The sequence below is a fragment of the Petaurus breviceps genome, unplaced genomic scaffold, assembly GCF_028583685.1.
Source record: "Petaurus breviceps papuanus isolate PSGF00001 unplaced genomic scaffold, PetGlider_PUasm1.0 186, whole genome shotgun sequence".
Lineage (NCBI taxonomy): Eukaryota > Metazoa > Chordata > Mammalia > Diprotodontia > Petauridae > Petaurus > Petaurus breviceps.
Genome location: NW_027185798.1, coordinates 53,459,397 through 53,527,964, shown reverse-complemented (window position 1 = coordinate 53,527,964; position 68,568 = coordinate 53,459,397). Strand labels below are relative to the sequence as shown.

At 34.9% G+C, this 68,568-nt stretch overlaps 1 long non-coding RNA gene across 1 annotated transcript; it reads right to left on the bottom strand.

Moving 5' to 3' along the window:
- Positions 1-31,019: 31,019 nt before the first annotated feature.
- Positions 31,020-64,726, bottom strand: LOC138162194 (uncharacterized). Its single transcript, XR_011168573.1, has 3 exons — positions 64,423-64,726; positions 41,163-41,205; positions 31,020-31,094 (listed from the first exon to the last, which is right to left on the bottom strand). It is a non-coding gene; the product is annotated as an uncharacterized lncRNA (long non-coding RNA).
- Positions 64,727-68,568: the final 3,842 nt, after the last annotated feature.

Here is a 68,568-nt window from a genome sequence, read left to right as displayed (position 1 = left end):
GAGAGAGAGAGAGAGAGAGAGAGAGAGAGAGAGAGAGAGATCTAAAGGGAAGGTCCTTTATGGTTACACTTGAAGGCTTCCTTAGTCAAGAAAACCAGTTGAGAAACACTACAATTCCACTAAATCTAATTCAGTTCATAAAATCATAAATTTAGAGATGGAAGAGATCTTAGAGGCCATATATCCGAATGTCTTCATTTTCAGATGAGGAAATTTAGGTTTGGAGAGGTTAAGTGACTTGCTCAGGGTCACATAACGTTTATAAAAAGACAGGGTATGAACTCAAATCTTAATGACTTCAGATTCAGTATCCAGATCAATTCAATTTCGAAAAAAATTCCATTGCAAAATTTATTATTTTAAATTTTTTATTCAATGGCTACAGAAAACCTTATCTTATAAAATATAGAATACAAAAAGTTAAACTATCATATACAGGTTTTTTTATTTTAAATAATATAATAAAAGAATGTATTAGTTTCAGTGTTCTGCTTCATGTATCTTTCCTTTGGTTCTCATCTAAACATTTAATTTTTTCAATTATGCTTTTTTCCTTTCTTTTCTTCTTTTTTTTAGTTAATATCATTACTTGGGGTGGCTAGGTGTTGCAGTTAATAGAGCGCCAGCCCTGGAGTTAGGAGAACCTGAGTTCAAATATGGCCTCAAACCCTTAACACTTAACTAGCTGTGTGACCTTGGGCAAGTCACTTAACCCCAATTGCCCTGCCTTCCCCCCTCCAAAAAAGCAGCAATATGTGTATATATATATATATATAATTATTAGATCCCAATTTGCTCTTCCTTTTTAATTTTTGCTCCATTAATTATACTTGTGACAAAGCTTTTCAATTATATGTAATCAGAATTGTCCATTTTATCTTCCTTTCTATTCTTTGCTTTGTCATGGACAGTACTTTGATTGATAATTGGGAATGGTATTTTTATTGCTCCTCTAATTTATTAATATTATGACTTTTTATATCTAGATCATATACCCATTTGGTGCTTATTGCAAAGTACAGTGTGAAATCTTAATATAAAACTAATTTTTGATAGCCTACTTTTCATTTTTTTCCAGAAATTTTGTCAGATAATTGCTCTTTATGCTAGTTATTTTAATCATTGTATTTATCAAAAACTATACAATTTTCTTTTGCTTTTAAATGTTCTGTATCTAATAAGTTTTGTTGATTATCTTTTAAAATATCTCACCAGTACCAAATAGTTCTTATGATCACTGCTTTATAATATATTTTGAAATCTGGTACTGCTAGGTTCCCTTACTTTCTACATTTTAAAAATTTATTTCCTTTAAACATCATGACCCTTTGTTTTACTAGAAGTTATTTTTTTCTAGCTCTCTAAAGCAACATTTTATTAGTTGGATTGCCATGGAATTAATTGAGAAATTTAATTTATGAAGCATTGCTTTATTATTATATGGCATGGTCAAGTATTAATTACATTAATTAACAGTTAATATTTTTGCACTTTTTAGTTATATCTTTATTTCCACAAAGAAACTTCAGTTTGGTAAGCAATCTAATACTTCTTCTCTTCCACACTTTCCTTTGGAACCTCCCAAATACTGAGTCAGGTCTTGTAATGCATGCACCAAACTGATCATCTATGTGTATATCCCTAGAAAGTTTACTGCTAATAAAATTAAATGTATCCATAGTATTCAAAACTTCTCCATTTGCTGTAACCAGTGGTTCCACATATGGATGATGTGGTGGTGACTGATAGGCCACCTGTGTTTTCTTGGTGTTCGTTAGGCCAAAATTAGCACAAGCAACAGAGAATTGATCCTGTAGCTCAGCTTCAGAGACTGCATTGCAAAATCACTCATCAACACTCCTTCCATTTCAGTCTTTTCAAGTTGAAGAATTTACTATCAGTGCTGTAGCTTATTTTTATGCCATGTTCATCCTCAATAAATGTGTTTGATGCTAAATAAAACATAGGAGCAAGCACACAGCTTTGTTTCATTCCATTGGTGATTGGGAAAAGTGTGAGAGCATCATCCATTATCCATAACCTGGGCAAACATGTCATTATGAAATTGACATACAGTACTGATGAATTTCTCCAGGCAATCAAATTTTGACATAATTTTCCATAAGCCCTTTTGACTGACAGTATCAAAGTCCTTGGTCAGATCTATAAATGTGAATAGGCCTGTGCTGTTCTCCTGACTTATTTTGTTGTCATGCAAGAAACGCCACATCAACCATCCTTCAGATCTTTGTTAAGCCACATTGGCTTTCAGGTATGTTAGCAACTTCTAGGTGAAGAATCAACCTATTAAGGAGGACTGGCAAGAATCTTGCCAGCAGTCCCTAAGAGAGAGACCCTATTCCCCGCCCCCCCATATGATTGTCACAGGACAATCTGTTTGCTTTGCCATTATAGAGATGGACAATGGAGGTGGCCTTGAACTTCTGGGGGATAACTTCCTCTTGCCATATGACCTGGAGAATTTTATTTAGCTTTTGTTTGAGCAATGAGCCTCCCACCTTATACATCTCAGCTGAAATAGACCAGCACCAGGTGCTTTGCCACTGAAAAGAAGACTAATGACATTCAAAACCTCTTCTCCAGTTGGAACTTCAACTAGGGAGGGATTGACTTTAACCTAAGGTAGACAGTCAATAGTTTCAGCATTGATGATGGTCTGTTGAGAACACTAAGTGTTCAGCCTATCTCTTCAGGATCTTGTCCTTATCACTAATCAGTGGGACTCCATAAGCACTAAGTATTTGAGATGCACCATAGGTCTTTGTCCCATAAATAGCCTACAGGGCATCATAAAAGTTCTTTGGATTGTCACTATCAGCATGAAATTGAATTTCATTGGCCTTCTTACTGAGTCAAGAATCCTGCATCTCCCTCAGCTTCGTTGTACTTTACTTTTGATGGACTTATAAGCTATCTTCTTAGACATGGATGAACTATCCTGCTGGTAAACCCTATGGAATTCTCAGTTTTCATTTAACAGCTTCTGAATTTCCCCATCATTTTCATCAAACCAGCCTTGATATTAGCAAATATACTGACCCAGATGAGCAAATGGAGTACTGAATACCAAATCTCTGAAAGCTGCCTATTCCTTTTGTGTTCCACTATTGCCAATCATGTGTTCGCTCAACTTTACCTTCAAGTTAGCTACCAACTGTTCCTGCTCAGACTAGTGCTCTGATCTGTTGCCATTAATTCTTCTGCTAATTATTTTGCCTTGCGGCTGAATGTTAATGTGAATGTTTATATTGGAAAAGATAAGTCCATGATCAGTCCAGTTCTTCTTGCCACACATTGCCTTTGTCACTCTCACATCCTCTCTATCTCTTTCTCTTACAATCACATAGACTAATAAATGACAATGTTTCCTGTAAGGGTGCATCCTTGAAGTTGTATTACATTTAGGTAAATAGAAGACAGTGTTAGCGATGAGAAGGTCATGAGATGCACAAGTCTTTAGTAGTAAGTAACAATAGTTGTTTATGTTTCCCATTCCATTCTTCCCAAGGACTCCCTGCCATGTCTGGCAGTCTGAGTATACTCTGGCATTAAAGTGACCCTGAATTATAACCTTGTCTTCTTTGGGCACAGTGATGAGAATGTCCAGGTCTTCATAATTTTTTTCTTTGACCTTATCAGAGTTCATCACAGTGGAAGCATAGTTACTAATGATGGTGGCATGGCATTTTCCTATAAGTGACAATCACATTGTCATGAGCCTGTTGTTTACTTCTTTTGGTAAGGCATGGAAGCTTGCTCACTAGATTAGTTTTGAACAAAAAACCTACACCAGCTTCACAATGCTCCCCTCCACTGTGGCCATTCTGTCTTCAGTAAGCTGGCCTTCATCTGTCAGCCTTGTTTCACTAAGGGTTGCTATTTGGATGAGATATCTGCTGATTTATCTCTCAACAAGAGGGAGAAATTATTTTCATCTTTCAGGTCTATTGGATTTTGCTCTGTCTACTACGTGCATGAATGCGTGTGTATGTGCCTGTGTGTGTGTGTGTGTGTGTGCATTCTATCTACAGAAGAAGAGTGGAATCGTATTTGCAGAAGATTTTGTGCTTTGTCACTTGCTTCTTGCCACAGGACTTTGAGATAGGTAAAAATGGCAAAATGATATGGATGATGTCTTTTGATTTGTGATTAAATTGGATTTAAATGAGGCAGAGTTGCATGAAGTCAGTGACCTCACTCTCTCTTCCAGAGTTATCACAGTCCAGTGATGAGACAAAGTCAAGGTGACATAATAGCTCAAGATGCAGTGGATGGTTTCGATGTCTTTGAGTTCTAACAAAGCTCTAAGCCTTCCACAGTGCCTGCTTCAGTGACTGATTCATGGCTCCTGGAACAAATTGCTCTCATATGCCAATTCCACAAAGGGAAGTCTTCTCATGCTTTGGGTAGACACCTTTCTGACTCATCAATGAATTTTAAACCCATTGATTACTCTACAGTTGGCTTAGCTAGTCTACCAAAACAGTTTACCAGGCTGTGGCTGTTGTGCATGCTACAGCTTCTTGGAGTCATAGGTGAGAGTTAGGTGGATCAGGTGGACACCGGAGGTGGAAAGCAGCCCTGAAAAGAGCTCATCAGGCCTCACACCAGATGTTTTAGTCTTTCCTGAACTCACCATATGCCTCATATAAAAACCTGAGAATATGTTTATTCTTTTCTGTCACCATTCTAAAATCATGTGAGATTTATTACATTTAATTTTTCTGAAATTCTATTTAGTGGTTTAATTTCTTTATTTAAATTTTATGTTGATTTGTCTATGTCTGAGAGTGATACATAGAGATATGCTTCTATTAGAGTTTTACCATTAATTTCTTTGTTTAAAACCATTAACTTTTGAGTTAATCTGAAACTATACATACATTCATGCATACATACATGGGTGCATACACACATATATAAACACAATGCAACATGTGCACACATACACATCACACACGTGCACTGCACAATCATATGGAACACATGTGTGCAAACACATGTGTGTGCATGTGTACGTATCCTTCAGGCCTGTGTGTTAACTCTATATGGCTGTTTCCCATGTATTTGTATTTCTTGTAAACATTTTGTTAGATTTTGCTTTCTATTCTATTCTGCTACCTTACTGTTTTATGGGTGATTTCATGCCATTTCTTGTCACAAATATTATTGCTCATTGTGCATTTCCTTCCAGATCATCCTGCTATACTTTTCATTTCATTTGTCTCCTATCTGCCTTTTAGAAAATAGCAATAACGATGATGAGGATGATGATGATGACCACAATGATGACAAGAAAGATGGTGTCAATGGCGAGTACGCTCACTCCTTGTGATCTGTATGTTCTTCAATCTGTTTCCATCCTCTACTTCTCCTTCCTTACTCTCAGTCTCCAGTTACATTTTCTTAACTTCTTTATCTTCTTTAACCTCCAGTAACAGAATTTGTTTTGATCAATGCCTTCCTAAAACTCTCTTCCTCTTTATTCCCCTACTTAAATCTTCTCACCTAAATCACTTTTTAGTTTAATTTCTACATTGAACTTTATGTATGTATGTGCATTTTTTATACCTTTTTTGTCCACTTCAGATAAAAAAGAGGGTCATGTGTAAACCTCCCATACCTTTTTTTATGTTTGTGTAGTTGTTATCTTTTCATATTGATTTTATGACGTCCTCCTTAAACGGAGGTTTTACAAGGAGATGTATAATCAGAGGGAGAGGCCACAGGGTGAGAGTTTACTTCTGTTGTATGAATTCCAGTATTTGAGTGCAGCTTCAGGATGAAGAGTTGGAGCATGGTAGGGGAAGTTCAAAATTCATTCTGGAGAAAAATAAATGACCCTTCCTCTCCCCCTGACCACTTTCCCCCTAGTAAATGCTTTATTCCTTTCTCTATTTGTTTTTTATAAAATCATTGAAAGGTAGCAAAGTAGTTTCCATACTTTGTGAGGAATTTATTTCCATCATGATACTTGAAAACAGATTTCTAAGGGTACATTTCTTTCTTCATATGCCTCGATTAGGATATAAATGCTTCTTCATTACAAATTTCCTTAATTTTTTTTCAAATATATTTATTTTTCAAGTTTCTCTTGGCTCCTATGTCCACATAATAAAGTATCCACTCAGCTCTATTCTCTTTATCAGGAATACTAGTAAATTCTCTGTTTCTTTAGGCCTCTATATTCCATGAATAAATTATACTCAGCCTTGATAGATAATTTTTGATCATAAACCAGTATAAATATGTATATGTGTGTATACAAACACACATACATGTTCTGCTGGAATATCTTTTTCCAAGTTATCTTCTCTTTCATAGTATTAACTCTTATAACTATCTGGTTCTAACCATGACTTCATGGTATTCAAGTTCTTTCTGAATACTTTCAAATATTTTTTTTTCTTTAACATCAAAGCTTTGTATTCTGGTTATTTTGCTTCTGGGAATTTTCATTTTGTAATTTCTTTAATGAGATGGCCAGTGATCCCTTTCGATGTAAACTTTGTCCACTGTTTCTAATGGATCTGGGTAATTTTCATAATTTTGGGTGTGATGGTTAAGGTTTTCAGATGTTCTTATAATTTTTATATTACTTCTCTGTTTTCCAGAGTTAGTCACTAAATTACTGAGGATAGAAAGGAAGGCAAAATTTGTCCCATTCTTTGAAGAGTCCACATTCTAATGGGAGTGATGACAAGTAAAACAACTATGTAAATATGACATAATATATGATATAATACAATGTAATGTAATATAATATAATAAATATATACATTATCATATAATATCATGCATCATAGAATATCATATCACATATATGTAAATTAGATAAATGATAAATGAATAAATTAGATAAAATGATAAAGAGAGGCTCCTTGCAGAAGGTGTAGAAGTTATGGGGAGCAACTGTGAGTAAGCAAGTATATGGTCAGAGATGTTTCTGAAATTTCATTTTCCCTTACATTTGCAGAAACATTGAAGAAGGGTAAATCTAGAAGTACAAACCTATTTAGGAGCCTATTTTAATAGCCATGGAAAGAAAGGATGAGGGATAAATATTTATTGACTTATAGATAGACCAAGAGTAAGTGGGTGGAAGGGCTTGCAAGAGAAAGATGTGGACATCTAGTCAATGTCATTGATTAGATATATTGGATAAGGTAGAGCAAAAGGTCAAGTCAATTCATTAAGACTTATTATGAATTTATCATGTCAAGCTGGGGACTGACAATATGAAAGCAAAACCAACAAAACAACCAACAAAAACCAGTCCCTGATTTTAAGGAACTTCTTGAACTAGGTCATTAAATTGAATTGCAGCATCTGGATGTTTTCCACATTATAACCGTGATTAGAATGATGGTGATACTCTTAACTGAAATTCGAAAAGTTTGTAAGAGGTGGAGCTTTGTGTAATGGTAAGGTAATTTGAAGATATTTGCTGCCCCTTAATAGGTGTAGGGAATTTGAAGATCTTCCCTGTCCCTTAATGGCCTCACTTGGAGCCCAAGAAAAGAAGCTTGCTTAGACATGGCTTGTTTTTCAGGAAGGCCCACACCTTGTTACTTTGTAATTAGAGTGTGGGTCATGAAGGTTGTGATGTTCTCTGACCATGGAGAAGGCTGTATACACTCTCTGAGGTGAGACTTTGCTTTGGGGCTCACTTATGGGAAGAGTTGTATGATTTGTCCAGATGAGACTCTGGGCACCTGTTGAGTCCCCCCAGCTTTGAAAACCCAGATGTTGGTACTTTTCTCTCTGGTAACTAACATTGTATGTATGCAATGGTCAGACAACTTTAAGCCCTGTCTTTTGGTCTGTTTAATTGTTCAATTTTTCTCTGTATATATTTGTCTGCTAGTATTTCTGTTTGTATTTTCTCAAGTTCAGGGTGCTGACTTTCCTCCCTGAACCAAGTGAACGATGTCTATGTTTTATTTAAGAAAAATTGTTAAACACTTTTGAGTTGCTTTCCCTTAAAGAGAATATTAAAGAACCTTTGCTAGCAGCCATCCTGGGTATGCTAGGGTGTTTGCTGATACACTTTGGGAGACAATGATTTCTGTATTGGTCGTGTGGAGTTTGAGATGTCTTCATTACATTAAGGTAGAGATGTCCAGTAGACGATCAGTGCTTTCTGAGGGAGAAAACAAAAGATTTCCATGAATTATTTTCAAGTCTTTAATTATTAATAATTATATAATTGTAATGATAATTCTTTTCAAGTATTTAATAGACTGATTCCTAGAAGAAAAACATGGACATTCTTCTGATCTGCAGAGCACAGAGCCAAAAATAAAGGTGAATGTTTCAATGAAGCAAATTTTGAATTGATTTAATGTGAAACAAAAACCCCACACTTTTAAAGAAAAACAATTAAAACTGCCTTTGGATGTTCTACTTCATGAGAGGGCTTCAAACAAAGATTGGACAATCACTTGTTTGCAGTATTATAGAAGACATTTTTCTTCAGGTACTGGTCAGGAGAAATGATCTTTTATGTCCTTTTCAAAATTGAAATCTTATAAATGTGTAATTCTATGAAGTATTACCTCATTTCATTGTTTAGTAATAACATTTCCGTGGATGTGGTTTTAGGTTTGAAACGTCACTAAGTCAGCTAGCAGTCAAGGGCTGACTGAGAAGTGCCCAGTCTGTCACCCATCAGTGTCATGTTTGACAAGATTGATGTCTGGGAACCAAGGCTGTTAAGGAGTTAACCCAGAGATAGGGTCCTGAAGGATTCATTGAGGAAGCCAAAGAGTCAACCTAGAGATAGGGTTGATTCATGGGGGCAGCGGGACACTATACAAGGGGGAGATAATAGTTGCCTAAGCTGGAATGTTTATAGATACTTTTGTGAAGGATTCATAAGAATAGTTTGTTATTTTTCCAAGCTGAGATAGCTGTTGCTGGGCAGAGTTATTGTTCTGAAGCTAGGGGCAGGGGAAGAAAGGGCAGAGTTAATGCTCTGAGACTAGGGGGAGGTATGATTTTATAAACTGGTTTTACAGACAGATGTTACAAATATATATCCCAAGCACCCCATCATTACTAATGTTACAAATTGGTATTACAAATTGAGTTTACAAATTGATTTTACAAACATAGATCCCAAGCACCCCATCAGAGTGATATGGTCAGTAGTATTTTCTAGGCAACTTAAAATTTTAGCCTTAAAGTTATTTTTTTTCTTATTGCCAGAAGTCTTTCCAAATTGTCATAGTGAATTTTTGTATGACTTGGTAAATTTTATTGAATGTTTATTTGAAATTTCAGGATTTTATAGTGCTTTAGTCATAATTATGAACATTTATTATAATTTGTAGTACTATAGGAATAACATATTGTGCTGAATTTTTGTTAATTCCAGCACAGACACTATAACAAATACTTTTTTAAATAAATTATTTTTATGATGGTGCATAGAGAAATAATGTCTGTATAGTCTAGTATGACCATCTAGGATACTGTCACAAATAACTTTTACTTAACAAGAGCATACTGTCCTCACTCCTATTGATGTAATCCCAATAAAGCTGCCCCCAGCTCCAATGTACTAGCTTCCTTATAGGCTGTACTGAACAACAGGCCCACAGTCTCTAACTATCCATTCCCCATCCCCACCCCACCCCCAGACTCAATACCCTAACTTCTTCATATGTGCCTCACTGCTTACTGGAACAACAGGTGTGTCCATGAACTCATATTTCTCATAGAAACAGCAGGCATGTCCATGTGATGGCATCCCAGCCACTGCCTCTAGCTAGCCATTGCCCCCAGAACCATTCCTCATGTTTCTCAGAAAAACAACAGGTGTGTCCATGCACTCAACCACAACCACATGTATCTAATCTCAAAAAGACCACAACAGCCAACCAATCAGAAAGCAGTACCACCAGAATGCTCAAGCAGAATGTGGACCTGAAAACAATAGCAGGGACTTTCCCAAAGTAGGTACCTGCTCAGTAATAGCAAAGACTGTCCTTTAGGTGAATATATGACAAAGAGAGGCTTATTATAATATCATTATCATGTATACATACCCCCCAGTGAGTTTTCTAATATACATTGAGGGTAAATTGCATCCACAGTTCTACTGCAACTGGGACCCTTCCCCCATTACCTAATTCCTTAACAAACCCCTCCTGACTTTTTAATATGCACAATTTCTGTTATGTATTTGCATCTTTACCATATAAAAATTTGTCTTGCTTTCTCTGAAGTTGTTGGTTCCTCTTGGAACCTAGCTGGCTTCTGAGGGGCAGCAATCCTAAGTAAATACCTATGCTTGGATTAGAGGTGGTCTGACTATGAATTCTTTAAGATGGTGCCACCACAATACACCATAAAACTATAACACTGTGTCACCATTAAGTGAAAGTTTTTGCCTAAATGTGACTCATTCAGTTTTGGTTTGTGAGACTATCCACTCCCCTTTTGTTACTTTCCTGCTTACTTTTTATTAGTCAAATCTCAGTAATTGTTATTGCCTTGGTAAAGATGTTTAATTGGACTAGATAAGTGAAATAAAATTCTAGGAGCAGAACCTTCTATATGCCATGCTTTGTCCCTCTTCAACCAATGGCTTTAATTGTAAAGAAACAGAAAATTTCACTGCTTATTGCAAATCTCCAGACTCCTTGGCAAGCTCAGAAAGGAGTAATTTAATTTTTACTAATAGTCAACAAGGGTTTTTAGTGGGTTTCTTTCCCATGTTGTGACAATTAAAAAACACTTTAACCTTCAATCTACTGGATTTTTGCATTGTCTGAGCATTCAGAATGAATTATTTGCACACCAGTGACCACTGGTCCTCCCTTCAGGGTCTATCTTATCTCTACTCAACATGGAAGGTAGAGATAGACTTGTGCATACCCTCCCTTGCCCTAACCATCATGGAAAAAGATGGTGACCATTTTTCTACCTTCACAATTTTCCTTGCTTGATCTCATTTACCTTGACATTTCAAGTTTATGATGATCACCAAAATCTTCCCCCACAAATTCCCTTGGTAAGTTATTTTCAGTACTCAGGTGTTCTTTAGCCCAAAGTTTTTTTTTTTTTTTTTGCTTGATAGACTCTTTGGGTAAAGCATGTTTGTTATTTGCCTCTTCAAAAAAAATTGAGTAGATGAGAAGAAAACAATTATTTATAAGTTTTTATCAACAAGGTTCTGGTTAATTTGTGTTTAACTGTATATATCTCTATGAATGCAAGCTCTTAGAGGGAGGTCACTAATTTATTTATTTTGTTTAACTACTTTGTATTGTGCCTGGAAGCTATTGCACACATAAGGAATCATAAGATATATAGATGAATATTAATAATTGGAATGGGGGTAGAATATACATTTATTAAATGCTTACAATTTTCCTTAGACTGTGTGAATCACTGAATTGATATTATCTTCGTTGATCGTCACAACAATCTGGGAAGGGAGGTAATACTATAAGCTACATTTTATAGCTGAAGAAACTGAGGCAGAGAAAGGTTAAATGACCTGCCAAGAGTCATAGAGCTACTTAGTGTCTGAGACTCTATTTGAACTTGGGTCTTCCTGACACTAGAGTCCAGTGCTCTATCATGAGCAATACATCGAGCTAAGTCATCTGTCCCAGGGGTGGCCAGGTAGCACAGCAAGTAAGAGTACCGGCCCCAGAGTCGGGACGACCTGGGATCGAATCCGGGCTCAGATACTTAGCACCACACCCAGAAATAACTGGCCATGTAACCTTAAGCAAGTTATTTAACCCCGATTGCTTTAAATAATAATAATAATAATAATAATTCATCTATCCCATTTGTAAGAAATCTAGCAAGGCAATCATGGTAGAAGCAAAACCTCCTTGCCTTTCTGATCCATAAAGAAAACCAAGACTCATTTTCACAACTAGAGAAAAATGATAAGTCTAAGAATCAGAGATAATGATTTTGATTTCAAAACTGGAGAGTCTCTTTTTGATTCCAGCTAGCCTCATGCTTCCCCACTTAATTGTATTTTTTTCAATTACATGTAAAGGACAGTTTTCAGCATTCAATTTTAAAAGACACTGTTTCAATTTTTTTCCTCCCTCCCTTTCCCATTCCACCAAAAAACAAGCAATCTGATACAGGCACGTGTACATGTACAATCATATTAAAACATAATTTCCACATAATTCATGTTGTGAAAGAAGACTGAAAACAAAAGGGAAAAAACAAGAGAAAGGGGGAAAAAAGTAAAATAGTATGCTTCAATATATATTCAAACTCTATAGCTCTTTCTCTGGATATGGATAGCAATTTCTATCACATGTTTTGGAATTGTCTTAGATTATTGTGATGCTGAGAAATGCTAAGTCCATAAAGGTCAGTCATCACATAATGTGGCTGTTACTGTGTACAATGTTCTCCTGGTTCTGCTCAATTCATTCAGCATCAGTTCGTGTACGTTTTTTCTAGATTTTTCTCCAATCTGCCTGCTCAGCATTTCTTATGGCACAATAGTATTCCATAACATTTATATACCACAACTTGTTCAGCCATTCCCCAATTGATGGGGATCCCCGCAATTTCCAGTTCTTGGCCACCACAAAAAGAACTGTTATAAATGTCTTTGCACATGTGGGTCTTTCCCTCTTTTTTCTGATCTCTTTGGGATACAAATGTAGTAATGGTATTACTGGATCAAAGGGCATGCACAATTTTACAGCTCTTTGGGAATGGTTACAAATTGCTCACCAGTATGGTTGGATCTGTTCACAACTCCACCAACAATGTATTAGTGTTCCAAGATTTTCCCATATCTTGTGCAACACATCATTTTCCCTTTCTGTCATATTAGTCAATAAGAGAGGTATGAGGTAGTACCTCAGAGTTGTTTTAATTTTCATTTCTCTAATCAGTAGATATTTAGAGAACTTTTTCATATAACTATAGATTGGTTTAATTTCTTCATCTGATAACTGCCTTTTCATACCCTTTCACCGTTTATAAATTGAAGGATTACTTGTGTTCTTTTAAATTTGACTCACTTCTCTCTAAATTTGAGAATTTAAGCCTTTATCAGAAACATTAGCTCTAAATTTTTTCCTCCCATCTTTGTCCTTTCCTTCTAATCTTGCTTGCATTGGCTTTGTCTGCAGAAAATCTTTTTAATTTAATTTAATCAAAATTATCTATTTTGCATTTCATAATGTTCTATATCTCTTGTTTCATCAAAAATTCTTCCCTTCTGCATAGATCCAACAGGTAAACTATTCCTTGTTCTCCTAATTTGCTTCTAGTATCACCTTTTATGTATAAATCATATACTGATTTTGACCTTATCTTGGTATACGTGTCTTGAAATTATAGTACACTCTGAAAATTCTGATAACTAAGACTGACTTGGAATTCTGAGTGAATGGCTTATTCCTAGAGTATTAAAGACATTATATAGCTCAGTTCATAGAGAAGGAAGAATCTTTGACCTGTACTTGTGACATATGATATAAAAACCTTTAAAATAAAGTTAAGAGAAAAGTGCATATTGCTTTCTTCAGTAGGGTTCCAGATTGGAGAATATGGAGATTGCCACCTAGAACAGTTCCTGTGTATATTGTCTCTTTTCCTACCCTCCTCATTTAGATAGTAAGAAGCTACAGAGAGTGCACTTTCACAGTCTTTAGGTAAATTTATATTCACTCTTTTTTTCCTCCCAGAAAGAATTGTAGAGTAGACAATAGAAGACAGCAAAATGTGTATGTCAGCTGGGGAGTGATATAGGCTTCTTCAATGTCATGAATTGGCAATTAAAGTCTCAAGGGTCTAGCCTCTGATCTTGAAGATTAAAGCCTCATTATTTTCACAAAAAAATGTTCTCCCAGAAGACAGGGACTATTTCATGTTTTGTATCCCCAGAGTAAATGGTGATACAAAATCACCATGAGTAGTTGTTATTTTAAGAGATTGCTTGTTTGTCTCACCAAAGTAGTCTGGTTTAAGTTTGTGAAGAGACAGATCTCACTGATATCTATGAAACATTCTATGTCTACCATGTAGGTCATGAGGAGAATTGAGGGAGCATTAGGGTTTGCCTGATAGGACCGAGACATTTTGGAAAAAGAAATTGGAAAAATGAGTATTAGAAAGAGATAGCCATGGTAGTAGTGATCTGAGTAAAGTTAATCTCCCTCTCTTGTTCTCTTTTCCCGCTTTTCTCTTACAGCGATATAATAGAAAAAACATCAGACTTCAACTGAGAAGACCTAAATACATGTCCTAGCTCTTTCATTTACTATGTAATTTGAGGCAATCACTTTACCTTTCTTAATCTCCACTTCTTTACCTGTAAAATAATCCTAACTATGCCTGCATCCCCTATCTCACAAATTTATTTTGAGAAAAGTCTTTGGAAATTTAAAAGTGCTATATAATGTGTTATTACTGTTATTATGACATCATTTATTCAGATAGACTGAAAAGCCAATTGAATCTTATTTTTTGTAAGAGGAGAGATTTTTTAAAAAGATGTCTCAATAATTTATTACAATATAAAATAAACTGTTCTAGTAAAAACAGTGATGATTAATCTGAACATCATATGATTCTACTTTAAAATTTTCTATACCTGGATTGGAAACAATACTTTTATCTTACATCCCTGGTGTAGACCTCACCCTTAATGTTCTAGACTTGGAGTCACCCTGGAGGACATTGGGTTCCAACCCTATTTTTTTCCACTTACTAGCTAAGTCATTAGATAATTCACTTCATCCTTTATTTTATATTCCTCATATGCAAAATAGTAATAAATATAACTGTAGTGCCTCTCTCACATAGTTTTGTGGCATCCAGAAGAGATAATGTAAAATGCGTTACAGATTTTGAAGCGCTGCCTAAATGTCCATGATTATTGTTTTTCCATATATATCATTTCATTAATGTATGGAAATCCAAGTAAGGAAAATCCTTCAAGCAATGTCTGGTAGTATCGGTGTTTTTTTTGATTGGACCTGTGATTTCATAGGTTTAGGGAAATAACAATGAGGAACATCTGTAACTTATAATTATAGGAAGTTTCTTGGGACACTGGGAGGTTAGATGAATTGTCCAATTCATATGTCCAGCATGTGTTAATGTCAGGATTTGAATTTGGGTCTTCCTGACTTGAAGGTCAATTCTACATCCATGCTGCCTTTCAGTGTTACTATCATAATTGTCATTATTATCTTTATCATCACAGCTACAAAAACGATCTCACCATCCTCGCAGTGTAATGAATAAAAGACAAACCCTATGCTTTACAATACAGCAGAACTATACAAACAAAATCATCCTGAAATTGAAGATTGCAGCCCAAGCTAAGACAGTATCATGTGGTAAGTTTTAATCTTTCACAGCAAAGGGTTAGTGTCCTTAGACAATTTATCTTAAAATGTTGCAGTGAAACACAAATAAAACCAAATCATATTTCCTTTAAAATGAATGAACTCATTGTTACCATCAGCAAAACAATTATTAATCAATCCCTATCCCCTGTTCTGTTTCATTATTTAGGATATAAAACTGTTTTCATTTTAGCTCATGATTTTATATTCTAACAAATGTTATCTGGGAAATAAGATTGCAAGATGAAGCATGGAAGAAAATGACATTTTATGTACCATCTAATTACCAATTATCTGCCAGTGGAACTAATCAAATTGTATAAATTCAGAGTGTAGATTCATCAGCCAATTACCTGAGAACATGCATGCCCTTCTTCAGTGATTCAGCATATAGTCCGAGAGCAAAGTGACATACGGTGTACTGCACAATCATTTAGACAATTCAGTCTCACATTTCCCTAAGCAGCACCATGTATTCTCATAAAAGAGAAAATCTTTTCTTAAGGAAATCACTACCATTAATGAAAGCAATATATATTGTTTAAACACGCCCTGATATTCCATTACTTGGATGGATCTATGTACTCAGCCTTACAATGATGCAGATCACAGCCTCTCTATGGTTCCTGTCCTTGCTTCCCCTCTTCCCCACCCCTATCACTTCATCATCGGAAGTGTACCAACATGCTGGGAGACATAAAGGATATCATCTGACTTTCTTGACATTAAGCAGACACCAATACAGCACTACGTCCATCCATCTGATATTCTTCATTCTCACTATGTAACATGTCTATCTTATTCAGTAGGATTTTTTTTACTTCCTTTGACTCTCCTATGAATATTTTTAATAATGTGTTGCTGCCTACTAACACCCATAATATCTATTTTTTTCCTTTCGTAAAGAAATGCACTTGATCTTGTTCTAAGATCATTCTCAAGAAAATATAAAATATAATCTTCTAAATTCACTCCAAACAGATACCTCAAAGGACAATATTAGGAGGTAGGAGATTTTATTTTTTCTCTATACCTAATACAGAACCTAAGAAGTATTTTCCTGCTGTAAGGTTCAATGTCAGCTGTCCAAAAAATACTTACTTTCTCTTTCTGCCTTAGTTTGCCATATAAGAATTATTCTTTATGTTTATTTTTTTCTTACTATGATAATTGATAAAAGAAGTGATTTAGACTGAATGATGAATTTTTCTCAAGATTTCATGTCAGGCAGGATAGTGGTGATCATCCACTATGAGCTTTTTGTCCTTCCCCCAAACACACTTAAAAATACTACATACTATCTTCTATATCATTTCTTTTTACTCCAAATTGTGATAAAGAGGTGTCTCCTCTCCTTGACGAGACCAATGCTTCTATTTGCTTGCTTAATCCTCTTTTCCCTAATTTTTGAAAGAATGTCTCTTCAAATAACAACTTCCCATCAAATCTTCAATCTGCCTTTGTCTGTTTATTCTTTCTAGTATGTGTAAAAATATGTTAAGGTATCCCTCATCCTTAAGGGTTGTGTGTGTGAGTGTGTGTGTGTGTGTCTGTGTGTGTGTGTGTATTTCAAAGGATCTGATCATTACTACTTACCTGCTTTACATACCTCTTCCTTTCCCTAGGTAAACTTTGAGGAGGAAGACAAAATCTTCATTCTGCCTCAAGTTCCTCAGTCCCTTTTACTTTCAGTCCCTTACAATATGACTTCTAACTCCCCCAATTGAGTGAAGCTGCTCATTCAAAGGTTACCAGTGATCTTCATGCAGACAAATCTAATAACCTTTTTTCACTTTCCATCTTTCTTGACCCCTTTACTTAATTTTGATAGTTGACAATCTCAGGTATACTCCTAAATACTGTCTCCTCTGTGTTCATGTAACACTACTATTATAGTACAACTAGTGTTCATATGACTATTTCTAGCTCTCCTACCTGTCTGACTGCTCCTCATCCTTCTTTGTTGTTGAATTGTTTTTGATCATGACTGATTCTCCATCACCTCATTTGGGGTTTTCTTGGGAAGAGATACTAGAGTGGTTTGCCACTTCCTTTTCCAGCTCTTTTTACATATGAGCAACTGAAGTAAACTCCATTAAGTGACTTGCCCAGGCGCATACAGCTACTAAGTGTCTGAGGCCATATTTGAACTCAGATCATCCTGATTCCAGGTCTCAGTCCTTCTTTGTTGAATCATATTAATTTTCCCATCCTTTTATAGTGAGTATTCTTTAAGGCTAGATCCTGAACTGATACATTTTCTACTTTCATTATTATTTTAGGTTTACAAATCAATTTATTTTATAGATATGTTACAAATACAAATTTGCAAATATTATATCCTTTTGTCCTCTCAACAATCCTAGAAAACAGGTGTTATTGCTGCCCCCATTTTACAGATGACGAAATTGATTCATACTGAGCTTCAGTGAGTTAGCCAAGATAATTTAGCTAGCAACTGTCTAAGGACTTAAATTCAAGTCTTCCTATCTCTTTTGCTCTATACAAAGGCCACCTAGATTCCTCTGCCAGCTGATAGTCTTCTGGCTTCATCAAGTCAAGGCAAATTAACAACTATTTATTAAGTGCTTACTATATGCCAAACACTGTGCTTAGCATCTAGGACATCAAGTTTTGGAACATTTCAGATATTCCTGTAAGAAATTCAGATACATGAATAAAACATTTAACCTGACTATTGATAAAATGACAGACTAAATGAATAAAGAATGTTTATAGCTCAGATTATTACATGCCCTTGGATTCACAAGGAATAGAGCTTGTCCATCAATATGTATATCTGGGCCAGATAGTGCAAGTATATAATCAGTTAGGACCATAGTTGAACAGGAGGTGAAGAGAGACATCTATTGCCTGTAAGATATTACAAAAATAATTTAGCAACCCCATATTTCTTCAAGAAACAAAGGACAATATTTTTGATACCAATAATTTACTGGTGGTGTAGTATGACAATTAAATATTTCAATTAAAACAGACTCCATTATTTGAAATAAATGTCATACAAAGTACAATGAAGATGCGTGTTTTGTTATAATTTCAAGTTGAAATATATAACCAAGGAAGAACTTTGAAGAAAAAAAAGAATATATTATTGAGGAAATAGATGATAGGAAGAAAAGATTGGTTGATTATGTGGCAAAGGTAAGAGATTAAAGGTAGACAGCCATAATACTCCACTGGTATCTTCACAATTCTTGAAGGATGAAATGAGAACTTCCATCATGTTGAGTGGACTCCCTGTAAAACTTAAGTGAGGAATCCTGGGCATGGTGATGAATGCCTATAATCACAGCTTGTGGGAGGCTGAGGCCGAAACATCTCTTGAGCCTGGGAATTTTTAACTGGAGTAGAATAAACGAATCAGACATCTACATTTCGTCCAGCATAAATATCCTGAGCCCCTGCAAATGAGGAGGCCACCAGGAGGCTTTTCATACTTCTCATGCTTCTTGTATTGGAAAGTCAAATTTTCTGTTCAGCCCTTGTCTTTTCATCAAGAATGCTTGAAAGTCCTCTATTTCATTGACAATGTATATTTTCCCCTGGTGCATTATACTCAGTTTTGTTGGGTAGATGATTCTTGGTTTTAATCCTAGATCCTTTGACTTCCAGAATATCATATTTCAATTCCTTTGATCCCTTAATGTAGAAGCTGCTAGATCTTGTGTTGTCCTGATTGTGTTTCCATGATACTCACATTGATTCTTCCTGATTGTTTGTAATATTTTCTCCTTGACCTGGGAACTCTGGAATTTCACTATAATGTTCCTAGGAGGTTTTTTTTTTTGGGGGGGGGTATTTTTTTCAAGAAGCCATCAGTGAATTCTTTCCATTTCTATTTTGTCCTCTGGTTCTAGAACATCAGGGCAGTTTTCCTTGATAATTTCTTGAAAGATGATGTCTAGGCTCTTTTTTTTTTTAAATTAAGCAATCAGGGTTAAGTAACTTGCTCAAGGTTACACCGCCAGTTATTTCTGGGTGTGGTGCTAAGTATCTGAGCTCGGATTTGATCCCCAGGTCATCCCGACACTGGAGCCAGTGCTCTTACTTGCTGTGCTATCTGGCCACCCCTAGGCTCTTTTTTTGATCATGGCTTTCAGGTAGTCCAATAATTTTTAAATTATCTCTCCTGGATCTGTTTTCCAGATTGGTTTTTATTCCAATGAGATATTTCACATTGTCTTCAATATTTTTTTTTCATTCTTTTGGGTCTGTTTTATGATATCTTGGTTTCTCACAAAGTCATTAGCTTCCATTTGCTCCAGGATAATTTTGAAGGAATTATTTTCCTCAGTGAGCTTTTCTATCTGGCCAATTTGGCTTTTTAAGGCAGTCTTCTCCTCATTAGCCTTTTGGACCTCTTTTGTCAAAAAAGAGTTAGTTTATTTTTTAAGGTGTTATTTTCTTCAGTATTTTTTTTGAGTCTCCTTTAACAAGCTGTTGACTTGTTTTTGTGATTTTCTTGCCTCACTCTCATTTCTCTTCCCAATTTTTCCTCTACTTCTCTTACTTGATCTTCTAAATCCTTTTGAGTTTCTCTATGGCTTGTGACTAATTCATATTTTTCTTGGAGTTTTGATTTTATTGGCTTTTTCTGGTTCTATGTTTCGATATTCTTTGTTGCCAAAGAATGATTCTATAGTCTGATATCTTTTAGTCTGTTTGCTCATTTTCCCAGCCAATTACTCGACTTTTGAGTTCTTTGCCATGATAGAACTCTGCTCCTAGAGGGGAGAGTGCTGTGTCCCAAATTTATGGGTTTTGTGCAGCTGTTGTCAAAGCTCCTTCTAGACACCTGTCTCAGAACTGTGAGGAGGATGCCCTCTCCACAACCACCACAAGCTCTGTCACTCCAGCACTTCTCCTCACCCCAGGACTGCCACCCAAGACTGCGACCCAGATCCAAGCAGGGCAAAGCAAGAGAATTCTGCCTCAGCATCAGCAAAGAGATTCCTGCAATTGCTCTCTGATCAGCATGGTCCCCCCATCATCTGTGGGCCTGGAGCTCTGGAAGCAGCAGCTGCTGCTGCTTCTGCCACTGCTGCAGCCACAGCTGCCACCTCCACTGCCCCTGGGGAAGGGGCTGGACAGTGCTCATCTCTCACCAAGTTCAACAATTTTCCCACTGACCTTTTACTTGATCTTTTGTCCTTTTTGGGTTGAGAAGTCTGGAAACTACCACAGCTGCTAGTGCTTCATTCCCATGAGTTCCACTATGGCCTGGTCTATCTCTACAGGTTCATGTGCTCAGAGTCATCTTTGACTTTTCATTCTTCCTTATATCCACACCTAATTAGTTCCTGACTTGTAAATACTTCCTGCATAATGTTCTTTATATCCTTTCCTCTCCTCTTCACAAAGTCATCACCTTAGTTCAACTTAGTATAACTTTTCACTGGACAATTATAATAACCTCCTAATTGTTCTCCCTGCTTCTTCCTTTACTATCAGTCTACCATGAAGCTTCCAAAATTCTCTTCCTGAAGCATTGCTCATCCCCAACCCTTCCATATTTATTTCACATACTCCATGTTCTAACCAATCAAGAGACAATCAAAACACACACACACACACACATACACCCGCACACTCACACACACCACAAGAGAGAATATTAAGCCAAATCCAATAAGATAAAATGTAATAGAGATAAATGTTAAACCTGTTACTTGAGTTTAAAAAAAAAACTTTCACACATTTAGGAGACTTAGGCAGTAGTACATATGGGAACAGTTTGCCCTATTAGATGATCTCTACTAATAGTTCATTGTTGATTTCTTTGCTGCAAATTATAATTGACAACAAATGCTAATATCGTGCCCTGTAATAGGCAGTATTTCCAACCAAAGTGCCTAATTTACACAGAGACAAAAGCTATTGTGCACTTTATAGCTCATTTATTCTGTCATCATGCAATAATTGCCCTTCAACTCCCTTCATCCTACCCAAACTTAAACATTCCAAAAAAGAAAAATAAAATCTCAAGGATAAAATAACATTATTGATCTTTTAAAATTGCATTTTAGTTGTTAAAGAAGATTTGTTAGATTTAAGAACCATGTTAGTATCAGAAAGAGGTATTTTGAGTGCTTATTAAAATGCTCCTCTGTAGGGTCTGAAGAAATCAGAAAACATCTTCCCCATCGTATCTGAAAGGAATTTTTATGGGTTCTTTGGCCACAAAAATGAGAGCATACATGGGAAACAAAAGAAGCAGAAAAAAGCTAATGGAAACCAATATACCCTAAACATCTGTTTCATTCTCATCACTGTCTGTGAGAGGAATTAATAAAAATCGTAGAAAAGAAAGTCTTAGCTTTTGAGGCCAAGGTACTGTCAAATTGCTTAACATTAGAAATGTATATAATTTTATCAATGGATATGATATTAGAGAATATTTATTACCATTTGATTGTTTGCTTTCCCCAAAGGACCATTGGACCTTTCCATTTGACTTGAAATTTAAACTTTCTGTAATTTTCTCCTTCATAAGAGTGTGACATTCTTTTTTTTTTTAAACAATCGGGGTTAAGTAACTTGCTCAAGGTTACATGGCCAGGTGTTTCTGGGTGGGTGCTAAGTGTCTGAGCTCTGATTCTATCCCCCAGGTCATCCTGACACTGGGGCCAGTGCTCTTACTCGCTGTGCTACCTGGCCACCCCAAGAGTGTGACATTCTTGAGAACAGGGACTGTTCTTGCTTTTCTATTTGAATTCCCAGAATTTAGTATGGTGCTTTGAACATAGTGGGTCATTAATAATTTTTAGAATAAGTTATTCATTTGTTCTTTCATTTATTTCTTCATTTATGTATACATGTATACTTATAATACATAACTAAATTGAGGAGACCTTCTTTTAATATTTTATTGATCTAATAATTAGGCTTTCAAACTTTTAAACCCAAGCTCAATACATGCCCATACATTTTTTTCATTATAAGCCCTTAATAAATGATTTCCTTCATTCATCTATGTAACAGTTTGAATATCATCATATAGCTTTCCTTCCAAGGAGCAAGTATCTCTTCATTTCATGGCTACAGTTGCCATCTGCAGTGATCTTTGAGTTCAAGAATAGGAAATCTGCCACCGTCTTCATTTCTTCTTTCTCTATTTGCAGGCAAGCATGGTACCAGTTGCCAAATCTTAGAGGGTTTTTGTTCTTTTTAAGTTAAGCTTCATACCTGCTTTGATACTTTTTTTTTCACCCTCATCAAGACGCTTCTAATTCTTCTTCACTTTCTGCCATCAGAGTTGTATCATCTGCATATTTGAGATTATTGATATTTTCCCAGCAACCTTAATTCTAGATTTTGATTCACCCAACCTGGCATGTCACATGATGTACTCTGCATATAAATGAGGTGACAACACACAGCCTTTTCATACTCCTCACTTCTAACTTACTCCTTGGCCTACATACAGATTCCTTAGGAGACAAGATGAGCTGGTATTCCCCTCTCTTTCAGAACTTGCCACATTTTGTGTTGATCCACACAGTCAAAGGTTTATTGTAGGCAGTGAAGCAGAAGTAGTTTGTTGGTTTTCAGTAATTCCCTTTCCTCCATAATCTAGCAAATATTAATGTTGTGAAGAGAATAAAAGCAAGATGAGATTTGGGTTTTAGATAAATTTAGATGTGGATTTAAAGATCAAGCACATGACTGCCTGGAGTATACACTCAAATCAGGCAGCCCCGAATAGGGGTGCATACAATGCCTATAAAAGCAAAAACCACATTTAGGGAGGGGAGCTAACATAAGCAATAACATACAGAATCCAAGAACAGCCATTGGTTGCATCTATAGCTCAGGGCTAATTTGGGAATCACGTGACAGGGGTCCCTCCTAGAACAGGGTGGAGGGTACAGGGTACAGCGCACAGGGGGAGTGGAATTCCCAGAACAGGCTGGGGTCATAGAACAGGTCAAGGTCATGTTCTGAGTGAAGGGTGTGGGGGACCCTGCTTGGTCAGTGTTCTGGATGGAGGAACTTGCTGGGTCAGCATCCCAGAATAGGGTCTCTTGCATAGGATATACTTGCCCCATGATCTCTACACAGACTTGCAGCTTAAACTTTATATAAAATGTTGCTTCAAGGCTTACTGATTTAGGGAAGTACTAACTCAGGGAAAGATAAGGGATCAGGGGACTATGCCTTATGTAATTCACTTTACCTAGGACTACACCTTTAAGTTGTTACAAGCAGTTACAGGATTTAGGATAGAGACAAAGACAAATATAAAAGGGCTTAATGGTGGGCTCCAAATCAGGTGGCATGTGACAATTAATTAATGACATCAACAATTTGGTGTCTAGTTCCTCTGCCTCTTCAAATACCAGGAAGATCTTCTAGTAAATTCTTGATTCACTTATTGCTGAAGACTAGCTTGTAGAGTCTTAAGGATAACCTTGCAGGCATGTGAAATGAGCACAATTGTTTGGTAATTTGGAGATTATTTGGTTTTACCCTTCTTTAGGCTTGAGATGTAAACTGACTTTTTAAATGCAGTACCTCCTGTTGAGTTTTCCAAATTTGCTGGCATATTTAGAGTAACACTTTAACAACATTATCTTTTAGGATTAAATTAAATAGCTCATCTGGAATTATGTCACCTCCACTAGCAATATTGTTAGAAATATTTCCTCTGGTCACTTGACTACATTCTTTAGAATGTATGGCTCTAGATTAGTAGCCTCACAATTATGGTTATCAGTGATGTTAACATCATTCTTCTAGAGTTCTTCTACATATCCTTGTCACTTTTCAATCTCTTCTACTTTTCTTAAGTAGATATTGATATTTCTGCCATTTTGTTTTTTTTTAATCATGGTTATTGTTTTAAGGGAACATGCCCTTGACATCTCTAATTTTCTGGAAGCAATCTCTTGGCCTCATTCTATTGTTTTCTTCTGTTTCTTTTCCTTATTTACTTAAGAAAACTTTATCTCTTCTTGCTATCCTTTGGAATTATGAATTTGGTTGAGTATACCTTTCCCTTTCTCCTTTTCCTTTTGCTTTCCTTTTTTCCTCAGCTTTTTGTAAAGTCTCACTAGATAGTCATTTTGCTTTCTTGATCTTTTGTTTTCCTTTTGGAATGTTTTTTTTTTTTAGTTGTTGTTGTTGCTTCCTGTATAATGTTGCAAACCTCTGTCCGTATTTCTTTAGGTACTCTATCTACCAGATCTAATCCCTTAAATCTATTTTTCACTTCTACTTCATATTAACATGGAATGTTATTTAGGTCATGCCTATATAGTCTAATGATTTCTCATACTTTCTTCAATTTAGGTCTTAATTTTGCAATAAGAACCTCATGGTGTGAACCACAGTTAACTCCATGTCTTGTTTTAGCTGACTCTAAAGAGTTTCTGCACCTTTGGCTGCAAACTATGTAATCAATTTGACTTTGCTATTCACCATTTGGTGATGTCTATGTGTAGAGTCACCTTTTTGGTTGTTGAAAAAGAGTGTTTGGTTTAGTCTGCAAGTAACAGTGACAAAACTCAGTCTTGGCCCTGCCTCATTTTATACTCCAAGGCCAAATTTGTTTGTTATTCTAATTATCTTTCATTTCCTACTTTAACATTCAATCCCCTATAATGAATGTGGGGTCCTTTTTGGGTGTTATTTCTAGATGTTATAGTTGTTCATAGAACTGAGCAACTTTGGCCTCTTTGGAATCAGTTGTTAAGAGTATAGATTTGTATTACCATGATGTTGAACAGCTTGTCTTAGATTTGAGCAGAATCCATATTTTTATGCACCTTCAATCTTCCCCTTTCCACTGACTCATTCCCATATGGTTACAGACAGTCTGAAATCTTTATAAGCCTAAAAATCAGAACCAAAGCAAATGAAAAACAAATCCAACATCAAAATTTTGCCTTGACCTAGCAAAATTTCTTATCTCTCCTTCTCCTCAGTAAAAATGTCATAAAATTTCTTTCACAAATGACTCTACTTCACTACCCTGTCTTTCCAACCCTTCACCATCTGTGTTCCATCACCATCTTTTGACCGAAATGAGTTTCTAAAATATCACCAAAGACTGCTCTGGTTATCAGATTTAATGGATTTTTTTAGTCTTCATCCATCTTCTGACCCTGTTAACAATTCACTCCTAAGAATAAATGACATTTAAGACTTACAAACGATGTACAAGACTTCAAGACTTACAAAACATGTAATATATGATATAATTCAGTATCACATCATCCCCACAAGGTATCTACCTTATATCTAAAAGGTATCTAAAAATCTGATCACCCCCATTTTACAAATGAGAAAATAGACTATCTGAGAAGTTAAGTGACTTGTCCTTGGACTCACTTGGACCTAACTGTTATTTAGTTATAACAACAATGAAAGACAAAGGTATTGAGTGATTAATATCATTTGTTAGAAATATTTTACAGATATAAACCAATCAACCTAAAGAGAAGGTCAAAAGAGCTCAGAAATGTCATTAGCCTATAAATAGTTGATCTTCTTCCCAAGTGAAGAGACAGCAGCTACAAGTCACCAGTTTAGAATGCAATATCATGCAAAACATGACAGAGAAAGAGATTATAAGGAACATTGTTTTCCAAATATCAGAAGAGCAGCAAATAGAGGTAGCCAGGTGGTTAAGTGAGTAAGAGCACCGGCTCCAGTGTCAGGATGACCCGGGGATCAAATCTGGGCTCAGATACTTAGCACCACACCCAGAAATAACTGGCCATGTAACCTTGAGCAAGTTACTTAACCCCAATTGCTTTAAAAAAAAAGAGCAGCAGATGAAAAAACAAATCTTCAAGAAACTTCTCACAAGAACCAACTCTGCCAGATTATCTTGAAAGCATTTATAGACTAAACAACAAAAGACAACAAGTAGCTGAGATAAGGAACAAATTTCCATAATTTCTATAGCAACCTATTCTCATCATCAGTGATGTCAAGCAGCATATTTATACTGTAACATCTTTATAATCAGTGTTTATATAAGGGAGCAGATATAGCATTTACATAAAGTTTGAGAGTATCTGAACTTTATGAAATACATAGTAAAGGAATTTATGCTAAAGACAACATAGTTTATATAGATTTATTGATTCTTAAGTCATTCCAAAGGTAGGGAACAAACTCCAAAACAACAGAAAGTGTGGGCACACACTATTATTATTGTTACTTTAAAATGAGCAAAGAAGATGTTTGATGGATAATCTTTACTATTAAATCAGAAAACTCACCATGTGGTAATCATTACCTCTAATGGTTAAAAATATGGCCTATGGAGATGAATATTTTTTTTAAGCAATTGGGGTTAAGTAACTTGCTCAAAGTTACACGGCCAGTTATTTCTGGGTGTGGTGCTGAGTATCTGAGCCCAGATTTGATCCAGGTCATCCCGACACTGGAACCGGTGCTCTTACTCTCTAAGCCACCTGGCCGCCCCAAATATTTTTTTCTTATGGATCAAATCTGATAGGTTGAATTTATATGCTATGATTAAATGTGTGATAATCTAGTATAAAAGAATGCATAGTGGCTTATATTGAATAGTATACTTGACTTAGAATGAGGAAGACCCGAGTTTGAAGATTTAGTTATTGCCTCTAAACATTTCATACTTGTGCCACAATGAGCAAATCACTTAACCTCACTGAGTTTCAAGCCACTCATCTGTCAATGAGAATATTACATATTTTTACCTGTGCAACCACATGAAATAATGGAACTCCAATTAGATGTGTGGGAAGTACTTCAGTAAGCACACAAATCTGTTTTATTTATCATCATCATCATCATCATCATCTTTATTATACATAATTCTCTTTCTATCCTTCTGCCTCTCCTTTTTCACGTGATTATAGATAATGCATGAGACATGATTTGAAAAAAATATATCATCATACAAATACTTTAAAATTTCAGATATGAAGGGTCAAACTTTTTCAAATTACTTTAATTTAATTTTATATTTCTAATATTTTCATACAATTTACAATTGATATACATTGTACATTTTCTGACTTTGATTTTTCTTTTTTTAAATTTAAAAGTATATTCTCTCTTTTTTTTTTTTGCTTTTTTTTTTGGAGGGGGGAAGGCAGGGCAATTGGGGTTAAGTGATTTTAAGGTCACATGGCTAGTAAATGTTAAGTGTCTGAGGCCTGATTTGAACTCAGGTCCTCCTGACTCCAGGACTGGTGTTCTATTCACTGTACTACCTAGCCACCCCAGGTATACATTATTCTATAAAATTTAACAAAAAGAACACTATTATGGGGTTATTATTATATATTGGTTGTGATACTGATATTACTTTGTTTTATAACTGCAGAACTGATTTTTTTCCCAATGAATATTCATGTAGCTACCAGTAATTAAATTCCTCTATTTTTTCTTAGCCTAAATGATTCTCCTCATTTATTTTTTATCTCTATAAAACTATTATACAATATCTCCCAAAATTCATTGAAGGACAGAAGGTATCATTGCTACAAATGTGTTGCTCTTCCTTTGCTTTCAATAATATATTGTGAGGCCATCCATCAGTGTTAGATATGCAATACTTGAAAAATTGTTTATGCTACTTATCTTATATAAGTTAATGATGACATGTTGCAACTTGCTTATGCTTCAAAGAATGAAAACCCTTTGAAGATGGAACCATTTCATGTTTCTCTTTGTATATGAGGAACACTGGCAAACATAAGTACTTAATAAGCATTTATTTGAATTGATTTTTCATTCTTTGGACTATTTATAATTTTAAATCTTATATATCAGGAAATAAAGAAATGGAAATGTATGAATGAGACATTTATTAAAAACTTACTACATATAAAGCACTATACTAAGCCCTCAGAATACAAATAGAAGAATGAAACAGCCCCTGTTCTTAAGGAGATCTAATGATGGAAATAGGACATATGGAAGATTTTAGCTGCAAGTCACATGGAAAGTTCCTATGGACCTTAGGGTACGATGGCAAAGCAAATTACAATGCTTCTTATTTATAATATTTTCCTTTGAGAAAAAAAGTATTTCTTTATTTTTACCTACCTTCCACTTGAGTGTAAGCATTGCTATTCCAAAGACACTTGAGATCCAAGTCCTGGATTATCATCAGGGTCTGGGGAGAGATGTTGGTCAAAGTGGTGATGGTAGTAGTTCAGTGCTTTGAGCGCATTGATTTCCTATTTCTCTCATGGTACCTTGTTAAAACATCTAGAGTAGCTTCCTTGATCTCTGGGTAGCAGAAGTTGGCTGATCGTCGGTGCAGGTGACTGAGCCCTTCTAGGAGCAGCTTCTCCAAATGATGACTATCAGGGCTGTACTAGAAACAAGATCAGCAGTCTGAGGGTGCTGCCCCCTCCAGAGCTCTTGTGCCCATGTGCATGTTCATGGCAGTTGGTTAGTGATTTTTGTTGGTCATAATGAGGCATATGGGACTCTTTTCCACACTGGTTTCTCACCTAAATGATGGCTCCAGATCCTGGGCTGGAAGCAAGTCTGGTTGTTTGGTAAATTATTCCTGAAGCTCTTTGGTTCACTATTTTGGTCTGTCTCCATCAGGGTCAGAGGGGATAGTTGGCATTGTGGTTATTATTGTAAGTCAACTTTCCTGGTCTATGTAGCCTCCTGTCTTCCTCTTAGCATGTCCTAAGCTAAACTATTTCCCCTCTCCCATGAGTGATATCTGATTGATATTTGGCAAAGATCACTCATCCCTTTTCCATAGGAATTGCCTACCTAGATGATGACTGTGTAGACTAGACCAAAACCAGGTCTAGTGGTCTACTCCCAATGGTTCTGTGTTTATTAGCATTTTGGTGGAAGTTGGTCAGAAAATGGCCTGTTGGCCATCACATATATATGTTGACATGGATTTTTGTACCAGGAAGTAGTTTGGAGTTATTGCAAGTACTATTCAAAAAGCTCAATGTCATTGAACCTGCTCCCTTCCTCCTAATTCTGGAATCAGTTAATTATCTTTCTGCAAGTGCCTGTCAAAGGAAATGTGCTAATAAACTAACTCAGTGGACTGCTCAAGTATCTGCAAATCATTTTCAGAATAATAGCCACTTTTCTTCAATTTGTTTTTTTCCTCCATGGGTCATTAGGCCAGTCTCTTTTGGTTGGATGTGGATATTATTAAAGTTGTCTTAGAGACTTTGGGGGCTTCATACGGTTAGTACGATATACAAAGAGGAACATGTGGAAGTCATTACTATCTATAGAGAATCCCTCCTCTATTTGGACTGTGTTCAAGGACATGGATCACAAGATGATTGACTGATAGAAGAACTCTTAGAAGCAATTAAATGCACTCCTCATCCCCACCTTTTGCCAATGTGGAAACAGATACAGAGTAATTAGATGATTTGCTAAAGGTCATAAAATTGCTAAATGTTTAAGTTGAATTTGAAACTATATCCTCCTAAGTCTAAGTCCAATGGCCGATCTACTATTCCATATTACCTTTCATTCTTCATTTTAAATGTGAATTAATATTGTTAAGAAAGGGATTGTTGAACAATATTATGTTATTGATCACATCTCTCAAGGAATCTTACATGATTTTGACATAGACGTGGGAGACATTAATGTCATTAATAGATTGGGGTAAGTGGGGCTTTGGCTCCCAGGTACCAACAACTGAGAGAATTGATATTTCCTCTTTGAGTCACTCCTCCTATTGGAAGAGGGAAAGGAACAAAGGTTGGTCATAAGATAAGAAGCTTGTGAGGTCAGGGTTAACTGGAGGCATGCTAGGTCTGGACATGGGCAGAAAGACAGACTTTATACCAGGCTACTCAGAGAAAAGCAGACCTCCCAATTAGGATTCAACAATAGAGAAGGAGAATTTAAAGGATCTTTTAACATATTCTACTTGAGGAAAGGAAAGATTTCCACTTTTCTAGCCTTCTAAGGACATTGATGGGAGTGTTTCAGGTTGCGTTATGTATATCTGAAGAGGAGTGTATTGAGGCATTTGCACATGCCCTGGAAAAGCAATGGGCTTTGAATTGGCCTCCAAGACCTGTTAGTCCCCCTTGCTTCCCTTTCTATCCCCAGAAGTATCACAATTCATCTTAATCAATTGTTAATTCCGCGTACCAGAATTCATAATTATAGCTTTTGGAGGAATCTTTTCAGTGAAATACTTTTAAAGCTGTCTTTAAACTTTCAATTTAAAACCAACCAGACAAATAAATAAGCCAACAATAGATATCATATTAATTATAATTTCAGTCACTTGTGTAATTGTGAGCTCTTTTGGTCATTTGTTTCTTTTCTTCATGTTTCAAGAGTCTTGTATATTTGGGATTATCTTTTTGCCCATTCTTATTCTTGCAGATTTTAACCCACAAGCCATGCTCTAATGGAATTTGACTTGAAAACAGGTGTGTGACTGTATTAAGTAAAGAGGATTAAAATATACACTCCATGCTAGTAAAATTTTGGATCACTGTTGAGCATGAACATAATTCATTTTTCATCAAAACAAGAATTAGTGCAATCAAATAATTACTATGCAATAAGAACTTGGATTTAATAACTCCTAATGTTAAATCAAACACACAAACCTTATTCAATGAGAGAAACAGACACACAGAAGGCATTTGAATAGGGCCACCATTCCTGAGAGGAAGAATATGTATATCCAAAGAGAGATATAGAATTGTTGAATACTGGGACCTGAAAAACAGAGACAGAAAGAAAGGGGTAAAGGAAGAAAGGAGAGAGGAGAAAGAGAGGGACAAAGCCAGAGAGTAAGAGAATGAGAAACAGTGACCTCTTGGAAGGCTTTGAGACTGTTGATAATATTCTTCTTCTTCAGACCTTCGTCTAAGTTTTCATGACACTAATGTCGCCTAATTTTTTTCTCCTATCTGATTCTTCTCATCTTTTTTTCTGAATCTTCATTCAGGTCATGCCTGCTAACCCATGGGTGATACACAGGTCTCTGTCCTGGATCCTCTTCTCTTCTCCCTCTATTCTATTTTACTTGGTGACCAGTTCCCCTGGAATTATTATCTCTACATTGAGGATTATCAAATCTGCTTATCCAGTCTTCCCCTCTCCTGACCTCCAGTCTTGAATTAACAATTGCCTTTTAGTCTTCTTGAACTTGATGGTTCGGTAGACATCTTAAACACAAAATGCCCAAAACTGAACTAAAAATCTTCACCCCCAACCCTTCTTGTTTTAATTTCCTATTTGTGTTAAGAGTACCACCTTCTTGGGGCAGCTAGGTGATACAGTGAGTAGAGCTCCAGCCCCCGAGTCAGGAAGACCTGAGTTCGTATCCGGCCTCAGACACTTAACACACACACACACACACACACACACACACACAACTAACCGTGTGATCTTGGACAAGTTACTTAACCCCAACTGCCCTCCAAAAAAAGCAAAAAAAGAGAGTACCACCTTCTCAATTCCCAAGTATTAAAACCTAGATATCATCTTATCTTCCATATCCAATCACTTGGCAAGGCCTGTGAATTTTACCTTTGTAAACATATCTCAAATATGGTCCCTTCTCTGATACTAGTAAAAGTCTTCATCTCCCCATTCTGGGTTAGGTGGTGTGCCTGGTGCAAGTGCATCCTCCATTCAGCTACTAAAGTAAATTTCCCTAAGTGCAGATCAGACCATATCACTCCTCTAACCAATAAACTGCAATAACTCCTTATCATTTTCAGAAAATAATATAAAATCCACTGTTGGCATTCAAAGCCATTAATAGCCATTCTCCCTTTCCCTTGCCATTGTTCTTTCACTTTCACTCTCCTCTCTTTCCCACACCCACAATGTACTCTGAGATTCAGTAACATTGTCCTTTTTGCTATTTCTTGAACAACATATTCCATCTCCTCTTGACTTTGGTCATTTTTACTGGTTGTTGCCCCTCCCTGGAGTTCGCTTTTTTCGTCTATCTCCTAGTTTCCCTGGAATCCTTCAAATCCCAACTAAAATTTCACCTACTTACAGGAACCCTTTCCTAATTCTTCTTAATTAAAGCATCTTCCCTTTGTTTATTATTTAATATTTGTCTTGTATACACATAATTTGTACATAGTTGAATGCATGTTGTCTGCCCCATTAGATTATCAATTCTTTGATGATAGGGGCTGTCTTTTGACTTTCTTTGTATTCCTAAAAATGATCAAATTGTCCTTAATAGACATTTACTGACAGGCTTACTGATATGTTTCTCATTTGTGTTCTTTTAGGGTTATGATCTCAGTATACAATGGCTTAATTATCCTTCTCAGTTTTTTTTTTTCCATTCACAAATTTATCAAACGTGAGTTCAGATTTTCTAGCCAAGCTGAATTAGACTCTAGGCTGAAGGAAATTTTGGATGTGACTACTTAACTTTTGGCAGTGATCTCTGAAGAAGAAGTGTGTTGCCAGAAAAATTAAGAAAACAAAATGCCTTAATCTCTAAAGGGGGAAAAATGGTGGCTGGTAATTCACATATTGATATCATCATGATGTCAATACTTCAATCTATAATCAATTATTAAATGGATGGTTTGTGAACACTAAGAAAATAAAATGGTGATGACTAGGAATCACCATAGCCATCCCAGAAACAAAGGGTTTCATTCAAATCTTATTTTTTTTCTTTTGATATGCCTCATATATCTGGGAATGTCAAACAAAAGAGAAGATTGGGTATTAATAAGATGCTTGGAGTGTTTCTCTTTTCTTTCTTCCTTTTATGAATTCTATATGAACAAGATAGAAAAATGTGAAATGGATTATGTTTACATCTCATGGATTAACAGTGGAACAGTTGAACAAATGTATATCCAAAATTTTGATTAATGAATCAATGCCAGCCTAGAAGAAGATGTCCAGGGGATTCCTTGAGGGCATTGTCATTGGCTTTGTGTTGCTCAACATTTTATCAGTGTCTTCGATGAAGATATTTATGTCATATTTATCAAATTTGTAGATGGCATAGTCTAGGAGGAATAGTTAATACAGTGAATGACAGGCTCATGATCCAAAAAGGCCATGACTGGCTGGAATAATGGGCCAAATATAACAAGATTAAATATAATAAGGATAAATTGTATGCACCATGAATTTGGTAACCTAATGAAAGTCACATCACATAAAAAAGACTGTATGTCAAGAATGTTGTATTGTTTTACTGGAGATATCCTAAAAAGGCAGGCTAGAATAAGATACATTACTGTAATATACTCTTTTACCACTCTTACTTTCCCCCTTGCAACAAGACTACAGCTAAAGCTCACTCTATACTCTATTGAGTAAATTTAAATCATACGTGATAAAGGTTCAATTTCGTGCTAAATTTTTATAATTCTAGATACTAAAGTTCAAAATGATTTATTTGCCATTAATAGACTTATTCCATTTTGGTTTAACATACAAAAATCTGAAGAGCAGGAAATGCAGTGGCAATATTGATGTCTAACATTTATGGAATGATTTAAGAGTTGTAAACTGCTTCACATGTGTTACCTCATTTGATCTTCTAAACAACTCTGAGGCAAGAACCATTATTATTTATCATTTTACAGATGAGGAAACTGAGGCTGAGATTTTAGGTACTCAGGGTCAAAAAGTGAGTCATTATTTGAGGTATGATTTGAACTTAGATCTTTTTGACTCCAAGATCAGCACTTAATCTATTAAACTACCATGCTATCAATAAATTCTAGTTAATGAAGTTAGATGCTAACTAAATTTTGTACACGTAATTATGCCGATTGTTTAATCATCTATCTAGTGCTTTATGATTGATGTATTAACTGATAGTAAACTCAGTTCTATGTTATATAGATTGACAGATAAGCTACAAGATAAAAAATTTTTAATCCCTTTACAGTCAGAATTGTGTGAATGAGCATGTAAATATATTTCTTGGGCTGCATGAAAGATAGAAACACTGTGTTTGTCAGAAGTGCTGTGCCTTAGTACATAACTAGGTATGGAAGTCATTTCACCTTTCAAAGTTTCAGTTTTGTCTATAAAATTGGAAAAAATAGAATTAGATCTCTTCACCTAGCAGTATTATAAGAAGAAAACTTTAAACCAAAAACCATCATGTTAATGGGACATTTCCATAAATATTAGGTTTTGCTGAAGACTGCCCAAAAGTTCTGCCGAATCAATCAGGTCACTTTTTCTGAAGACAATCTCACTTTAAAAATAAAATTACAGTGCAAAAGTGACACTCTAATGAGAAGAAATGATGGAAGATTCCCCTACCCTTTCCAAGAATATTTTAGGAAAAAAAAGACCTGGTGCAAGAGAATGAGCTAAAATCAGTATAATGTATGCCAACAAAATATAAAGGATGCCTTTTATTTTGTAAATGTAAAAATGTAAATTTTGTTCATAATGTTTCAGGTTTTAAATGAATTTATCTGATTTAAAAAATATATATGTCATTAGAACTTTTGTTAATATCCATCCCCCCTCCAAGAAAGCCATCTCATATAAAACTTATTTTTAAGGGACAAAAAAAAGAAACCAGGATAAAAGGAAGAGGGGAAAAAAATTACCCAAATCAATTAATACAACACAAAGACAGAAAATATATGCAATGCTTACACCTTTAAACCATCTTTGCAAAGCAGAGTAATAGGGTTTAATTTCCATTCCTGTTCTTCGGGGCCAAGGTTTTTTTTTTTTAATTTTTAACGTCATAAAACTTTTTAAAAATTATTTTGTGATTGTGTTTCTTTTGACTTATATTGTCCTAATTATCTTGCATATTGCTTTCTTGACTTTGCTCTTCATTTTGCATCAGTTCATGTAATTCTCTCTGTTTATCTTATACATACCATTTCTTATGTATAAAAACATTCTATTGTATTTATATTCTACAATTTGTTTAGTCACCCCTCCCCCCAGTTGATGGGAACCTATGTGATTTACAGTTTTTTATTCACACAAGAAGTGCTATTCCAAATATTTTGGTTTATTTGGCGATTTTCTTCTCACCAATGGTTCCCTTAGGGTCTAAGTCTACTGATGGAATCTGAGTCAATGGAGAACATGTTATTGAATTTATTTTTATAATTCCAAACATCTTTCTAAAATGTTTTTGTTTTTTTACTGATTCACAGCTTTACCTACAGCTCAATAATGTGCCTATCTTCCCACAACCTCTCCAGTGATGACTATTGTGATCTTTTCTCATTTTTAACAATTTATGGGATGTCAGGGGAAACCTCAGGATTATTTAGATTTACATTTCCCTTATTATTAATGATTTGGAGCATTCTTTTTTTTTTCATTTTGGTGTGGGGAAGGTAGGGGGATTAAATGACTTGCTCAAGGTCACATGGCTAGTTTGTGTGTGTGTGTGTGTGTGTGTGTGTGAAGTGTCTGAGACCAGATTTGAACTCAGGTCCTCCTGATTCCAGGGTCCTGTGCTCTATTCACTGCACCACGTAGCCACCCCGATTTGAAGCATTCTTGTTGATGGTTGTTAATGGGTTGCAATTCTTCTTTTGAGAACTATATATTTAGTCACATTACCTGGTGTAGAAAGAGAGCTGGACTTTGATATTGAATGACCTAAGTTCAAAACTGGCTTCGGATCCTTATTGTTTATGTAACTCTGTTCAGTTTACTTAATCTCTTTCAATTCCCTCATTTTAAAAACCTCTCAGAGCAAAGAAGAGATTATAATGTCTAGTGAGTTTGGGAAGATAGGTAAGGACCAGTTCGATAGAACATTAAAACTAAACATAATCTTAATCTTTTGTGGCTCGAGGTGAATTTTGTTATTGTTTTTGTAATTACATAAAGTTATCATTTAGTAGTTTGGTATGGCACTGAATAAACAATTGACAAGTATTGTCATTTTAATGATATTTTCCTCCAGTTAATTTATGTTTGTCTTTATTTCTCTAAACAATATTTTAAAATTATATTTATATAGCCTTTGCTTGTATCTTGGTAGGCAAACTATCAAATATTTTATACTTTCTGTACAAAATTTATGTGTAATTTCTCTATCTTTTATTGTGTTTTTGCTGCTGACTTTTATTGATTTTATACTAAAATGCTGATCAATTGGGTGGATTTATTTATATACCACAACTTAGCAGAGGTTGTTAATTATTTCAATTAAATTTTAGTTGATTATGATTTTCTAAATGAAACCCTTATATCACCTGCAAAAAAAGGTAAAGAAAAAATAGCCTAGAAACAAATTCACTAACTTTCTCAGGTAGGGGCAAAATATGTATTCTTATATAACCAAAAAATAGAAGCAATTATAAAGGATTTTGTAAATAATTCTAATTATATTTAATTGAAAAGTTGCATAAACAAAATTAATTCAGTTAGTTTAAGAAGTTTAATGGTTGAATAGCTAAAAAAAAAAGTCTTTTCATATAAGTGTCTGATATACCTTTGTAGATAAATGTTTGGAAATGGATAAATGATTGGTAGATGTCTGTATATGTAGATATAGATAGCTAGAGATATCTATTACAGGTAGATGATTGATAGATGTCAAACCCAAATCTATCTATCTATCTATCTATCCATTTTTTTCTATTTGTATATATATATATATATATATATATATACACATCTATATTCAGTCAATCCTCAACATTAATAGTTTGAACTTCAAATATTCATGTAATTTTATTTGTAACCTTTTTTTAACTGTCTTGATGGCAACTACATACTTTCCTTGGTATGCACAATAGAGGGAAAAAATAAGAGGAGCAATGAATACAAATTTGTGAAGTGACTGGCATCCCACTAGCTGTTTCACTGGTCTTGTTCACTCTGCTTTTGTAAAGATTTCCTAGTGCAATTGGTTACAAATTTTCATTGTTTGCATTTAAAACTCATTTTGTGTTTCGATTATGCCCCTGAAGCACAGTGCAAGTCCTTTGGGCATTAAGCCCAAGCATGTAAAGTCAGTCATGTGGGATTGTGAGGAAAAAAGGTTTTATATAAACAATTGAAGTCAGAATGTCTGCAGCCACTGTCAGCCACCTTCACACTGCTACCTGATTCAGTGGAAGGTAAGATTCAGGTTAAGAAAAGTTTTAGCCTTCAGAAGTTTGTTATACAGTACTTATGTTACTGTTTGCTTCACATGTTATAAAAAGTGAATATTGTCTGAAATTAGTTTTTTTAAACTAAAATGTTAGCACAAAAGGTCACAACATTTTAGAGACTTACTAGTCAGAAAATGTTTTTATATATGATCATTTTTATTTGCTATCCTGTATTTTATGGTTATTTTGTGGTTATCAAGAAAAGCATATATTTTCTAAATTAATGTTTTGATATAAAGAATTGTATGTGGAAAAGTATACCACTATCGATCTCTAGTGAAAGATTGTAGTTTTTGGTGGTTGTGGAAATCTAACCCACTGTTCCCTATAGGTTCAATATATTAATATTTGCATTTTTAAACTTTCCAATCATTTTTTAGGAATTTTACCAGTATGAAAGTGTAAGACTGACTAAACAAACATATGTACAAGCATACACATACATTATATATACACACATGTACATATATGTAAGAAATATGCATATAAACAAAGCATATATAGTCACATGTTATAACTGAAATAAGCATATATGTATATATTTGTATATATATATGTATATATATATAACGTGTGTGTATATATATAATAGCACATATATTATACCTTTATATTTACCAAAGTACTTAAAATATTCTCTCATTTGATCCTGACAACAACCTTAAGAGGCAAGTGATATTATGTTTACCATTTAACAGAGGAGGAAATAAGGATGCAGAAGTTCAGTGATTTGCCCAAAGTCACATAGTTTCTGAGACTGAATTTGTACCTAGGTCTTCCTGACTCCTGGCTAAACCTTCTATCCACTAGAACACCTAGCTTCCAAAATGTCTTATATACATTTGGAGAAGCATATTTTTGTTGTATATATTTTTATACATACTTATTTCCTCACCATTAAATGTAAGCTCATTATAAATAGGGAATGTTTCATTCTTTGTGCTTAAATCGCCATTTTCTAGTCCAGTGGTTATCACATAGTGGAAGCTTAGTAGCTTCTTCTTGATTGATGGCTTACTTTTCCTTCTTCTTTCTATTAGAGTATACACTTAGAGGACCTGACAGATCCCATGGATTAAAAGGTCATTAAAACATGTTGTCATCCAAACAGGGAGAAAGGCGTGCATTTTTTTTCCTTTTCTTAGTTTTCAGGTAAGATTGTACTAAGGGTATGAAGTAAGATGGTGAAATTTCTGGGCATATGGAAATAAAATAACTGAAATTTCTTGAGGGCTAAGATAAAAAAAAAACACCAAAGGTACTAAAACTCCCTACCCTTGTACTCCAAAATAATAATCTTAAGGAATATGTGACTTGTAATTAATTATACATTTATATGTATATAGTTGTGTATACACACATGCACATGTGTGTATATATAGAAATATACACATGTACATATACACATGTATATACACATGTACATATATACATGTGTATATACACATGTACACATATACATGTGTATATACACACACATGAATACATATACTCTGTTGGGGCATATAAAAGTAAGGAAGAAAGGTATATGGTGTTTGTAGACAGAGCAGCAATCCATTGTGTCATAAAAGAAAAATCTAGAACAGGGAACAAAGACCTAGCAAAAACATTTGTCTCTCAGGAGAGACAGACTGTCTGGCTTTAAAGAATAAGAGAAGTGAACAACTTTATTACAGAATAATTTTTTTTTATGTAGAGTCAATCATATTAATTTTATAAGCCAATTGGTCTATCTCCATGAAACCTTCTATTTGTGAAAAATAATATTCTTTTATTTGGAAGTCCACTTCTCTAAAGTTGTGGGTGTTTTTAGTCTTTTGAAGGAATGAGAAATGAATATATATTTGGGTTTAATTTTTTATGAAATTAAGCTTTAAGAATTTAGGCCACATAAGGAATGGTAAGATCAATATTTTGACAAATACTTCTCAAGTTGAAAAACAAAACAAGCTAATGACAGGTGGAGAAACTCAAGACCTATTAATAGTTTAAGGCTATGAAAATGATGAATTTCTCTATATAACCATATTCATCACATTATAGGATGGATTGGCAAGATTAGTCCTTCAGAGGCAACTTAATTCTTCCTTGACAATATGCCTAGATTCTGAATGGGTTTCAGAAGTGGGAGATGTTATCTGCCTAAGTTTCCTATAGCCATGGTTATATGTATGTATGTGTGTGCATGAGTGTATGTACATATATATGCATGTACATATGTATATGTGTATATATGTATAGGTATGTGTGTACACACATATATAAATAAAACAATAAGTTTATGCATTTTCTAAAATACATATCTTTGATATTGTAGGAATAAGGCAAAATTTTTATTATGATAAATTATTATTACAAAGATGAAAGAGGGATAAAGTAAGAATCAGGTCTATAAATCAGATAATACAAGTCAAGCAGAAAAAAATGGAAGAAAAGGAATGAAGACGATATAAGAAATAATTATTTTTAAGAAAAAAATGACATAGGGGTGGATAGGTGGTACAGTGAATCACCAGCCCCGAAGTTAGGAAGATCGAAGTTCAAATCCAATCCCACACACTTAATACTTACTAACTGTGTGACCTTGAGCAAGTCAATTAACTCCAATTGCCCTCCAACAAAAAAAGGAGAAATACAGAAAATGAGATGACCTAATAAAAAATTAAAATTAAAAAGGGGTTGGGGTTACATTAAATGTGAATGGAATTAACAGTAAAATTTAACATTTAATAGAGTTTCAGTTTGGAAAAGAAAAAAAAACAATTGTATTTTATTACTTGGAAGAGATTCATATAGACTAAAATGGAGACAATGATAAAATTAGAAATAAATAGTTCAACTTATAAATTAGAAAATTATCAAATAATTATAAGAAAGAAAATTATGATTATGAAATAACATACCAAAATTTCTGAGATGAAGCTAAAGCAGTCTTCAGGAGAAAAGCAAATTGTATGTATATATGCATGAATGAATGTATACATACACATGCATAATATACACATGTGGGCATATGTATGTGTATATATATGCATGTATGTATAAATGAGGATGGAGCGGTATCAATGGATGCATGTATGTGTATATGCATGCATGCATATGACAATACACACTCACATGTATATACACATATATGTATACACATGTGTTTATTCATGTACGCATATGTGTATATATACTTGCATGTGTGTTTTATATGTATTTTGCGTCTATCTGTCTGTCTGTCTATCTATCTATCTATCTATCTATCTATCTATCTATCTATCTATCTATCTATCTATCTTACCAGATTTCTCTTCCAAAGGAAATTGCAGTGATGCCTATAAGTTGGGGAATGTTTGAATCAAGTTGTGTAATATGATTATGATGGAATACTACTATGCTATAAGAAATGATGAGCTCAATGATCTTAGAAAAACATTGAGAGTCTTGCAGAAAAGAATCAAGTGTGAAATGAGCAAAACCAAGAGAACATATTACACAATATATTGTTTTAAAAATGACTTTGAGTTAGTGGTATTTTGGTTATTATAAATAACCAAATTAACTACAAAGGACATGTGAAGAAAGATACTATCTGCATCTAGAGAAAGAACTAATAAATAGAAGGATATGTAGAAAAATTTTACACACACCATATAATATGTAATATTATTTATGTATGTATACAGATACATACACATACCTTCTTGTGTCTAATGGTAGCCAGTCCTGGTGGGACAGAGGAGCTAGGGAAGAAAAAAAAAAGAAATTTACATGAGAATTTAGTTATATATTTGAAAGTAATAGCAAGTAGCATGAAGAAGACTTGCAGTTCTGTGTATGATCATTTTTTTTACTGTACTATGTTATGAAATGCTTGTTTCATTCCACAAATTTGAAAAAAGTTAGAAAAAGAAAAAAAAATCCCTAGAAACATAAATTTGAATGGAAGGAATAGAAAGTTAACAGATTGTAAATGCATTTGAAAATTAGAAAGTCTAAAAACAATCAAAACCAATATTAGAAAATAATAAATTGTGGAGGCCAGGTAGCACAGTGAGTAAGAGAACTGGCCCCAGAGTTGGGATGACCTGGGATCGAATCTGGGCTCAGACACTTAGCACCACACCCAGAAATAACTGGCTGTGTAACCTTGAGCAAGTTACTTAAACCCAATTCTTTTAAAAATAATAATAATAATAATAAATTAGAGAACAGATAAATGGAAAAAAAAACTATTAAAATGCTAGTGAAGACTAAAAGTTCTTTGGAAAGACTAATCAAATAGATTTATTTTGAGCTAAACTATAGTGACAGAAAATCAAATCAATAAAATGAAAAATGAACAAGGTGGACTCATAACAAAACTGAAAGAAACTTAAAAAATCAAAAACTATGTTCTTCAAATAAAGTGAAAAAAATAACAAAAACAAAAGAATTAGAGGAAAATCCTCAAACATATAAAATACTCCAACTAACAGAAGGCTAAATCCAGATCTTAAATAATTTATTTTAGTAAAATAAATAGTACTAAATATAAACATACTACCAAATCTATTACGGGAATTGGGAGGAAGTAGAGAGAAAATCCTGCTCCTGATGATGCATAGGAAAATTCTATCAAACTTTTAAAGAACAATTAGATCTCACAAGATAAAAATTATTTTCAAAAATTGAGAAAGAACCTTCACATTTCTGTAAAGAGAGAAATACAATCCTAATACATAAAACAGGGAATAATAAAATACAGAAAGAAAACTATAATTAATTAACATAAACTTAAAAATTTTAAACAAAACACATTCATACACATAAACACACACACCAGGAATGAAATAAAAATTAAAAAGCGGAAAACAGCAAATTTAATCATATTTTAAAAATCAAATCACATGATAATATCACTACATGCATAAATAGTTTTTGAGAATCAATATACTCATTCATGCTGAAAACCTTGTAAATCCTGAAATCCCTAAACTCTGTTTAGGTATAGTGGGACCTGTAAATTATACACTCACACACACACACACACACACACACACACACACCACATGTGTACACAAATGAATATATGTACAGTGTATGATTTATATATAACATGCCTAAATATGCTTATATATTCATATATGCTTAATAAAAAGTATATATATGAAAGCAAAAACATTATATCCAATTACTTTACATGAAACATTTTCTAATAAATGAAATAGTAATATAAGAATGATTCCATATTCCTCTGTTTTTTAGCAATGCTAGTTCTGGAAATTCTAGTAATAATAATAAAGCAAAAGAAAGAAATTAAGGGCATAAAATGGGTAATGAGCGTCAAAAAATTCTTATTTGTTGATGACATGATAATTTACCTATGAAATCCTTGAGAATCAGCAAAAATACTAATTGAAATGAATAATAACTTTAGCAATATTGTGGTTATTGATTAAACCCTCCAAAAGCAACATTTTGGCATAATTGAGTACATAAAAATAATTATGAGTAAAGAGGCACTAATATAAAATGAATAAAAATTAAATATAAAATAAAAAAGAAGTAAAGATCAACTTAAATAGCTGGAGAAATAACTATTGCTCATGCTTGGACCTTGCCAATATAATAAAATGACAGTAACAATAAAGTTCAATTGCCATTTTAATACTATAACAATCCAATAGAATACAATAATGTAATAGCCAAATCAATTTATAAAAATGAAATATCTAGAACATCAAGGAAAATAATGAAAAAAAGATAGGTTTCATGATAAAATAGGATTTCTGGACCTCAAACTGTATTATAAATCAGAAGTCATGAAAAACATCTAGTAACAAGTAGAAATGTAGATCAGTGGAACAGATTAGATAAGGAAGAGTCAAAAACAGCAGAATTCAATAACCCAGGTTTAATGAACCAAAAAATAGAAATAGCTTAGGAAAAACATCATCATTTGACAAAAGCCACTGAACGAATGGAAAAGCAATCTTATAGAAACTAGGTTTACACCAGGCTGGCACAACCTGTGGCCTACCAAAGGATTTCTGGTGGCTCTTGACAAATGTAGAGGAAAACATTCTCTACAATTTTCATGGATCTCTGGAAATCCCTTGGCAGGCCACATGTTGTGCAGACCTGTATTACACCAACACCTAACATCATGTTCCACAACATAGTCACAATGAATTGGAAACTTTAATAGTCAAGATGATAGTATTAAAATAGAGTAAATCAAATATCTTTCACAGAGATGAATAGGAGATGTTAACAAAATAGTGGATAGAGGCAATTACAAAGATAAAATAGTGAAGTCTGATGACATGTAACTGAAAAGCTTCCGCACAAACAGCATCAATGAATAAGAATGGGGGAAAATCTTTGTATCTAATTTCTCTGACAAAATCTTGAGATTTAAGGCACTTATACAATTAATGGATAAATATATGCATATATATGTATACATACATATATGTGTATGTGTATATATATACACATGCATATGTATATCTATATCTTCATTCATACCCAAGAAAATAATGTCTACCATGACTACAATGACAAAACAACTACACAAAAATATCAGAAGTGAATGTTGTAAAATTACAAAGAATAGCAGATCCAAAGATGAAATATGAGAAGAAACTCCTCTTCTCCCCCACCCTTAGAAAGGCCCATGAGTGTTGTACCTTGCATGTATTTTTCTAATTTTTCAATGTATTTATCAGTTTTGCTTTTTCCTTCTCTTTTCCTCATTTTTTTGTCTTTAAAAACATTATTTGCTATATAAATTGTTATTATAGGGAGTATGATAGGAACACTAGATTAAATACAGTTATATAAAAAAGAGCCATTAAAACAATTTATTAAAAGAAATATTTTTTATTCAATGTTTATCTAGGTAACACAATGGATACAGAATAAGACTCTGAGTTAGTCAGATTGATTTCACATTTGTGAATGTGATGCTAGCTATGTGACTCTAGACAAATCATTTAACATTTGAATTTCTCAGCTTCTTCCTCTTTAAAATGGGGATAATAATAATATATATCTCCCAGAGTTGTTGTGAGGATAAAATGAGATTATAGTTGTAAAATGCTTTGTAAATCTTGGAGTCTATATAAGTTCTATCCATTAGAATTGTTATTAATTGAATTCTACCAATATTTATTAAAAATCGAGGCAAGGTATTTGTTAAATACCTAGACAAGGCATATACTAGGTATCTAAGTAAGGTATTTAATAGAGAATTAATAGAGAGCAGAGATCAAAATACTTGCTAGGTGCTGGGGCCAGTAAAATTAAAACAAAAGCCTCTGCCCTGAATCAGTCAGTGAGTCAATAAACATTTATTAATCACCTACTATGTGCCAAGTATCATGCTAAGTATTTGTAATGCTAAGCAAAGGCAACTTCCAAGGTTCAGAATACCAGCATAATAGTTCTCCATTTTATTCAGTGACAAATTAAGGCAAAACATTCACAGAACAGAGAAAATCAAAATACAGCATTCACCACATGTGATTCAGTAATTTCCAAGTACTATTTCACCCCTGAGGAGTACATTCATTTAGTCAATCACAAAGTCTCTCTTCTCAAATGGAGATTAAGATTAGTTTCCAATCATAAACAAAGTATATTCATTTGGTCAGTCACAGAGCACAAGAAAGTCAAGTTTCCCACTCCTGGATCACAACTGAATTACAATTATCATCAATTAACACCAAGCACCTTCTCAAAAGGGGCAGTGGAGAGCACAAAGCCCATCTATTCCTGAGTTACAACAAGGTTACAATATCAGCACAACATTTAATACCCAAGGAGAGGTCTTTTCTTCATCTTGACCTGAGGCAAGTTCTCAGCAATCTCTGTTCCTGGGGAGACAAAGCTTAACAAAAGCCAAAATATACATCGCCAGTGTACCCATCAATTCACTCTCTTCCTTCAGAACAGTCTCTGGACCCCAGAAAACATTGACAAGACCCTCTCCCAGGATTTCTGTAAACATACAACAAGAAAATCCTTCTTTGGGTCTTCTGAACCAACAGCAAGGTTCCAGAACCTCTGCAACAACAGCGCTGTCTTTTACCAGTGTACGAATCTGGCAAAACAACATCAAAACAGACAGACCAAATACTGGCATCACAGCCATGTCTCTTCAGTCCTTGGAATCTCAGGGTGGCAGCTCTCAAAAGTCCTGGGCAGCTCCAACTCACCCTCAGCAGTTAGAGGCCCCCTCTCTCTCTTTGCCTCCACGATGCTGCTCCCCAAAGTTCTTCTGCCTGGGCCTTCTCTAAATCCACAGCATCAGCTCCTCCCAGTTAAGCCCTCTCTTTTCACATCAACAAGTCCATCCCACAAGTGGGTTTCAAAGCTCTGGGTTTCAATACTCAACCTGAAAACCAAGCCAATACAGAGAAATCTTTAAATTCTATTACTATTACAGTATTGAGAATACAAAAAGGATCAAACTATAGTCCTTACCTTTGAAAAGATCACCCTCAAGGATATTACATCCTTCTAAGCAAATGTAATTCACTATAAGGTGGTACAGTAAATATGGACCTGGAGTCAGGAAGAACTAAGTTCAAATCTATCCTCAGATACTTAGTAGCTCTGTATCCCTAGGTAAGTCACTTAACCCTGTTTTCTCCTTATCCTTTAAAAGGAGCTGGATGAGATGACAACTCCAACATCTTTGCCAAGAAAACCCAAATGGGGTCACAAAGAGTCAGAGAAGGCTGAAAACGACTCAATAACAAGAATATAACAACAACTAACATTTATATAAAGTTCCCTTAATGTGTGTGTGCATGTGTGTGTGGTGGATACTTTTGACAATTTGATAAAAACTTATGTTTGCCTTCTTATAGCAATGTTTTAAATCATTGAACAAAATGCTAAATTTCAGTTAGAGTTTAAAGAAAATAAAAATGTATTTATTTTTTCTTTCAATTTCATGGACCCCCTGAAGTCTATTCAATTGACCCTTTGGGCATATATGATCCCAGGTTAGGAATCTCCTATATAGTGCAATATAATTCCAAGGCAATTCCTTCAAAAATACCTTATGAAATAGGTAGCTCAGTTTTACCATTATCACTTTGTAGACGAGGGAAGTAAACTTCGAGGCACGAAGTGATATGACTAAGGTCACACAGTAAGTAATGGACAAAAGTGGGACTTGAATCCTGGTCTTCCAACCGATGTGGGTAAATTTAACATTATACCACATTGCTTTTACACCACAAGTATTGAAAGAATAACAGCACTAGCACCATAGATATATTGTAAACAATGTCTTTGTTATTTGGCCTTGCAATATTATTGACCTTTTGATTAAAAGATAACTGTCGGAAATTTGTAAAAATCTCCATTTGAAATCCACAAAGGTTAATAGTGTACAACTGTGCTCATTACCCAATTATATTCAGCACATAAATGAACAGAAGTGACCTCTGGAGTTTATCCTTAATCACAAATAAAATCATAGCCATCCATTAGCAAATTATGAATCACAATTATTTTTTTTATTACAAATCTCACTAGGGGGGCCGAAAACAAAACAAAACAAAAATACTTCTGGCCACTTTTTTTTCTTCTATTCTTGGGTCACTGAAACATTACAAGCAGTATGAAGAGAGAGAAAAAATAAAGTTAGTGGTCATATCTTCTTTATAAATTCTGATTTTCAACTTACTCAGCATGTCATACAATGAAAAGTACTTGAGATTTAGAATTAAAATTCCCATATATATATAATCTTAGAAAAAAATTTAAATCTTAACAATGATTGGAATTGTAGTTGATAATGTCTGAGGTCCCTTTCAGCTTTAAATTTATGAGTCTACAATTCAAAGTAGCCCTAAGAGGATAGTTTTTGGACTGATTATCTTTAAACCAAGGAAGAAATGACAGTCAGCTTTACATGAGGGCAAGGATGAATACCTCTTCAACTGTGACCAAGGGTTTATAAATTCAACAATGAAATAATATCTATTTTAAGTCTCTATGGAGTTCAAAGTACAAAGCCAGGAATTTAATATATAAAAGGTTTTTTTTTTGGGGGGGGGCTTTTTCCTACATATGATTCTCCCTCCCCCAGGTACTTACCGTGTAGGAGGGGAATACAGGACAAAATATCTAAAAATACAAAGTATTGAACATAAATTAATTAGACAATTCACAAAACCGTGCTATATTGGCTCTGAAAGAAAATGATATAAATAACAGAAATTAGCTGAGATTTCATGGAGGAAATCACACTTCACTTGGACTTTAAAAGATGCATAGTGATTTAGGACATGGAGAGAAAGACAAGGTTGTTTAAAGCAAAGACAAAAAGTAAGCAATGCCTGGGATCTGAGAAACTGTAGGGCTTCTTAAAATGGCCCAACACTAGTGAAATTGCCAAAGTAATAATAGACAGGTATGTCATATGATCAGGAAACACTTATGTCTGTACTTTATTGTGCTTAAGCTTTTTTTTTTTCAACAAAAATAAGGAAAGACAATTTGGTATGAAGCTGTTTTCTCAGCTGCCATAGCCAACCAGTGAATTATGCCAGTTGGCATAAGTAAGTTCAGCCTGAGAAAGAAAAGAGTCTCTTTTGCATCTGGGAAGAGATGATTTGCTAGCAACATTCCCTGTTGAAAAGGAGAGAATGAAATAGATGAATCTTGGATTCCATTAAAAATTGTTTGCTTACTATAGTTAATTCCAAAGCAGCTTTTCTATACATTAGAATTCTTAATTTAACTCATACCTTTCTCTTAAGGATAGCACTTATTTTCACTTTCCTGGAATAAAATGTATTTGATGATCAATTAAATAAAATAGACAATGTATAATTGAAAGTAGATGTGTTTAAGCCTTGAGTTGAATTGCTTCATAGCTAATCTTGTCCTAGGCTATCACAAATTAAATCCTACGTGAGAATAAGAATCATGGTGTTACTAGATTATGAAGTGACCTGAAAAAACATCTAATGCAACTCCCTTGTTCAATGAATGAAAAACTGTAGAATCAAAGACCATGTAAATTTATAATGGAGGGCTCTCCTCACATAGTTCCCAACCTTTGGTTTCTTCAATTTGAAAATTCCCAGTGTGGAAAGTCCTTCTACCATGAATGCACAGACTTCCTCCCCTGTAATATTAGCCTTATAGAGTTTATTAAGCCACTGAGAGATTATAGGACTTGCCCATACCATCAATATCAGTATTTTTTAGAATAAGGACTTGAAGGAAGGTCTCTTCCTTGATACTAAGACTAGCCTTATAGACCTCTATCCATTTACCATGATCACTCCTATCTCTCTCTTAAATGTGATTATAAATGAACATTTACATATATACATACAGATTATATAAGAATATGTATGTTCAATAGATTCATGAGAGCTCAAGATCTAGTCAAATCACATACAGCTCCAAATTAGAGTGATCTAGACCCTGTTCCTGGGGGAAGGATTTAGGAAAGAGGAAACCCAGGTATTTTTAACATCTTCAATGTTATCATTATGTGTTTTTCTAGTACCAATTTTATGTTTTTGTACATTAAAACTGAACTTGAAATAGAATCCCTAGGCTAAAGTTGGGTGTTAGCTTTAATACAATTTCTATTTTCCTGTCTAAATTGAAAAATTAGAATAAGGGGTATGGCAACAGTACAGTTTATAAATAAATATTGTCTTATCATTATGGAAGTCAAATACCCTACTAATCATTGTATATTATCAGGGGAGAAAATTACCTTTTGAAAAATCATTAAATGTGTAGAGAATTTGGGCAGAATGCTTTAAGGGAAAGAACACTGAGCCTGGAGTGGGAAAACCAAGAATCTAATCCTGGATCAAGAATTTAATAGCCACATAACCACAATATAGGCATGTAGTAGGTGATTGCTGAATGTTTATGAAATTGAATTGAACATAGCCATGGATATCATTTAAATGATCCTTAGTTTCTTAATTTGCAAAGTAGGTGTAAAAATATTTGGACTACAAAATTTTGGCATGGGAGAGGGGGAGAAGTCACTTTGTAAAAAATCACAAATGACCGATTAGATCACACATTTCATCAAAGATTGAGTTCTCAAGTCATAGCTTTTTCTATTTTTAAATCTTAAAAACATATTTTATTACTTTTTATATCAGACTTGCTTCAAAATAGATTGGTTTTTCTTCATCACCTCTTGCAATAAAGAATAAGAAAAAAAAAAAATTCAGTCTAACTAAAATATCAACTGAATCTTAAGACTCTGCCTTGGTCCATATCAATTTTTTCCTTAGATCTGTAAGAAAGAAATGAAATTCATTTTTTCTTTCCTTTGGACCTCTTCTTAGAAGAGTCCAGACTTGGTTATTACATTAAGAGAGTTCTTTTTTGTTTGTTTTCTTATCTTTTTACTTTAATTCTTTCCATTTCCATTTCAATTAATATATTATTCTCCTCGTTTTGCATTGTTTGCTCTTTTACATTTAATCTTTTTTTTTTTTTTATAAGCAATTGGGGTTAAGTAACTTGCTCAAGGTTACACGGCCAGGTATTTTTGGGTGTGGTGCTGAGTATTTGAGCCCGGGATTCGATCCCCAGGTCATCCCGACACTGGAGCTGGTACTCTTACTCGCTGAGCCACCTGGCCACCCCTACATTTAATCTTATAATATACAATGTGTGTGTATAAGAAAAATTCATATTGATATATTCCCTTCAGGTTTGTAAACATTTTCTCTACAAAAACCCTTAATGGTAGTTTATATGAGTATTATTATCACCATTTTACATCTGAGAAAATCAATAATGGGAATTTAATCAACCATGGTCATATGTATAAGAATCTGAGACAAGATTCAAAACCTGTTCTCTCAACCAAGGTTTGCACTCTTTACAGTATTCCATGACACCTCTTTTATGTGTTACATCTTTAGAGCTCAGCTTTCTAAGACTAGTTGGTCAAGGCCTGCTCTACTTCTTTTTTTTATCTTGCATGCCTCATTTTTCATTTTGATTTATATGCATTATTCTGCCACTCTACAATCTTAAAATCATTCCCAAAGGCAGAACAAGAATTTTGTTATTTTTCTTCCAACCCCTTCTAACATTATAACTTAAACACTAGAAATTTATGATCATGTTTCCTTTCTTTTCCTGAAGTGCTATACACAAAACATATTAAATGATACCTTTGTGGATGATTCACAAGGGAATATTGCAAATTAATATAGTCCTCCACTTCAGTTCTTCAGAGATTTTAATGCCCAATGACATGAGGGCATAATGCTTTACTGGGTATTACATCCCCAGTTTCTTCAAGAGATTGTTGTCTAACATGGATCCAAGGTCTCTCACCATCTATCCATGTTACCCTTTTCTTATCATTCTCCAGATTACTAATACCCTCTAAATTGTTTCACTAGGAATTTATAACAATATGCTATATGAGGACTGACCAGGACAGAGTATAAACAATGAGATTATTACTTCCTCATTTCTGTAAGCTATGTCCCTTTTCCATGAAATTCAAGGTTGAACAAAGTATTTTAGATGCCTTATCATGCTATTGAATCTTATAGAATTTATAGTTCTGTAAGATCTCCAAATCTCTTTTCAGACAAATTTAATTCTGGTCATATCTCCCCAATTTTGAACTTTTGAAGGTTTTTTTTTTTTTTGCTCATGTATTACTTTACATTTCTTCCTATTGAATTGAATCTTAATAAAGTTAGCCCAATTCTCAAGTCCATTGAATGCTTTTTTGGATCCTTTCTCTATCATTCAGCATATTAGCTATTTTTCTAATTTGTTTCATATGCAAATGCAATTAATCAGTTTTTCTTTTTTTAAGGGGGGTAGGCAATTTTATTGCCCTTAAGTTCACTTGATATACTCATAGGAAGAAATTACTGATAATGATGGTCGATATTTTATAAAGGTAACAAAACTAGGTCATTCCTTGAAGAAGTATAATAAGCTTTCATTGACATAATTAGGATTATTCTGGCCATAAGATGAGCAAAAATAAGGCACATGCAGATTTACATATCTAAGCTTGCAATTAGAACAACAGTTAGTGTTGCAGAGATCAATTGGAAGCCACAGATCAGAGTAATTATAGAATATGATCCCTAGTCTTATTCAAGATGGCAAAAATGGAGTAGGGGAGAAGAAGAGATATCCCATCTCTTAGAACATTTAAGGAAGTATAAGCCATGAGCCAGAAGGTGATCAGAAGGTGATGAAGAACCAAGCTCTTCACCATCTTGGGGCGGGGGGGGGGGGGAAATAAAGGAAGTTTTTTTTTTATATCACCATCAGCCATTAACCTTATCAATGGAACTTCCAACTAAGAATACAATTCCCATTCCATCAATCCTTTAGATTGTTTCAGGAGGATCCAGGTGGAAGAAAGTAGGGTAGAGACACACTCTACAGACAAACGTGGATATAAATAGGCAGCTAGTAAATTCCAAAAGCAGCTTTAAGGAATGTGACCTCTGATACAAAAAAAGACATGTGTGTGTGTGTGTATATACACATATCTATATATTCACACATATATATGTATGTATGTATAATCAAAAGAGAACTTGCACTTTAGTAATTATAAACTGAGTTTTGTAAAGATACCATGAGAAGAAAAGGAAATCAGTTCTATAAAGTACTGAAATTATAAATTGTCTTACCCAAATGTGTGCTTCATTACCATTTTACTCAGAGTTTGTGCTCTTTCTCATGGTCATTATATATATTTGTGGAAAAGTTCATGCTAGATATATGTGGAAGAATATTTTTGGACCTACTGTGTTTTATTTTTGTATCTGCCTTTGCCTTGCGCTAATTATATCTAGTGGCCTCCTGATAATGGGAAGCACACCAGTGTGAGCTTATGAGCAGCAATGTTAGAAGTGAGTAGTCACAGGATACCTTTAGAACCTTATAGAAACAGCCTCCCTCTATGTATCTAATGGGAACATGAATTAGTGGAAGGATGCCCAGGGCATGCTTTTATCCAAATTGCTGATAAATGTGTTACTGTGCAGGGTCAAATCTAGATCCATTTGACATTTTCCTAGAGTCTTCTTGACAAGTTGAAACGGTACCACTAATGACTACACATTGGGTCTGTCCAAATTAGTTTAATTATATCATCATCTACTTCATATATACCCACACTTTTCTACTTCTAACAACAGCATTATAACAAATATTCATAGTTGAACAAAATAAAATTCTGTATCAGCAGTGTTTGAAAATATATGTCTCACTCTCACTATGAATCTTGATTCCATCCCTTTTTTCTGTAAGGTAGTGTATAGCACATTTTATCCTTGTTTCTCTGAAATTGTGGTTGGTCATTGGATTGGTTTTTATTGAATAGATTTTTCTCTTTTTGCCTACAATTCCTTCAATATTTTTCAGGTTTCTCTGAAACTCTTCATTTAGGTGAATGTATACCTTACAATTTCATAGAAATTATTGATTATTTCATTCAATTTTAACTGACTCTTATTCTTTCTAAGTAAATAACCATACCATCTGTAATAATACCTGTCTTTGTTGCCTATACTTGTTTCCTCAATTTCTTTTTCTTATCTCATTGCTTATAATTATTATTTCTATCACTATATCAAATAGGAATGATGATAATACATATCCTTTCATTACCAGTAATCTTACTGGAAAGGTCTTTACTTTGTCTCTGTTACTGATTATATTGGTTCTTGGTACTAGGTAGGTACTACTTGACACTATTGTTTTGAAGGAAGAAATGAACATTAAGGCTATTCATGAAGTTTTTATCTGTTCTCTCTTTGGCAAAGAGAAAACTCCAACAAATATCTGAATAATTTTAATCTACTAATTATTATATTGTACCTTCATGCTATACTTGTGATCTTTTGCCTAAATATGTTTAATTTTCTATTTCTCCAAGTGAACTGTGGTATACTCCCATGGTGCTAACAAAATTCATGTCTATTTTTTTACCTCCCTTTCTATTCTTCTCATTCATTTCCAACCAGTTCTAATTATCAAGGTTCCAATCTCTACCTAATAGATTTTCTCTGATATATTGCTTCCTGCCCTTTATGTACCCGTTTCTTTTGAATAAGCCCAAATGTGATTCTCTAACGTTTGGGAATTTTTAGACAGACATTTGAGGCCATGTATTATGACAATCAGTTCACCAGCATTTATAAAATAACTACTATTTCTTAGGCATTGTTAGACACTGTTACAAGTCCACTGATTCTCCAGCAATATGTAGTAACCTGAATATTCCTCTCTTCAGATGGACAGCTCTTAATTGATAGGAGTCTGGCCAGTGTCCCAAGAAGTCTGGTTAAAATGAACTGACTTTTCTTTTAAAGCAGAATGTGTTGCAAAGACACTTAACTTCCCATTCTCTATCAATGTAATGGCAAGCAAACAAGTACTTACTGCCTTGTTTCAGTTTAACCTTGCCCTTGATTATATCAAGTCTTTGTTAAGAAACAGAATTTGTGTAACCCACAGTGGGATGAACTTGCTGATGTAACAGGAAGGGGAAGAACAGGGAGGAGCTAATGACCCTATATAAGGAGAAGCCCAAGCTGTGCTAGAGCAGAACTGAGAAGGGTAACAGTTGTGGAGGCCAGGCACTCTGTCTGTTCAGTTTTGTTTCTGATACTTTGTACAGAAACCCTGGAATATTCTGGAAGCTCTAAAAGATGATTTTCTTTTTGTTTATTTACAGAAGTCATAGAGGAGGGTTTCAGAGGTCCTGGGACTTTACTGATGATTTGTGTTGATTTCTAGGTCTTTGTTTGTGGGTCTCTGTTGATTTCACAGGCAGATAGTAAATTGATGATGGTGCTGGCAATGTGCATGAATGTTGCTTTGGCTTTGTGAAACGTTGTCTTCCCAGAAACAGAAAGGATTTGAGGTAGACTGGACACTGTGAGTTTCAATATGGAACTGGACAAAGATCTGGATGAGAAACTGAGAGCTGCCTACCTATGAATCAAGGTGATGATTGGGTAGATTCAGGCAGGAGCTGGACCCATGGAAGAGGAACCATGGAATTTGGGACCCAGCCCAAAACCAAGATGAAAAGACCTCCACTTGGGTAATTAATGTTGACTGAAAAGATCATATTTTACTGTGGCTTAGGGATGGGTGAACTTTGTACTCTGTACCTTGTACCTCTTAAGGATAATTGAATTAAGGATGATTGTAAACTAATCTCCAATCAAGACGAAAGAAGACTTTTTGACTTACAGATTGAGACAATGTGACCTAGGGGTCGAGAACTTTAACCTTTGTACTTTGTGTCCCTTAAGAAGGCTTGCTCCTTAAGGATAACTGAGTTAAGGACTTACTGAATAATATCTTTTGTTTAAAACTATGTGGCCACTTTGGTGAAAACCATATGGCCCCTCTTGTGATAAATTTTAATGTTACAACATTTTGCATGCTTTGGTTTCTGTGAATGTTTTTGCCTTTGTTTACTACTGAATAGAGAGCTCACCATACTATGTAATCAGATCCTTAGAGCTATCCACAGCAGCAGTCCTCTGAAAAGCTGCTAGTGCTTGGTTTTACAATTGGCAAAACCTAGTTGGGAGGAATGCTTTTCCCTGGTATTTGTGTGTGTGTGTGTGTGTGTGTGTGTATGCACACACAATAAATACAAGGTAACTGAGGAAGGAGTTACACTTCATATACAAATGGGAGTTAGCAAATAATATTTCTACAGTCAGTCACTAAGCATTTATTAAGTGCCTGTTATCGTCCAGGTATTTGTTAAGCGTTTGGTGTTACAAAGGAAGGCAAAAAATGAGCAAATACTATTAAAGAGTTGACAATCTAATAGGGAAGAGAAAATGAAAACAATTTCATACAAACAAAAGACAAATTGGAAATAATCAAGAAAGGGAAGACACTAAAAAGAAGATACTTTACCAGAAACTTTATGGAAGCTAGGAGTTGGAAATGAAGAGGGCAAGAGTTCCTGGTCTCTGGGACAACCACTGAAGAGAGGAACAGTAAGGTGGCCAATATGAGAGTATGCAGAGAAGAATGAGGTATAAGAATATGGGGAAAGTAGCAAAGGACCAAGTTGTGAAGGTCTTTAAAAGCTAAACAGAGGACTTTATTTATGATCTTTGAGGTATTTACTGTCATATTTCCAACCTACTATTGATGAGCCTCTATATTTAGCAAGACTGGTCCACAGAAAAGTCACAGTTAGTTTCTAGGAGCATAACCTGGAAGAATTTTCACTCTGAGTAATATCCTTTGAGATCCCATTGTTATTAGCATGTCTTAATGAGGTATTAGAGTACAATTTTGTGCAAGACAATGTGCTTAGGGGAAAATAGGGGATGTTGTTTTCATCAAAAAGGGGGAGGAGATTGATATTTTTGAAGATGTTTGTTTCAAAGGAATAATGCTAAAAATTTAGCCTAGCGCTCTTTCGATTCAAAACTTTAAATGGCTCCCTGTTAAATTCCACATATTTTAAAAATTCTATGTCTGCCATAATCTGACGTCAACCAATATTTCCAGCCATATCTGATACAAGCATGAGTTCTATGCTTCAGCCAAAACCATACATTGAATATTATGTTCTGTCTCATTTCTTTGCTCACACCACTTCTTGAATGTGTCCTTAGTGATTTCCCTTCTCTTATCTGCTCATTCTCTTATATGCTATTATCCAAAGTTTAAATCCATTGTCACCTCATCCAGGGAGCCTTCCCTGGTCCTTCTCAATTCTCTCATAAAATTTTGCTCATACTTCCCATATGCATTTATTTGTTTTTATGTTTTTACATACATACCTACTAGATTAAAAATCTCCATGAAACTTAATAATAGGGCTTGGTCTCATATAAATAATACTTTTTTTTTCTTTTTCCCCTTTACAAATCAATTGCTTTAAGAAAATTTTAATCTTATTCTTAGTTTTATTTTGTTATTAAATCATATTCATTTCTGAATATGTATCCTGCTCCTTTTTTTGACCTGGGGAAAATGCATTTTAACAAAAACCATGAAAGTAAAAGTTTCAAAAACTCTCACAATTATCTCCAATATCTATTAAGTCCCACAATATCTATGTTCCTCTATCTTTGAAATTAGAGGAAATAATATATTTCCTTAATGTTTCTTCAAATTTGAATTGGCTCATTATTATAATTTCCATAGACAATACATCCACTTCTCATCACATATAAAACTACCACTATGGATGAGGCCCTGTAGCAGCAAGCACCCCAAGCGCGTCCTCAGGGTTTGCTGCCCATACAGGTTCTTAGATCTGCTTTGTTAAAGGAAAGCAGCTCAAAATGGGTCAACAAGCTTACTTTAATCAGTCAGACATATATTGTTTACCTTGTTCAGGGGAAAAAGGTCAGCACCCCAAACTTCAGAATATACAGACAGAATTATCAAGACATTAACAGATCAAGTAGACAGCTTTCCAAACTGTCCAACCATTACATCCATACCCAGTCAACATCTGGGTTTCCACATCTGGGTTTTTTCAAAGCCGGGGGACTCTCAACAACGGCTTCCCAGAATTCAGATCAAATCACAGAACACTTCTCAAAGTGAGTCCCAAAACAAAGCTACACATCAGGGCTTATATAGCCTTCTCCTGGCTCAGAGAATGTAACAACCTTTTGGACCCACTGGCCAATCAAAAAGTATCTACTGAAAAACAAGCCTCCCTCCCCAGGCTTCTGGTGCACTTTAGCCTAGGGGCAGGGAAGATCTTTAAAATTTACATTCGCATTACAGGCCCTTATTGCTTCTTGCTAGGACTCTTAAAATAGTCTTCATTTGTCTCCCTGTCTCACATTTTCCTTTAGAAGTACAGAATTTTATCTGGGACTTGAAAGAAGTTGGGAAAGGCAAGGAGCAGAGATGAGGAAGGAGAGCATTCCAGAAATTGAGGGCAGCCATTGAAAATGCCTATGGTTCAGAGATGTAGTGTCTTGTGCAGGAACAGTATGGAAGCTATGTGGGTGCAGTGTATTAAAGTACTGGAAATGTTGAAGGGGTAGCTTATAAAAAGTTTGAATGCTTGAGATTTGATCCTCAAATAGAGGAGTACTCTCTCAACTAGAAGTCTACTTACAGGGAAAAGAAGGAAATAAAAAATGTCACATTGCATCAGACCAATGATCCAACAGGTTTGGTCTTTTCCTTTTTACCAAGGAAGTGAAGTAAAAAAGCACTGTGCAAGTGACTACAGCTAAATTGTATTTTAAACTATTCCTAGCTTTTAATTTCGAGTCTTTCTGAGTTTATATTTAAGGTTTCAGAACTCAAACTTCACATAAAATAATTTGTGTACATGTATATGTATAGGTATGTGTGTATGTACACACACATATATATACATTCATACTTCATACATATGTATATATGCACATACATAATTATAGCTAAGTGGTGCAGTGGAGGGAGTGTCAGACCTGGAGTCAGGAATATTCATCTTTGTGAGTTCAAGTCTTGCCTCAGACACTTACTGGCTATGTGATCCTGAGTAACTCACTTAACACTGTTTTACCTCAGTTTCCTCATCTCTGAAATAAACTGGAGAAGGAAATGGCAAACCATTCCATTGTCTTTGCCGAGAAAACTCCAAATGACGTCATAAAGGGTTGGGAATGACTGAAAGGAATAAATAACAATAACAACAGCAAAAATTTATACATAATATGAAATTCAAATATTACTAAAAAGTTAAAAAAACTAGTATATTGTATCATTTATTCACCAACTTATTTCCAGTAATTTGCTATGAGGAATGGGGACTTAGATTAGAAGCCATTTCTTACAGTTCTGGGACTATATATATTACTCACATTCACCTATGCAAGCCATGCTTTAAACTTTTGGTTGACAAATTAATTCAGTATTTTTTATCAGTGACTTCCATGAATTGTCTCCTGACTTAGTTGAGGCATTTAGGCAACCTGAGCCTCATAGTTTTTATCTTTCAGTATAGAGAACATATATGTGGTTCCGTGTCTGAATGTTCTGACAATTCATATGAACCTAGTTGTAAAATATCTTGTGCCCCTTCAAGAGAAACATACTTGATAAATATAAGTATATCACATTAAATTATGAAGCAAATTCTGTTGCCATGGTAACTTTTTGGGAAGCATGCTTTATTTTCAAAGTATTTAGCCTACTGTACTGAACCTCAAATGTAGACTGTAACAAAATGTTGATATCAGACCTCATTACACATTCCTGCCTTTATATAGGTCATCTTTGAATCAATGTGATTTATCAAGGTATGGTAAGAGCTTATTACACATTAAAAGTTTTTTTTTAATTTTTAAATTAAATTAATTTAATCTAATTTAAATTGAATATATTTAAATTAAATTGAAAATAGGTTTACTATTGGTAATACCTACATTGTAAAATGTGGGCCAATAGACAGAGGCTTCTATCAGATGACATTTTAATATTGATAATAGGTATCATTTAAAATGGTCAGATTGTTTTTTGGGATTTTTTTATTGGCTTTTTTATTTTTCTTTTAAGACAGAAAGAATAAAACATCTATTAGAAATAGGCTGGACGTAAGTTAGGCTTATCTCGACATTTTGATTTAATTCAAATGTAGGCATATAACATATTTCTATTACCATGTGGCAGCCAGGGGATTTGTAGAGTAATATTGTCAGTATCCTAAGATCTAGCACAATCACACCCTCTGTATTAATAACCTAGCTCATTTGAATTTACAGATTAAAAATACATTAAACAGCATTGTTATTTCAAAGAAAAATCTGTTACGACTAACAATGGAGCTTACTGGCTTTTCATGACTATACTGTAGACAAGGAAAAATAGCAGGCTACCTCTGCTGCCTAAAAAGGTGAGAAGCCCCAACCTTGATGACTTCTAGCATACCCATGCTCCTGTATCTGAAAGGCAGCACCCCCTGTGTTAGAAAGGTACAGAACTCTCAGCTTGGAACTTTCCTTTTGCTTTTGTCCTCTTTTCTCAGGTCAAAATTAATGAACTTTGATTTTGCTCTGTGAATGTAGAATTTAGAGATTTTTCAGTATAATCTCCTATATCCTTAAAGCTTTCTGGAGATTTGCTGGAGAAAGTATTCATATTACAGTTTATATGCATGACCTCAGGCTGGCATTTAAAGCAGAGCCCTTCACCATATGTTTCCCACTTACCCTTCCAGATTCATTTTGTGTTACCCTCCTTCCAGCTGTTTTCCAGAGAAAAACTGATTCAAGAACTCTTTCATATCTACAGTATTCCCTGTCTCTGTGACCTTGAAAAAGTAGACCCTACGTCAGGAATGCATTCTCTTCTCTTCTGCCCTGTGAGATTATAGTTTCCTTCAAAATACAACTTAGGTGCTACCTCAGACACATAACTTGATGATTACTATGCTCTCCATCTTGAAATTCTTTATATATACACTATGTATATACCCAAGAAGAAGATCTACTCCTTGAAGGGCAAGCTTTTTAATTCCAAGGAGCTAGCACAGAGACCTGTATTTTAAAATAAAGCAAAACCAGCCCAACTTGGACACAGACACACACACACACACACACACATACACACCTGTAATACCAGTTCCTGGATTAGAGTGAGGCGGGTGGATATCTTGAGCTCTGGAATTCTGAACTTCAGTACACTAAGTCAATCACTGTTAACACTAAGTTGGGCATTAAGATGGCGAAGTGCGGAAAAAAAAAAAGATGGTGAAGTACACTAGGGAGGTGGAGAAAGGTAGGGACAGTCAAATCTCCAGTGACAATCAATATAGTGATCAACTTGTGAGTATCTTCAATTTTCAGCTTGGGTGAAGTGGGGATATTCTAAAACAAAATAAGTCAATACAACAACCTAAAGACAAACCAAGCCCAAACAATAAGACACCTGCTTATTAGAGTGAAATGAATGGACATTTTGAGTATGTCTGATCCATCTTTGGGTATAAGTGAGACCAGATAACCATTGAAATCTCTTGCAACTATTAAATTTCATGATTCTCTGACCCCACTCAGATATCACAATAAGTATTGGGAATTTGATTTCTCCAGTGTCATAAGTTTAAAAGCTACTTATCATTGACCTGGAGATGAGAATTCTGGCCTGTAATTTTAAAAAACAACATCTATAAATCAAACATATAAGTTCTTAAAAAATCATACAGTGTAGAGTTAGAAGGGACAATAGAGATTATCTGGGTAGTTGAATATTCTCATTTTGCTAATATGACAACTATTACACAGAATGTTTAAGTGATTTGCAGAAGAACATATATGTAGTATGGTGAAGATTGAAGATCTGTATGTCAGTATTCTGACTGCAAAAACACTAAATATCCTTCCTCCTTACCTCCTCTTCCTATGTTCTGTTTTTCTTCGAGACTTATATAAAATTTTCACCTTCTATAGGAGACTTTTTTCAATCCCCACTCACTGCTACTTCCTTCTTCACTATGGTTACTTCAGTCATTTTGACTTTTTTCCTGCCACTGGACTTCCATAACTCAGGAAGATGGCATAAGGCTGACAGCTTTGCATAACTCTTCCTCACTTATATCCAATTCTTGAGCAAATCAAGATATCATTTGTACTGTTGTCTTTGAAAACCAAGGACAAATAACATGATAACAACCTTCCATCTGCTCTGTATGGACCATGTATGTACCTATTTATCTCCCAGATTAGAATATTGTCTCCCAAATAGGTATGTGAACTTCTTGTAGACATGGGCTACATTTTTTTTCCTGTATTCTCAGTGCTTAAAACTATTTTTGTAATGTAGAAAGCATTTAATAAATCCTTTTTCCTGATTTATATATTTTTTCTAACCAACCATATTTTCTTTGCTACCAATCTTTTCCTTTCTTCTCTTTTAGGAGCTGGTGAACAAATCCGATGCAGGTAAAAGAAATCCCAATTTGGATCACTGTAGAAAATAACAGATTGGAAGTGATATTGCCAGACAGCAATGCCAAGGCAATTAGAAGCATGAATTTCCCACTGATCTTTCCAAATTGGGCATTGAGAAACACACACAAACATCCAAATGGTTGAATGGGCATATAATGGACCACCTACAACAATGCAAGTACATTGTACATATTAACTGTTGTGGGAATGGGGGGGGGGGAAGATAAACTTAGAAGAAACCAAACCAAACGGCATATATGGCTTTGAGTTCAGACTCACAACCACAAATCTCTCATGACCTCGAATTCTGTGGGAATGTATGCTGCATCTGGAAAAGGGGTCAGACTTGTGTCCTCTGGTATTGAACAGAATTGACACAGACAAATTTAAGGACAACTGATAAGAAAACACAAATGAACATCATGGAATTAGCCCCATGACTATTAAACCATTTAATAAAAATTATGTTGTTTTTTTTTTTGCTTTCACTTTTTCATTTTATTATCCTTTGCTTTTGAAGAAGACATGAGTTTAAAAGAAAACATAAAACGGGACAGTTTAATATATTTATATCATTTATCTTGAGAGGGAGCATGACATGATGCATAGAGGGCCAGCCTCAGAGTGAAGGAAACTGAAGTTGAAATTCTACCTTTGAACTTCAGAACTTAGTGATTATGTGTTGTTGGACAATTCCCTTGCCTTCTCAGTAACAATTCAGCAATTCTCTAAGTCTGTATGTTGCAGAGCATTTGAAGACATCATCTCATTGGTAACTCCTTGTCCAAATAAAGTCACAAGAATGTCCCACACACATGTCTATGTGTGTGTCTATGTATGTATAGGTTTGGTTGTTGAGAAATTTGAGTCATTTAAAACCTTTGAATTATATACAAGTATGGATTCTGAAAATTGGTATTTGCTCAAACCAAAACTCTGTTTTTAATATATGAACTTTAGTCTTTTATCAAAATATAGTACAGTAGCAGTCTCAAAAAAAATCATTAACAGTAAAATACTGTCCAAAGTTTTTATAAAAGAATATTTTTTGTAACCATAAAACACTGCCAGATGCCCAACAGGGACTGCACACTATGTTGGAACAAAAATAGTCCTGAGATATACTTTCAAAGTTGAGCACCTGCTGTAAAATAACCATCTGCGTTTAACTGTAATTTAATTATAGGTTCATTCCTTTTGTGTACACTGGAAGGTTCTCGTAGGTCTTCCCCAGTTGGTCGGCAATCAACTTTTGGCATTTTGTAAAAGAAACAGGCATGTTCTCTTAATAACACCTGCTAACTCTGTCTCACTGCACTTTTTATAAGGGACTTCTGGGATTTCATGGTGGCATTGATAGGCAAAATAAAATTATTAAACCGGGAATCAAAAGCTGCATTAATTAATCATCTGCCTTAGAAAGCTGATGCCCTTGGTTTGCTGTAGGCTATGACTCTGTCTACATGTGCAAAATGACATGGAGAATTAAGGCAATTACCTGGATTACTCAGGTGTCCAAACACTTTGGGCTTATTCTAGTATTTCATAGGTTAGTGTATAGGATTCCTTGGCCTGGATTATTCAGAAAACTGTTTCAATTCTCTTTCCTTTGTGATTAATGGTGCATTTGCCTCTGTCTACATTTTATAAGATGTTTAAATAGTCATACATATATGAGTATTTTATACACACACATATCACAATCTCTATATCTATCTATCATTCATCTATCTATCTATAATCAAGAATTGTTCAAAATAACAGGTAAAATTTATACTTTAATACTCTCAGATTTTTATAAGTACTAAGATAAAGAAACAAATGCATGATCATTGCATATCAAATTTCTGAGCCTAAAGGGACCAGTTAATCCAAAATGTATTTGTACAATAATTCCCTCACTATGATAATTTCCAAGGTGGTATTCAGTCTCCATTTGGACCCTCACTGACCAGAAGCTCAATACCCACCAAGGCAGTCCATTCCATTTCTGTATAACATATTTAAAAGAAAACTTTCCCTATATTCAACCTAAATTTCTTTCTTTGAATTCTCTCCATTCTAATGTTGTCCTTTGAGAATAAACAGAACAAGTCTAATCCTGTCTTCCATGTGACAATTCTACAAATAATTGAAGAAAACTAAAATATCCTTCCTAAGCAATCAGCAATTAAACAGCAATCAATAAATATTTGGAAAACACTGTGTGCCATGGATTCTCCTAAGCAAGGCGAAAGGTGAATACAAAGAAAAAGAAAAAAAAGAGCTAGCTTTCTAATGGAGGAGACATGTATAAAACTGTACATACGGGATAAATAAAGAATGTTTAAAAAGTGACATTAGAAGTTATGGTACTAGATCTATCTTCCCCATACTAGTCTTTCCCATTTTCTCCAAGTGGTTATCATATTATGTGATGAAGAGACCCTTTACAATCCTAGTTGCCATCCTCTGGATTCTTTCCATATTTTAAATATCTTGAAAATAAGGTGAGACCAGGGCAGAACACAATACCAGCATAATCTTGGGTGCTCTGCATCTCTTAAACCATAGCAAGACTATATTACCTCTTTTCACTTCCATATTGCTATTGATAGATGTTGACCTTGTAGTTGATTAAAACCCCAATATTTTGAAATGAATCTGTGTATAGCCATACCTCACTGTGGACATTATACCTATAAAAGCAATTACTCACAATGTAAGTAAAAAACTGTACCTTTATCCACATTCAAGTTCATCTCATTTGATTTGAACAACTTTTCTAGCTTGTAAAATTATTTTAAATTCTGAATCTCTCATCCAAAGTATTAGCAAAATATTTCAACTTTGTTTCACCTGAAATTTTACAAGCATGCCCAGATGATCATAAAATTATAGATTTAGTGGTCAAAGAGATCTTTGAAGGCAATAATTTCAATCACTTTCTTATACAGATGGAGAAACTACAGTATAAAATTTATATGACTTGTTCAAGGTCAATAGAAAATAAATGTCTACAATGATATTTGAACTTAGTCCTACCTGACTGTAAGTCCAAGGCCTGCCTGCTATGCCATGATGTCATGTATGACTTTATCTAAGCTATTGATAAAAAAGCTTCAGTCACGTTTAGCTCTTTGGTGTACTGCACTGAAAATTTCCTTCTCGGATGTGTAAAAAAAATATCCACTTTATATAGGCTGGTATGGTTTTATTTTGAAGAAGCCATTCCCAGGATTTTGATGGTTGGGAAAAAAAAAACATGAGGCAGCATGATATTGAGGCGTTTTAAAGTGAAGAATTGGGTATAAGAGGGAGCTTGTGATGAATGGCATATATTCTGAATTCAAGTAAAGTATAAGAAAGGTATTCTGGTGAGAGAAAGTGAAGAGTGGGTGGAATAGATGTGTCGATGACAGAAAAGAAAGTTTGGAACAGCTGCTGTGGTAAGTGCCATAAAGAGTCAATCAGGGAAGAATAACATGATTAGTGTGAAACAGAAAGAGACCGAGTGATATTAAATAACATATTTAGAGTGAACATTCAACAAGTCTATGTGACTTCCTCCAGCTGTACTTAGCAACACATGAGAAAGCAGAGAAAACAGATGGTGGGAGAAAACCAGGATTAGGTTTTGGAAATGTATGAATGGTGTTAGGATAATGGGGCAGGACATTTAAGTGAAGAGAACAATGTAAAATGAAGTAACTGAACTCTAGGACTGTTCTTTTTGTTCTTTTTTTTTAAATAACGTTAGAAAGTAAGAGAAGAATGAGGATGATGACCTGGGAAAGTGAATACTGGTAAATTGAAAGGAGGCTGTGGTGAGAATTGACAATAAGCTAGAGGGTTGAGTCACAGGGAAAGATGGAACAAACAGAGGTTATTTTCTAATAGAGGAATTGGATTTAAGAGTTATGAAAATAGAACACTTGTGGATGATGATATAAGGTCAAGAATTTGGTCACCCCTGAGTGTGATTAAAGTGGTACAAATCACAGAAACTAAGAAAGATGGTGAATTGGAAAGCACGGGTACTTGAGAAGATATTAATATATAAACTAAAATTTCCAGCTATAAGGCCACATTCTGCTCTCTTCTTCATGAAGCTATGTTGGCCCTTGGTTATCATATTTCCTCTATCATATGTTCATCAAACATCTTTCCAGATTATTGCCAGGAATAACAGAGAAGTTGACTGATTTATAGCATGCATAATCCATTCTCTGACTTTTTAATGAAAATCTGGATAAAATTTGACTTTCTATGGTTCTGTATGTTACACTTCTTTCCTCTTATGATCTTTCAGAATCACTGAAAGTAGCTTAATAGCCACACATGTCAATTGTTTTCTTTACTCAAGATTTCATTTGGTTTATTTGACTTACACTTATCAAAGATGACTAGATGAGTATTGGAAATTGCTATATATAGGCAGTTATACTGTTGGACATTGAGTCAGAAAGAACTAAGTTTGAATCCAAAAACATGTCTGACCCTTGTCCTGTCATTAAATCTATTTGAATCTCAATTTCTTTATCTGTAAGTGACAGCACCTACCTCACAGGATTATGAGGATTAAATGAGAAACCAAGTTCAGTGTGTTGCAGGCCTTAATGCAAGCCTACATAAATGCTACTTATTATTATTGAATTATGGTTATTTGTGTTTTGTCCATTCTGGAAGCATATCATTCTCTTTGGAAGAGAAAGGTGAAATTGCATTATTTGAAAAGCAGTTTTCATTATCCCGACCATCCAAATTCTATCTCTATTTTTTATATTTTCATTTTTCTTAATGTAACTAAAGAAAGCCTTTTTATTCTCTGTTTTTCTTAGCAGATAACTCATTCTGTGAGTTATCCTAGATGTCACAAGTCTTAAAAAATGCTACTACACCTTTGTATCCATACCCCATTACTCTCTCTCTCCCTTTGGTCTCCTATGTATATATTTTAAACTGTGCATTTACAAAAATGTCTCTAGACAATTGATAATTGTTACTCTTTACCACTCTTTACAATTATTATTCTTTGTGTCTTCAGAATAACTTTCTTAAGAATTTGGGGGGGTGGAGTCAAGATGCACAGTTGAAGCAGGACCTCCCTGCTGCTCCGTCTTCCACCTTCCCCAATCCATGTAAGGGGACTCTGAACAAACTTTGGAGCTGCAGAACCCACAAACTGACACAGAGAAGCTAACCTCTGACTGAGGACAGCCCGGCAGGCCAGCAGGAATTGGCCAGTGTAGTGCTCTGGGAACTGAGCCCAGCCCCATTCCAAGGCTTTAGCCCCAGGGTGGGCCTGACCAGTCACTGCCCAGAGCAACTCCAGATCAACAGCAGCTGTGGCCTTTTCCAGATTTATCAACACATAGATGCGAAGGACAAAGTGAGAGGTCAGTGCAGTCTGGACTTTGGCACCCAGTAAGTGAGAGTGCATGGCTTTTGCCCCCGGGGCGAGAAGCGGCTGAGACATCTACACAGACAGCCAACACTACATGGCAGCTTCAACTCCTGGCCTGCAGAGTGTAGGGGGACCAAGCACCAGTCGGAGGGGTAATTGCTCTTGCTTTAAACTTCTTGGATCTGCATTGCAGTCTAGGGTGGAGGTCCTGGGGTGTGTGTCCCCCTTGCCAGAGTGTGTGAAGACCTCAGATACGACACCCATCTAATACCTCCTGCAGCTGAGAAAACCCTAGCATTTGGGACGAAAGATCCCCTGTCTGGTGGCAGAGTCCTACTGTGGCAAAAAGCCCAGGGGTCAAGTGACTGAGGGGCAACATGATGAGGCAAAGGAAAAAAAGCAGACAGAAGATTCCAATGTTAGACTCCTATTTTGGGGATAAAAAGGAGCAAAGCACGGAACAGGAGGAAGACAGTGAAGTCAGAACTCCTGCACCCAAAGCTTCAAAGGAAAATACGAGCTGGTTACAGGCCATAGAGGACCTTAAGAAGCAGATAAGAGAAGTGGAAGAAAAATTAGGAAGAGAAATGATAACAATACACGAAAATTACAAAATGAGAGTCAACAGCCTGACTGAGGAAAATACCACCTTAAAAAAATAGACTAACTCAAATGGAAAAAGAGGCTCAAAAAGGCAATGAGGAGAAGAATGTCTTAAAAAGCCAAATTTACCAGATGGAAAAAAATCTCAAAAGCTCCCTGAGGAGAATCCTTGCTTCAGAATTAGATTGGAGGAAATGGAAGCTAATGACTTTATGAGAAATCAAGATGCTGTTAAACAGATCCAAACAAATGAAAGAATAGAAGGCAATATGAAATATCTCATGGGAAAAGCCACTGACCTGGAAAATAGATCCAGGAGAGATAATTTAAAGATTATTGGACTACCTGAAAGCCATGATCAAAGTCAGAACCTAGAAATCATCCTCCAGGAAGTTCTCAAAGAAAACTGCCCTGATGTTTTAGAACCAGAGGGTAAAATAGAGGTTGAAAGAATCCACCAATCACCTCCTGAAAAAGATCCCCAAAAGAAAACCCTTAGGAATATTATAGCCATTTCTGGAATTCCCAGATTAAGGACAGAATATTACAAGCATCCAGGAAGAAACAATTTCAATATTGTGGAAACACAATCAGGATAACCCAGGATCTGGCAGCTTCTACACTGAGGGATAGAAGGGCTTGGAATATGATATTCAGGAGGTGAAAGGAGCTGGGATTAAACCCAAGAATCACCTACCCAGCATGTTTAAGGGGAAAATATGGTCATTCAGTGGAATAGAGGACTTTCCAGCATTCTTAAAGAAAAAAACAGAGTTGAACAGAAAATTTGACATTCATATACAAGAAGCAAGAGAAGCATGAGAAGGTAAACAGGGAAAAGAAATCATAAGGAACTTATCAAAGTTGAACTATTAACATTCCTACATGGAAAAACAATAATTGTAACTTATGAAACTTTTCTCAGTAATTGAAGGGAATAGAAATATACATACATACATATATATATATATATATATAAGGGTAGGTGGGCATATGAATACATATGTGAATATGTGTATATATGTTTAAAGGTATACATAGATAGAGGGCACAGGACCAATTTAACAGGAAGGGATGATACTTAAAAGGTGAAATTAAGAGGTGAGAGAGGAATATAATGAGAGGATATGGGGAGAGACAGAATGGGGTAAACTGTTTCATATGTAAGTGGCAAGGGAAAA